A 71,001-nucleotide genomic window follows, 5' to 3' on the forward strand; every position below is an offset into this window, starting at 1 on the left:
CATTCAGTGCCCATGACACTCAGTGAGGAAGGGTGACTGTCTTCATTTCGGAAGGGAAGGCGGGCTCAGAGGCGTGAAGTGGCTCACCTCAGCTCACAGTCAGGGGCCGAGCTCATGGCTAAATCCGGGTCTGCCTGAGTCCAAATCCAGGGCTCTTGCCCAGAGGGTGGGAGAGACCGCCTTGCCATGAGCTCTGGGGGTGACTTTGAAATGGAGCAAAGGAACATGAGAAACCAGTCAGGCTGAGAGACGTAGGACCAGAGCTGGAGTCAGGCAGAGATCCTGAGTCAGGATGGTGGGGAGGCTGGCCCCCAGTCACCGGGCTGATTCCAACTGCTGCTCGCAGGAAGGTGTGATGAATGGACAGCGGTTCAGAAAAGGGCAAAGACGTGGAACCTGTGTCACGTAGGGGACAGCTGAGTGAACAACCAGGGCTCTGTCACTTGCTCAGAATATTCAGAGGCCTGTCCTGGAGGATGCTGGTGACTGCTGTGGCCTCGCAGGTTGGGCTGGGTCAACGATGTCTCACAAAGAGGCAAGGGGAGCCTTTTAAGGATGGGAGGTGTCCAGCCTTGTAGGGGACGAGCCCCTCCATCACTGGAGACATTCCAGAAGCCGACATAACTTGGGAGGGGAGTCTAACTCTGGGTAAGTAAGAGATTGGCTAAAGCCCCTCCCAACGCTACAGTTCTCTGTCTTCAAACTCAAGTGTGAGGAAGAACATTCCAACAGTGAGGCTCTCTAGGGATAAGTGCAAAACTTTGGCCATGGAGTGGGAGAGTCTGTGTTTGTCTTTGAGATCCACTAGTGACCAACCATGTGCTTGAACGCGGCAGAGAGGCACTCAATGACCCCTGGAGACACCCTTTAGTCTGAGGGTGTTTTCTAGACAGCAGGGTGACTGACAGGCCTTCCCCAATCCTTCCATCATGGGGGGGTGGCCTTCACTTCCAGAGTGAGAGCCAACTCTTCAAAACTAGGACAGAAGAGCCCAGGCAAGGAGCAGGGGACTGAGAAGGGACAATGTCCCAAGCCATTGGCCTACAAACCTTGCCTGGGGTCCTAGTATCTGCCAGCGTCCCAGACAGGCAGAAGTGAACCGTGGGAAGCCCCAGTGCAGTGGACAAGACAAGACATGGTTACCAATCTCTCTCATGTAAGTCGGAGGAAGCCGAGGGTCCCCACCAGTCCGCGTCTATCCGGGGCATCTCGGAAGGTGTTATGAATCACTGGTCTTTGTCACACTGGAAAGGATTTGGCTGGAGGGAGCTGGAGGAGAGACAGTGCAGGGACGGTGAGGGGTGAGGGATTCAGGGATGGGGAGGTGGGGCGAGAGCTAGGAAGGCAGAAGGGGCCAGATTTCATAGGGCTTTGAATGCCAGTCTGAGTTCTTAGTGCTGGAGGCAGCGAGGTACAGCTGAAGCTCTCTGCGTAGGGGAGGATCAAGATGTGTGTCTGTGTGTGTGTCTGCCTTGTGGAGGCTGGACAGAGTGGATGGGACTGGAGGTCTGGAGGCAGGGAAAGGGTTGTTGCAGAATCCAGGAATACTGGCAGCCCCAGGTGGGTTGCTAAGAGGAGCTGGTTAAGAGCAAAAGGTTCTGTGCACGTGTGCACGTGTGAGTACACTTCCAAGAGAATGGTTATTTCTTTGCACACATTTGGGTCCGAAAATGTTTATGTGTGTCTGTTTGCCAGTGTGCCTCGTGGTGTGTGATTTTTGTCTTGCTGTGGAGGGGTGTGCATGTTAGCCCCAGGAAACCTGAGATTTTACTTCTAGGGGTGAGTGTGTGTGTGTGTGTGTGTGTGTGTGTGTGTGTGTGTGTGTGTGTGTGTCTACACGTGCTCACCTGTACGTCATGCCCAGGCTCCAAATGGAAGCGGTACCAATAAATCCTGCTTTCTGGCTGCGGGAACAAGACAGACAGACAAATCTTGCTACAGCCCCGAGACCAGGCTCCACCCACTTTCATTCAGTCTCTGGGTCTCCTGCCACCATCCCTTCTGACAGCATGGACTTACCACAGAGGGCACCATGGGACGGGCTGCGTTCATCTTATTGGGGCCTCCGCACAGCCACACTGGGCCTGTTCCCATCTCACGCTCCCGCCCGTGGGCCCTTAGATGACACAGTGACTGCCTTGACCCGGCAGGGTCAACTGGAGGGCCAGTCCTTTCTCACTGTTTCCTTAGCAGAGGGGTAGGGGGAGCTGTGCGGGAAGCCCCTATTCCGGTCTGCTGAACTGAAGAGGACCCTCCCCTCCCCCACCCCACGCAAGGCTGGCCCTGCGCCCTGGCAGCCAGGCTCCCCCGAATGTTCTCACCAGGGTCAGAGTCACATTGGTCCTGCCACGCCTGGGACCTGAGCCAAGAGGTATGCCCCCACCTTCTCTGCAGGCAGCCTGGCGTGGGGTAGAGGCCCCAGTCCTGGTCCTGCTCTTGACCCACCAAGTTGACCTGGGGTTGGACCTTCTTTTAGCCTCAATTTTTCCCTATGTAGAATGCAACCAGGCCGTCTTGTCCAAATCCCAATCGCAGTGTTGTTGGGGTTAACACAGCGGGATGGTACCCACTATGAGGAAATGTGGAGTCCCGTGGCAAGCCCTTTATCCAGACGTGCGCTGGTAAGTCTAGCAAATGGCTTCCTGCAAGATGAAAGCCCTGATTTGCAAGATTTGCCAATTTCTCTGGTGTAAAAACTACTACCATGGCAGATTTCAATCCACTAACATGGGACCACAGAACGTGGAGTTAGAGATGCGTAAGATCGGCTCTTGTGAGCTGGTAGAAGCCGGTTCCTGTCTTTATCCTAAACAGCCAATGACAGCCCAGCCAGAGGGAGAATCTAAATCAAGGTGAGGCAGAAAGAGAGAGGTCCAGCTAAAGTGCAGAGCATTGGGTTTGAGTGAGAGGTGAGGTTATAAAGTGAAGGAAAAAAAAAAAAGAATCAGGAAGTTAGGCATTAGGAAGATGAGAAACAGGTTGAGAAGTGTGATGCGCAGGGAGGGGCTGGGGCCATTGGTTCAGGATGGCAACTGCATCATGCTAAGTGATGCATGGCCGGTGCAACGCAGCCGGAATAGAATATAGCGTCCTGTTGATCCCAGCCTGGGAGAGCGAGGAGGGTGTACGTGATGAAGAGGGAGCTGAAGAAATAGACAGGTGTTTCCTGAGCACCAGGGATGACGTCTGAGCCGGGGAAGGGCAAATCCAATTCTGTAATTGTTGGCACATCAATTTTGGTGACGGTCCCACAAGGGTGATGCCAAGGGCCCGGGGAGGAGGAATGCCCTAGCTGACATCACCTGCTATTTCTGGGCCAATTCACAGCTTCCTACAGTGGGAACTTCCTTCAGGACATAAATCACCACGGTCGTCTCATGGCTGCCTCATTTTCTTGAGAAAATGGAGGGAATCCACGTATATGGGCGTCCGCTGGGAGAAAAGAGTGTGACCCTGAAGTCATGCAGGCCTGGGTTCGAATCTCCCCTCTGCCCCTTGTTTGCTGAAGGGCTTTGGGTGAGTCATTTCTCTTCGCTGACACTCTGTTCCCTCAAATGGGCTATTAATACCTGCAAGAGCTAGAAGTGTGATTAAGTGGGATGGTAAGTGTGAGGGGCGGGCCAGGGCCTGCTCATTGCAATGTCAAGTCTCTCTCATCCCCACCCACCTCCCCCTGCCTTTTTTTCCCCTCTCTTAGAGAATATGCTTCCAATGGTCAGCCGGTGGAAGCTTCCAGAAATTCCCTTTTCTAGCCCCTTCCTTGGCTTTGCGATAAGTGATTTACAGGGTGGGGGTGGGGGGCTGCCTCTGGAAGGGTGCAGAGGGTGGAGGAGGGGACTGGGGTTGTTGGTCTGGGTGGGGAACCGGGCCCTGCTGGGATGTGAAGGAAGCAAGCTGTCTCCCCACAGGGTTCAGACTTCTCCTTAGCAACTTCTGGGTCAAGCAGGGCTCAGAGGCCAGGAGAGCAGCAGCTCAGGGGCATGATGCCTGCTCCCCAAGCAGAGGTACCTGCCCTTCCATTACCTGTCCACGTGTCTACTCGATGCCCTCCCTGTTCGATGCCTGGCTCTTCGTCTTTCTGTCCCCACTGTCTGTCCATCAGGCCTGGGGGAATGACTGTTAGATGAGTTCCTGCCTGCCACACGCATTTCTGCAGGAGCCTGCAGGACTTCCTGTCCATCTGTCAGTCGGCCTGCGATCTGCCTTCCCCTCGCTCTGATTGCAGCTGACTCTCTAGCACCTGGGCTCCATTTTATGATTCTGAGTGACAGAGAGGTGATAAATGGGAGTGAGAGTGACAGACGGGAGCACACATTTGGGGGATGGAACATGTACGCCCACAGGGGATTGACAGTAGGGTCGTCCTCTTTGAGACAGGGTCACTCAAGGTCTCCCTAACCCCAGAGGGGTGCCCAGAGCACCATTTATCCCACCTCGAAGCACCGTCTGTCTTCCTCCATGACGGCAGACGGAGGTGTTCCCTGCAGAGGCTCCAGAGGGAGGAGGAGGAGAAACAGTCCCCATGGCAACCAATGGCCAACGCAGTTCAGCTCAGGAAGAACCTTTGTAACAATGGAGCTGTCCAGCAAACAGAATGGGCTGTTAGTAAAGTAGTGATCTCCCTGTCACTGAAGTTGTTCAATTATGGGCTGGCCACCCACCTATCAGGGCTGCCATGGTGGGGATTCCTGAGTAGGGAGTGGGGTGAATCAGGCTGGGGTGATGGAGATGGGCTGACCTTTAAGATTATGACTTCAATCACTAATCCAAGTAGATAAAGCCCTTCACACAGTGTCTGGCCCATAGTAGGTGCTCCAACCAGAACTGTATTATGAGGGAGGTTGGACTAAGTGACCTCCAGGCCCAACCCCACAGCCTTCGAGCTGGAGAAAGATGAAAGGCCAATTAGTGGCAACAGGTTATGAATAAACAGGAGCTGGGATCTTGGGATGATAAAGGGCTTCCCAGAATAGGAATGTCTCCATCTCCCTCACCCTGATTTGCATGGCTCCCGCGGGCCTCCCTCCCCTCTTCTAACTCAATTTCAATTTCAATTTCAATGTCAATAACTTTCCTGGCACGACAAGCAGCCCATGGTTGCCAAAGTGAATTGGAACATTGAGTTTCAGAGTCTCCGTCCAGCTTGTCCAGCCAGTGCCCCTCCTCAGCCTTCCAGGCCCTTCCTTTGCACGTCTCATCCTCTGTGCCCTTTGAGGAGACCTCTTTTTACCCTCCCCAGCTGTCCGTGAGGTTGTTTGAAAAAAGAGACGCTCCCTTGTTTGATCAAGATGTTCCCAGAGCAACAGCGCATGGACGGCAGCTCTCCACGCAAAGTGCCCGGATGTGACGGGGAAGAAGGCTTAGCCCTTCTCTCTTGAGATTCCAGCCAAGCTGGGGAGACAGATGAGGGCCAGCAACTCCAGTAATGTGGCAACTGCTTTGGTGGAGGGGGACGAGGGTTCTGGGAGCACAGCGGAGGGGCCTCTGAGCCGGGGCAGGGGGCAGAGAGAGGTGGAGGGGTGGGGCAGCTCCCTGCAAGAGTCGGAATGGGGGGGACTTCTGAAGGACACTTGGAGGGCAGGCCACCGAGTCCCTTCTCCCATGGGTCAGTGATGGCTGGAATGTCATCTTTCTAACAACCCCTTTTACATGAACCATAACAGCTACTGGCCCTGCAGTGTTGGCAGTGGTGACATCCTCTGGAAGGGGAGGGTGTGACATGGAGGACTGAGAAGTGGATAAAAGGGACTCAAGTGGATAATGCATGAAGGATAAAGTCCTAGAGGGTGGGCATGAGGGTACATGGGTGGCCCGTCAGTAAGCATGGATTTGGACTTGATGCCATCATAGGGGAGAGGGCAGGGATGGGGTGGAGTGAGGCTACTGGGAGGCCAGCAGGTGCAGGGGCACCACCTGAAATGCTTGGGCTCAGAGACAGACCCAGAGGGCTCCTGGCTGAGGTAGGAGCAGCCCTGGAGTGTGACGATGAATAGGTGATGGGGCAGGTGATGCTGGCTTTGCCAACTTGACATGCCTGCCCAGCCCTAACCCAGGGTCATCTGTTGCCACTACTATGGGGAGTCACAGGTCAGGAGTCAGACAGACAGGGGCTGGGCCAGCTTTGCCAGGAAGCCCCCAGAGCAGGACTCAAACCACCCTCCTTCTCGCCTCTCCCCAACCAGAATGCAGACAATGTTAATGGAAGCAGACAGCTCCCCTCCACACACCACTACTACGAAGAGGGGCCGCTAGGGCAGAATTTCCCTGCAACAGTGAGAAGCCTCAGGTGCTGACTCTAGCTGTCTTCCCACAGCCTTTAGCCAGGCAGAGAAGAGCCCCAGGGATAGACAGCCCCGGGCAAGACTTACACAAGTGTGGAGGTCCTAGGGGGTCTGCTTGGGAGTGAGGTAGGTTCCATGGAGTCATGGTGAACCAGTAGAAGCAAACTCCTCTCTGGCAGTGCCCCAATCCTGCTGATTCCCGGGGACTCCTCAGCTGCTGGGTCCTGAACATTTACAGAGTCTCCTTGGGCAGTAGCCCCATCCATCCCGTTCACCCCTCCTGGTCCTCCTCTCTGCACATCTTCAGGGTCTGGTGAGGCTGGGGGTTGGGAGGAGGAGAGCCATGGTGGAATGAGGTCACTGAGGACGCCGCTCCAATTCTGCGGCTCGGGACCTTTGGGCAAATTCCTTCCATTTTCAGAGTCTCATTCAACTCTTCAGTAGGATGAGAGGAATGGACCGGATCCGGGCTTTACAAAGAGGGTTCCTTTGAAGACTACTCTTGTAAGATGCCTCGGGGAAAAGAAGTTGGGAGAACAGACTTTCTATCTTCTGATGTACATTACAGGCTCTGAAAATCTCCACAGCACAGAATCCTATTCAACTTTGTCTGACCAGGTGTTCCCCAAACAGGTCTTGTTTTCTCAAACTGCCCATTTTTATCCCAAAGAAGAAATGGACCTTGCAACATAATTTGGAAAATAGTGGACTCAAATGTTCTTCCTGCAAGATTCCCTCTAGTTTTGAAAGTCTCCATGTTTGGTTCTCTAAAGAAAAAGGGAGGGGTGGGGAAGAGAGAGGAAATGACATTTTAAAGCCCTTCCCATGTGCCCAGCTCTGCATCATCTCAATCTGACCACCCTACCACGCCCCGATCCACCGAAGCTACGTGACAGTATGGGTATGAGCCCCCCACCGGCAGATGAGTGCAGTGAGGTCTGGGCCGGCTCCAGGCCTGCTGTGTGCAGGAAGCTGGGGAAAATCCTGCTTGAAGGTGTGACTTGGAGGTCAAGGCTCCCTTCCCAGCAGTCTCAGACTCTCTCCAGCCTCTACGAGCCCCACTCAGGGTCACTTCCTGCCCTCCTGTTTTCTGGGGAGAGGTCTTTGCAGAAGGCTACAGGCTGAGAACAAGGGAAACCAACCACCTACATGAAACTGACAAAGCTAACTCCCAAGAGTTCAGTCCACACAGGGCTGGCCCCGAGCAACAGCATAAAACTGCCAGTGTGGGTCTGTGTGGTACAGAGAAAAGAAACTGAACTTTGGAGCTAACCAGACCAGGGCTCAAGTCCTGCCACGAGGAACCTCTCTTTACTAACACTACTTAACTGACGTCTAGATTAACTACCTTCATTCCCTTTGCCAAACCTGCCAGCGACAGCCGGCGGCACCGAGGACGCTTGGCTATCAGACAACTCCTTTCTTGTTTGTCGAGTTACGGTTGTTCCCAAACCTGTTTATGTCAGTTGCGCCTGTCCCTGTAAGCAGATAATTGAATCAAGTGTAACCTAAACCAATTAAAGGAGTTATGTTTTTTCGGTAATTAATTTAATGCATTGGGAAGGCTGCTAAAAAATTGCTGTTGGATTAGGTGTGGCCAAGACTCTACAAGATCTGAAGATGAATAAACCCCATTCACGGAGGTCTGTGTCCCTTGACTAGTCTTACAGGGAACCAAAACCAGAAGTCTCTTAGGTGACACTCATGTGGTCTCCACCATGTGTGATCCCAGAAAGCCAGTTCACCTATCTGAACTTCATTTCTCTTGACTTTAAAGTAAGTTAAGTAACTCCCACCTTGACGAGTTCTTATGAGGAACGAATGGAGCCACGTGCAGTCCCGTTCCTGTTTTTTGTTTGCTTCTCTGTGATTCCTCCCTCCTCCTCCTGCCCTGACTGCCTTCCTCCATCCAGTGTTTCCAGGGCTTGAGCCACAAGTTTACAGTTTAGCTAATCTGATCATGATTCGGGATTAAGGCATGGACCTTCGCTAAAAGCGATGTTGTGAATGGGGAAAAGCCTTTCCAAGAAATGGACTAAGATGTGATTTCGGGCAGAGTGACAGAGCAGCAGGGCGGCAGTCTGAGCCAGAGCATCTCCGTGGGTTTCCTCCAGTCACACTTCGTGTGATCCAGGTGAGGATGTGCTTGTTCGTCCTGACGTGTGACTGGGCCATCTTTATAACCTCGCCATGACACGCCAGCATCTCTCACCTGTCTACCTGGGGGTCCACTTGGCCTCAGAAGACTCTAGAGTAGTCTTATCCCAAGCCAGGGGCACCCAAAGGAGATGAAGGCTGGTCAGAGGAGTTGGGGCCCTGCTCAGCTCAGACCTGGTGCTCCCTCTGCCTCCTGCACCCTCTGCCTCCAGCCTATCTCCTCGGAGTTAGGGAGAGGTGTGGCTCTCCCACACCTGCACCATGGACGGACTCCTGTCGGTCTTCCCAGGGATGGAAAGTCTGCCCGTGGCTGGTCCAGCTGCTTGCTGCCTGCCCAGGGCTCTCCTAGCACCTGTCACTTGACATCTCATGCCCCCAGATCCTGGCCCACAGAACCTCAGAGAGCCTCCAAAGGGATCAGAGCGTGCATTCATTCCGGTTCTGAGGACCACACCCTACCTCTGTGGTCGCCACGGCTGCTTTCCCTGCGCTCAGTCCACTGGCCTCGAGGCTCCACCAACCGGTTCATCCCCCAACTCAGCCAGTTTGGCCCCAGCTGGAGCCCCCAGGCCGAGGGGGCTGCATTAGCACCTCTTCTGCTGCCAGGAAGCCAGCCCCACATGTGCCCCTAGAAGCCTGGAGCCCAGCACAGGCACACACTGAAGCTCTCTGTGGGTGGGGATGGGGCAGGGGCAGGGTGGAGGGAGCAAATGAGGGGCCAGGCAGACAGCAAACCCTCTTCTCTTTTGTGCTGGCTTCTGCACCGTGGGTGGAGTCGGGCAGGCCTGGGGTCGTCACTGTCACGTGTGAAATCTTGAGGTGCCTCCTAGCCCCCCCCGTTGCCTCATCTGTTTGTTGAGAGTAATGACAATAAGATAATTTCTGTAAAGACATTTTTCCCCCCATATGTGACCAGTTTTCTTTTCATCAAAGAAGCAAAGGAAACATTGGGAAAAGCAGGAGCTCTGCTATGGCCAACTGGCCTAAGAATGGGGGGCTTCAGCGTCGCTGGATCACAGAGGTGAACATCAGATCGTGCCTCCTGATTGGGCAGGGGACTCCCTGCCGGTCCCGAGCAACGAAGGGTAAAATCGGCCTCCTTGGCTTCTGTTGATCTTGACAGATATTTCAGAGTTGGAGCAGAGAACCCACTTTCCATTTGGCAAAACTGATGCCTAGAGAGCAAAATACTGGCTCAAGGCCACACAGCAGGCCAGGGTGGTGGTGGGACAGGCAATCAGAATCCTGACTCCACGGTAGTGGGCTGGGCTTTGTGCGTGTTGCAGCCAGCCCGCCGGCCCCTCCGCATCCTGATGCTGGGCACAGGACACGCGGTGGTGAGGCCACCTGGGCTCCGTGGGGCAGCCTGGCTGTGGTTCACTCATTCATTCATCCAGGTCTGACGTTCAACCTGGATGCACCAGCATCCCCTTAAAATGCTGAAATTCTTCCATCTCAGCTGCTAAGTAGTAACTCCCGCAACTTTGGGAGCATCACAGCCACCAAGGACCCTCCTTCAGGAGCTCCTGAATCTTCCCGTCATCCACAAACTAAAACGTTAATGCCTCACCTGTGGGGACTGCAGGACCCCTATTCCAGTGCTGGTTCTTAAATATTTTGCCTATTGCCCCTGGTTACAGATGCCAGCAGACACCTTGATTGAAACAGTTGGGTGAAAAAAAAGAAGTATGCACCTGTGAAATGCCAGTGTTCATTCATTTATTCATTCATTCAGCAAATGTGCATTGAGCACCTAGTATCTCCCGGGAAAAGGGCCGAGAATGGGGATGTGGCAGTGTGTGATGTAAGGTCCCCGCTCACAGAACGGGCAGGGGGAGGGGGATATAGAGCTGTAAATAGACAGCTGCACCCAGCATCCACTCTCCAGGGTGTTCCGACCCATTGGTGCTTGACCCTGACAGTCTGCAGGACTTTCACATCTGGATGAGGGGAGGCCCAGGAAGACATATTCCAACACCCTCCCCAGGATTCCTCTGTAGAAAAAGGAGTGGCTGTGGGGATAATGCCTTCCCCCATCCTCTCTGGGTTTGCAACTGTGTGCTGTCTGCTAGTTCCACCACCAGCAAGTGGTGGTGGAGGGAAGACATTAGCGAACCTGGGGACTGGTCCAGCCTTTGTTACTAAGTATGCAGCCTTGGGCTAGCCCCATAATTCCTCTAAACCTTAGTTTTCTCCCCTATAAAGAGGGAAATAATGCCCACCCTCCAGATCCCTCAGAGCTTTTGTAAGGGTAAAATAATACGATGGAGACGAAAGGGCTTCGCAAAGAACAAAGCACTGTGTACTTATGGAAGGATGATTTCAGGCATAAAAACTGCAGCTCGGGAATTGCAATGAGGGGGGGGAGGTGACATTTACTGAGCATCTACTATGAGCGCTTTATAGATATTATCTCACACAGCCCACAGCACAGCTCTTCAGAGAAGTATTAGGGGATTTTCTGCCTCTGATGCTGGCTGAATAGCTCTTAACAGATCTACCATCCCAGAGATAACAACTACAAACTCTGAGCAACGTATTTCAGAAATAAAAATATTTATCAGAAAGAGAATGACTCACAGCAGGCAGATTCCAGAGTTGAGGGGTGAGGGAAGTTACTGACACTTGGAAAAGGGGGAGGACACTGGGTCAATTTCTCAGCATTCACAAGTTTAGTCTCAGGGTGAGCCCCAATCTTCCCATGCTGGTGGCTAAAATCTGGGTAGAAACCTGCAGTCATACTGGTTTGAAGAACAGAGGAGTTCAAGGCAGCTATGGGCAGCTGGAAAATGAAGGAGGAAACTCAGGAGAGAATGAACTAGAGAGGGGACCCCTAGATTCTGAGTATAAACTCTGCCCAACTATCTGGTCGACCCCTGAGCCAATGCATGTGTAGGACTCACGCCAAGTTGCCCAGCTAAGCCTAAAGGAACTGAATGGAAAAAAATGGAGATGGCACTTGCAATCCACTAAAAGAGCGACAGCTCTTGAGTGAGGGTTCAGTCAAGTTACCTATTAAATTAAATAAAGTGTTACGGAAATGACAGGCCAGCCAAGAAACAAGCACCGCTCGGAGGGTTGGAGTACTCAGATTTATTATGCCGGCGGGCTCAGAGGGGCTTCTGCTCCGAAGCTCTGAGCACCTCCAACAAGTGCGCATGAGGTTTTATAGGGTTAATTACAAGTATGGGGCTATTAGCCAATAAGGCTCAAACAACAAAAAGCAAGGAATCAGTACACTGGAGCTTATCAATTCGGAACAGATCACGTTACTGACACTTGTTGAGCTTGGATGTACGAGTTAGCTTGTTAGCCCAGTAAACTGACACTAAAGTTCAGATTTACAAATTAGCCCGGCAGAACTTATATCAGTAAACCGACACTTATCACACTTAGATTTGTGACTTAGCTCGTTAGCCCAATAGACTGACACTAAACTTCAGATTTATGAGTTCTCTTGTTAGCCCAGCTGGGCTTTTCCTTCACAAAGAAACAAACAAACAAACAAGCCCTAATACTCTTCATAGCAATATAGGGAATCCTGTCTCTACACCTTTATCATGCACAATATCCAGGATAAAATCCCAAATTATTGATAAAGAAACAGGAAATTGTGATCCTTAAGAAACAACCAATGGCTAGTGGCCCTAAAAATGACCCAGAGTTTGTGAGTAGCAAACAAAGATTTTAAAGCAGCTCTTATAACTGTGCTCAAGGATGTAAAGGAAGTGTGCTCACAACTCATGTAAAGACAGGACTAATCTCAGTCAAAGAAAATAAAAATAAAAACTGCTAAAGAGAACAAAATGCAAATTTTAGACCTGAACAATATATTTGAAACAAAAAAGTAATACAATCACCATTTGTAAGTAAAAGAAATTCAGGTTCAGGGAGATTAAGTAATTTTTCCAAAGTTACACTACCAAGTAAGAGAGAGAACTTTGGTCTTTAGGGAACTTCCTTTCTGCGGCCCAGATAATAGCTACCTGCTCCGCCAGGTCCACCTTAGGAGCCCTAGGGTGTCACAGGAGTCAGAATGCTGGCTGGGACGGCCTGGAGGTGTTCAGAGGGCTTTGGAGCCCCACCCACACCACCAGGTGCACATAAAGCAGCACATGGAGCAGCCCTGCCGCCTGCTTTTGTGAGGTTTGGATGAGCCAGTTCCTCTCCCTGGGTTTCTGTGACCTCAACTGTAAAATCAGAGAGTGAATGTGATTACAGTAAGGCGTAAGCTTCCTCCCAGTGCTAGCGTTGCAAGGGCTGGATCTGAACTGGGGCCACCCACATGGGATCAGGCAGACTCTCTACCATCCTCTACCCTCGGGGGCTGTGCTGGGTCAGAACCAAAGAAGGATGTCCTCAGGACATTTTAAAGGCATTCATTCATTCATTCATTCATCCGTGTTCATTCCTTTATTGAGCATCTGCTCCATGGTAGGTACCGTGCTGGGGGCACAAAGATAAATGACAAGGTCCCTGTCCTTGCAGAGCTGACATTCTGGGGAAAGAGATACAGGAAATGGTTGTAAAAAGTGTGCTGAGGGTTGCGCATGCGTGTAAGTAGTGAATGCTACGGATGTACAGGAGACGACTCGATGCCTGCTTTGGGGGTGAGGTTAGGTCAGGCAGGGAAGGCTGCTAAGAGGGAGAATTATTTGAGCTGACCTGGAAGCAGGAGTAGGTCAGACTAGAGGACCTGGGGTAGGGAATCGCATTGTTGTAGGAGAGAACAGCATACCCAGAGGCAAAGGAGTGGGGAAGAAAAGGCATTTCTGTGTGGCTAGAACTGGAGATGGGGAGAGAGGGAAGAGGTGAGGCAACAGGTGTAAATGCCAGGACAACCAGCTTAGGGGCAGAGGGGTGGCGGGGATACACGTCCAGAATGAAGGTGAGACTGGGTGAGGTGGCAGGGGCCAGGAAGGGCCCCCTCTTCAAATCTTCTTTCCCGCCTTTGTCCGGCATCTGGATGAGACTCGGGTATTGGCCGAAGGAACCCAGCCCCCAGAGGCTTTCGGTCAATAAGCTCTTTAAGGAGCCAAGGGAGGCAAGATCAATGCAGTTGTCATCGATCTCACCGCAGCGGCCGATTAGTACCAGGGGCTTGGCTGGCCCGGGAGCTCCTCGCTAATGCACCGTGAAACTCAGATTAAACTGGGAGTGCCCAAGGGCCCTGGGGAGAGCTTCTGCCCTCCCCACATGCCAGGGAGGAGGGGGAAGTAGCCAAGGGGGTCCTGATCCCAACCTGGGAGAAACTTTCTGCTACCCAGATGAGCATCGTAATTTCCCCAGGCATGCAGCAGACGTGGGATGGTTTCTTTTCCTTGCTTCAAACCTCCCGATGTACCCCATCACCTGTGGGGTCTGTGCAAACCCCCTCACAGGGCAAGCGAGGCCTCTGTGCTCTGGACCCTGGCTGCCTCTTCCAGCCTTATCTCGTGCACCTTCCCCTCCTGCTCTGAGCTCAGTCCAGCAGGACCGCCTGCAGCTCTTGAAACTTGCCATCACCTTGCACGGGGGCATCTCTCATCTCTTCCCAAAAGCCCTCCCTGACTCACCTCTTACCACCACCACCGAAATCTGACCGGCGCCTTTTCACGGCGCTTCTGCACTCTTCTGAGCATAGAAATGATGAGAATGCTGTCACTGCCGATTTTTTTGTCTCACCTGGCTGCATGTTAGAATCACCCGGGAGCTTTACAAAACACAGATTCAGATTCACTGGGTCTGAATGGCAGATGGGACACTGATGTGTCACTCACCCCCTCCAGGGGGTCCTAAGGTTCACCCGTGGCTGAGCTACTGGACTTGAGTTCAGACTCCAGGAAAGCAGGAGCCACGCTGACCGTTTTAACTCCTCCATCTCCAGCCCTCAGCACAGGGTCTGGCACAGAGGTGCTCAGAGCTTATTCACGGAATCGTCTGGCCTGGGGAACTCACACCGCTGGGACCTCCCTGTCTGCCCGGCCATCCCTGCCCTCTGTGGGGAGCGTGGGAAGCAAGGGTTAGCCCTTAGAGTTGAATAGCGTCACCTAGGAGGCTCTTTTGCAACATCTCACATTTAATTCTCCACATTTAATTCTCCACGTGGTTCTATGAGGCAGGTGGATGAGAAATATAAGTCTCATTTTGCACAGGAGGGGACCCTGAAACCCAGAAACCGCAAGTAAGTGGCCAGGTCTGGGTGCCACAGCTGGAAACTGACAAAGCCAAGATCCCACCCTATCATCAATCTGCGTTTTTTTCCTGTGAGTCTGGTTACCAGGGGCTCCCTTAGGCTGAATCAGAGCCTGCTCGTCCTGCAGCCATTGGCCTTGGCTCCTGTCTGCTCCTTTTGCCTGGGGCAGCCTCCTGACAGTGGAGGTGGTGGCCTGCCGAGAGCCTGCCCACAGCCGAAGCAGCCCCAGTTCTCCCAGCCTCCTGGAGCGGCGCAGGGAGGCTGCGTGGTGGCCCCAGGGAACTCCAGCCTGGAAATCAAGAGAACCGGGTCCTAGACCTGTCTCTGTCACCCACAAGTTCTGTGGACCTGGGCCTGTCACCTGTCTTCCTAGCACTTGCAAAGTGGGGACTTACAGCTCTTAAGCCCCGTACAGAAAATGAATTCCCTAAGCAAAGTCAAGGAGATCTCATCTAACCATCAAACGAAGGGCCAGGTGACCCTAACAGGCTGTGCACAGTGTTGTAAGACTTGGGGAAGGAAGAGGCTTGGCTCAGTTGTTCACCCCTCCTCCTCCCCCATCTGGCCTTTGGCCTTCTCCACCTCTACAACCACATCAGCAATTCTCACTCTGCCTGCAGGAGCCTGGCCATAGCTCAGGAAGTCTCACTGACTCGCCCCAGGGTAGTTTACTTAGACGGATGAGCTCATTCAGTGAGAGGTAGGGATGGACCTGTTTAAACACGGATGGGGAGATACAGGCCCCTCAATCTCTGTTTCCCTGGAGGCTTTGAAGCAAGGGCCCAGGGCCTCTGTCTGACCAGCTGGTGGGAACCCTGCCCTCCGGCTGCTGTGGGGAGTAGAGGAACCCCTCAAGAGCACCCATCCCATAGCTGGACACCAAGAGGCAGGAGCACACAATGAACTAGGCTGTCCAGGACCCTCAGGGACCCTTCCTACGGAAATGTCCTGGATACGGGTGCGGGTGGAGGGGCTGGGAAGGGAAGATGAATGGGCGGTGGAGACAGAGGTCCAGAGAGGAGCCAGTCCCCTTTTCCTGGTCCTGGAAGGGGATGGCATTGGTAACGGAACCTGGCCCACCCAAGGCCCAGGTCAGGACTGAGATTCTCAGGGCAGAAGCACTGAAATGAGGGAGAGAGGAGGCAAGGAGGCCCTCAGGCTCCAATATCCCTCATCCCTTCAGTCACAGTCATGACCCCTTGGGTCCCGCAGGGGTAGACACCGCTTGGCCTACAATATCGTAGGATAATTTTTTTTAATTCATAATGATTTTTTTTTTCCCTTGAGATGTCCAGGACCCGGGTAGCCAGGCTGGAACTTGCATTAAGAAGAAAAAATTTTCCAGATAATTTGGGCCTCAAGCCTCTGCTTGGAAAGCCAGGAAGGCTCAGAGATCAGGTGCATCCAGTCTTAGAATTTATGTTTTCCTTTGGTATTTTCGAAGTTCAGATACATAGAATTTGAATAATTACAGTCTTTGTTACAGGACCCTCACTGATCCAAATCTGGTCCTATTTTTCCATCATTCATTCATTCATGTTAAAAATATAATAAATACCTTTAAATCCACCACCCAGCATAAAAACTAAGACCTTGACAATGATTGCTACTTAATTGTGCAGCTTCCTCCTGTCCACTCCATCTCTCTGCCTTTCTCCACCCAAGGTAAAGATCATTTGGAACCCTATGTCTGTTATGTGTTTGCTTTCTTTTTTTAAATAGTTATTTTATTGTGTCTAAATGTCTTCCAGCATCTTTGCTGAGCCCTCCCCCTCCCTCTCTTTGGGGTACTTGCAGTTATAGGATACAGGAAATGAGATGTGAGTTGCTCCATTATTTTTAGCAGCAATAAAACTCTTACTGAAACCCCCCTGGCGTCCAGCGTTCTCCGAAGGGGAGTGGACAGAGAGGGAGGGAAATCCCCCTTCCGGAGAGGCCAACTTTTAAGGAAGTGGTGTGAAAGATGTGCTTTGCTGAGCAGAATTCAGAAGGGTGGGATTTCTGAGTAACCCGCCGCCTTCCAAGCCCTCGCTAATCCATCCTTGTCCGCAGCCCAGAGCCTTGTAAAACTGCCTCCCCCCTCCCCTCTGGCTGTGCAGCCTTGGCAGAGTTGCTCCCCAGAAGTGCCGGGTCTAGGTGGGCCCTTTATTTTCAGTGATTCCACCCAGTGTCTGCCCTCTGGAGGTCGTGGAGCACGTCCTGACCCAGGATGCTCCTGAGATGTGATTACTGGGACGGCTGGGTGGCCCTGGTGTTGCGCCCTGGACTGGCCGCAGCACCACCCCGACCCCAGGCTGCCTCATTGCCAGCATGAGCCCTGGGACCCCCACCAGGCTCTTCGTGGATTCTTCGCTTGTGATTCCTCAGGGCGAGAACCAATTTTATCCATGAGTGAGTCTGCATAATCTTCTTCCGGTCCCTGTCCACTGACTGGGAAAGCTCTGGTGGGGACAGGGAGGGAAGCTGACCGGGCTGCCAGGGCCTGAGCCATGCCTGGGCCGCACAGGGAGCCAGTGGAGGGACAGCCCTCAGCTGCCAGGATAACCACCTCTCCTGCTGGAGGTGTCTAAGCACTGACCCACCCACATCCTTCATTTCCTCCAGGAGGAAAGGGAGGCATTAATGAGCCTGAGGGAGGCCACTCGGAGCCCACCATCAGGACCCCCTTTCCATTGCATTTGCTCTAAGTGGATTTGGGGTGCGGTCCTGGTGGGGAGCATCTTCCTCGCACCCCTTTCTCCTCATTAAGGCTGAGCGCTGGAGGAGGGGTACAGCCTGAGCTGAGCTTGAGATGCAGTGGGGGGCCTGGGAAAGCTGAAGACCCCTGAGCCAGAAGGGTGTCTAGAGAGAGTCTCACCCTAGACTTACGGATGGGGAAACTAAGGCTCATAGAGGCAGTCACTCAGTTAAGGTTTCCCAAAACTGGTCTGGCAGGATAACGCCCACCCATCACTCTTGTCCCCACTCTGAATCCAAGAGCTCTTGTACACGGCCCCTCTGCAGGGGAGGTGCCCTTCCCAGGAGTCTGTTATCCTGGAGTGCTTTGTGTCCCACTGGCATCAGTGATTTGGGGTTCAAGGCCTTCCCCTGTGACCTCAAACACATGACCCAACCTCTGCAAGCCTGCTTCTTTATCAGGGGGAAAAAAAAAAGCAGGGTGCTAGTAATAAAGTTCATCTTCCAAGCTTGTAGTGAAGTTTGAATGAGATGCTGCAACCATCCGGCCCAGTGCCTGAAGCATAGTAAACAGTCGAAAGATATTAGTGTTTGTGACTGTCATTAAGCCAGTAGGCTCCTATTCATCCTTCATAACCCTGCCCAGGCATCCCCTCCCCTGTGAAGCCCTCCTCGATGGCCCCACATGCAGACCTGATAGCAGACCCTTCACTGCTGTAGCTTCATCCTGGGCAAACATCAATTTCTCTCAAGGCTGGCTTACACGGTGGCCATCTGTGCAGGAGTGTGAGCTCTCAGGGGACAGTGGTGTGTCTCACTCCCCCATGGTCTCCTGCGGGCTGCACTGGGGCCAGGGCTGAGCAGATGGCGTCTCAGTGATAGGCACGGGATGGGGTTGTCTTGGCTTGCTGGTGTCCAATCTTACAAGCCAGCTCCTCTCCTGTCCTTTCTGTCCCATCTTTGAGGCCATTCTTCATGCCTGCATTTGGTGGCCTTCACTGCCCTCTCCTGACCACAGAGGGCAGGACAGTGCCTAGGGTGGGGGTGAGGGTGGGATCAGGGCAGAGAGGCAGGGGCTGTGTGCGAGTTCTGCTCGCACTACACAGCCCTTCCATATCCCTCTGCATTTCGGGCTTCAACCCCTCTGAGCCCACAGGGAAACCGCCAGAAGATTGTGTGCTGGGTGGACAAACCTCCAGACAGGCTATCATCCCACCAGAAGCCAGCTCAGCATGGTGCCCATGGGACTGACCCCAATGCTGTTGCCAGCCCTGTTCACCCTCGAGCCTGCCTCCCCAGCAGAAGCCTCTGCGAGTGAGCCCTGGGCCACCCAGTGTTACACACAGGTACCAGGCTCGCTCCCTTGCTCACGGTTATCGCCTGCTTTCTTCTGGGAGTGTGACAGATTGAAGGAAGATGGTTCCGCTAAGAGAGTCCTATAATTATCAACTGCGGATTATTTTAATTAAAACGCTGCATCCTCAGCTCTTAATTTCTAAAATGATTATAAATGTTATTATTAAAGAAAAATCCTTGAAGTGAGATCCATAAATCTCAGCCTGGGCTGAGATGACAGGGCGAGCTGGTGCAGCCAAGGAGGTCCTGCCTAGGGCTGAAACCGCAGTGGGAGGAGAAGGAGGAAGAGAAAAAGGAGGTGAGGCTCCCGGAAGAAAGGGAACAGAGGGAGGACGGAACCCCTGTGCACTCCTCCCACTCCACCTCTGGATCATGGCACCTTTGGGAGTGAGAAAGCAGACCAGATCTGAGTTTGGAACTTGAGTCTCCTGTTTGCTGTGTGACTTTGGGCAAGTCAGGTAACATCTCTGAGCTTTAAGCATCTCCTCTCTTGCTGTTTTAATTTTTCAGGTTTCTCACATAAAGAATGAAGATGATTGCCGTCTGGTAGGGCTATTTTGAGGCATGCTGATAACGGGTTTACAGCGCTTGTCACAGCATAACTACAGTGTAGCAATTTTTGGTTAGCCCCATCCTCGGGAGGGTCCCTAGGAGTCCTCTGTTGCTTTTCAGCTTCATCCCCTGGTGGCCCTTCACACTCCAGGAGAGAATCTCAGGGGTGTGATTACTGCCAGGCCGAGCCAACCACCAAGAGAAGGTCCTTCAGATTTCACTGTTCTCCCATCATGGAAGGGCAGGGCGGGAGGAGGAGACAAGACCAGCCTTTTTTACTACCTGACATCCAAGGAAATGGATTCGGGGCCCAGAGAGGGAAATGTCTAGTCCAAGATCACTCAGCAAATGGCTGGCAGGTCGTTTTACCTATTTTAGCAGTTGGCTAAAGCGCCTGCCTTTCTTATTTATTTTAAGCCTATCTTTCTAATGGCTGAGAACAGATCACCTGAACCAGGAGATGCTGCTGACAATGACACTGATGAGGTAGATGGGGGAGGGGGTTGGCAGTGGCAAGATGGAGAGGACGAGCACTGGCCTGGGGTCAGGGCAGCTGGCTGCCGTGTGCACCCTTGGGCCCATCCCTCCTCTCCCTGGACCTTGGTTCTCTCCTCAGCGAAAGAGTGATGAAAATCACTGCCCCGCCGACCTCTCAGGCTGGTGGTGAGGATCAGATGAGATGATGGATCTGAAAGTGCTTTGTAAGCGGGAAAGCGTGAAGCAAATGTAGGAGATTATTAACATTAATATTAATGAACTTGCTCACAGTTGGCTACTGGCCACAGACAAGACGGAACGTTGGGAGCCTGGGGAAGACGAACTTCTCCAAGACTCTGTTGGGTTTACAGAGGGGTCAGGGGTGGCGATTCTGTCCGTGGTCACTTTCCAGATTCCTACAGATAGAAGTACTTTGAAGAAAAAAAAATTCCTCAGGATTTTCAACCAAGGGAGCTGCTACTAGTGTGTGCAGGTGGCACTGGGGGACGGTGCTGGAGGGAACCCTCTTCCCAGCCAGGCACAGCGACAGAGGTTGCTGGCTTTGTTGTTCAAGGCTGATCTCCTCTTGGGGCTCTGGAGGCACCTGGGGCTGAGGGCTGGGCCCTTTCTGTGGACCCCACTGAAGGCAGAAGGGCTCCCTTCCCTATTAGGTTTCCCTCTTTGGTCCTCACAAGACTAACCTATCCCTCCTTGGGAAAACTGCCAGGTTAAAGAGATGAGGACGCCGTCCAGCTCCTGCACCCTCTCTCTAGCACACCCCGCCTCCTCCCTCCCCACGCACCCCCTTGCTTCTACGAATGTAGCTCTGCAGAGTGTTGATTGTGCCCTGGGCTAATCCTCCGTCCATCCATTCATTCACTCCTGTTCAGTAAATTTTTATTAAATGTCTGAGATGTGCCAGGCACTGTGCCAGGCACTGGGACACAGGAGTAAACGAGACCCTGTCCCTGTCATTAAGGCTCAAAGGCTGCTGTGAGAGACAGATGACGGAAGGAAGTACGGATGGGCCCCTACGCCACCTGCTGAGGTCTGGAGCTTTGGGAACATGCTGCAGCCTGGTGTAAGGCAAGATTTCCAGAAAAGGTTTCTTGGAGGAAGTTGTTCTGAGCGGAGCCTCGAGGGAGGATGCGGGATGTTCATATCCCCCATTACTTAACCCAAGTGGAACATTCCAGTTTCTTGTCTCACAAAAGAAGGAGGCATATATCCAGAGGCTTGGAGGAACTCCACTTCCGCTAAACCCCTAGCCAGCCACACTTCCCAAGGACGAAGAGCCTTCCACGGCTTCTGGCTTCCGGGCTGGGGAGTCTGAGACTGAGGATGGGGTTTGAACCCCAGCTCTGCCTCAGACAGACCGTGCCCTCTGGTCTTCGCACTTGAAGGGTGGGACCAGGATGTGAGGACTCTGAGCTCGTGGTTGTGAATGGCAGTCCGTAAAGGGGCGAGCCACGTGCTCATCACTCACTATTATTCAGCTGGAAGTGTTCTCGTGTGCCCAGCAGGACGGAGGCCTGGAGAACACAGCTAAAATTTTAATTCAATATTTGTTGATTACTTTGTACCATATATAGGGTTTAAGAATGTGAAAATGTATAAGATGTCTGTGCACTGTGTGAGCAGTGTGTGTGTGTGTGTGTGTGTGTGTGTGTGTGACAGAGACAGAGACAGAGACAGAGAGAAGTGGGGAGGGTGCTGGCTTGGCACAGGAAGCCCTGTGTGTTGAGGGTCCCACATGCACACCCTCTTCTGCCCCTGGGCACGACCACACTCTTGACAAGTCACACCACATGTCCCACAGGAGCCCCGGAGCTGCCTGGCTCACACGCACTCACTGTGTTCCTGGGAATCCCTCTGATTGGCCTCTCAGTCAGAACTAACATCCCAGTCCAGGTATAAACTTAACTGCGGACGTCTTAGAAGACTACCCATTGATGCAAATGCCCCTGTAATAAACAGATGTTGCTGAGCCCTGGGACAAAGAGTGCAAATTCTGCAGTGTGTGAGAGAGAATATTCTGGCCGGTAGGATTCTGGAAGAAGAAAGCATTTTAGGATGATGGATTTTTCAGGTGGAAGGGACAGATGAACAGAAACAAAGAGGCTGGCTAGGGAAGGCTGAGTCTTGGGGATGGCAGTGGTGCTGGGTGAGGGGAGGATGGAGTGCGGCGTGTTAGCCATTGTCAGGTGTGCCAGGTGCTGAGCTGGTCATTCCATGAGGCTCGGGCCCCCGGAGGGAGGCTGGCTTTGGCTGCCCAGTGGAGCAGTTGGTGAGGAGCCGTGAGGCCAGGTGTGGGGCAGAGGTCAGGTGTTACCACACCTGGGCTTCTGGAAGTGAATGTACAGCTTTGTGCTTGGTGGGCCCGGGGAGGCTGGAGGCAGTGAAACCTTTGAAGAGGAGGCTGGGACAGCTTGGGAAATAGACAGTGGGGGGGATGGCCATGGCGGTCAGAATGGAGAGAGAGGGAAAAATGGTGAGAGAGCCCGGATGCGTGGCTTGTGGCTGAGTCACAGGAAAGAAGCTTCTAGGGAGCCAGAGGGGAAGGACAGCTTGGTAGGGACTGGGGAGGATGGCAGGCTTGGTGGTTGGACATCTGAGCCCACTCCATTCCTCCTCTGTCTGCAGAGAGGAGAAGAACCACTCAAGGAGCGCCGACTGTTTGCTATGCACGGGGCCTGCCAGGCGGCTGTATGATCCCATTTCACAGATGAAACAATGGAGGCTTAAAAATGTGTGTGACTGGCTGGAGTCACAGGATGAGGACTCAGGTCTGACAGCACAACCAGGGCTGGTCTCGCCTCCTCCCCTCCGCCCTGCCCCACCCTGCCCCCAGCCTGCAGCTGGCCCTGACCGCCCTCCCCTCCCCACCTGTGACATGCCTGCCTGGCCTCATCTGGCACAGCCTGGGCCAGCCTGAGGCATTGCTGGGAGCCCCCAGGAGGATGGTGAGAGTTCCCTTCTGCCCTCCCTCCCTCAAAGAGCCCAGTGCTTTATTTGCAGCTGCTTACTCGGCAGGCCCTTTGATTTGCAAGAGAGACTGGCGGCAGGGGTGTCCCCGGCCACCAGCAGAATTAGAGGTCTGGCTTTAGGTGAAAAAAGCTCTTTCCTCCTCTCTCCATCTCTCTTTTTATCTTTCCCTCCTCCTTTTCTGGATTTTTTTTTTGGAAGCTTATTTTTTACATGGGGCTTGAAACTTCAGATGCTGCAAAGCTCTGGGCCAATGGGAGGCAGAGGGTCGATGCTGGTTGGCTGGAGAGGGGAGTGGCCTGGAAGCAGGCCAGGATCACAGGAATGTCACTTAGCACTGACTGAGCACCTACTAAGTGCAGACATCAAGCCGGGTGCTTGACAGCCACCTCTCCTTCCCACACCTCTGTGAGGGAGACAAGTCATTTTTCAGGTAGCAAAACAGCTCCAGGTCGCACTGCGGGCAAGGAGTGGAATTTGGCCATACCCACACCCTGGGCTGTGATGCTGAAGTGACTGCGACCCCTCCCAGACCCCATCCCACCATGAGATCGAAAGCACAGGGGCTCAGATCTTTCTTTGTCCTCTCTGCTCCCCAACAGATTCCTGGATGTTGAAAGATGTGCTTCTCAAGCCCCAGGTTGTCTTTCTGGTTGACCAGGAGGACTTACTGAAGGGGACTCGGTCCCTCCTTGGCTGTCCCCATCCTGGGTAACTTGGGACTTTAAAATCTGAGGGACATTGGCCCAGCTCTGTGCAGCCCCCGTGTGTGACCAGGAGAGGAAAACCCCAGCCTGGGAGCCCCCAGGGCCCTCACTCTGCCCACTCTGTGACTATGGGCAGACTTTCCGGGGAGGTGACCGCCATCTTCCTGTCCCTCCTGCAGGAGGAGAAGCATGAGGTATGAGAGGACAGCATGGGAGGGTGGAGGGAACCCATCTTTGGAGTCTAACTGATCTGGGTGACCATGGGCAGCAGCCTCCCATGGCACTAAGGAGAAAACCCAGAACTTCCTGCAGAGCTGACGAGGTCCTGCCTGGCCGCACCTGCCTCTGTCTCTGTTGCCGCCAGTCAAACCCTCTCTTCATACTGGTCCCAGCCACTCCAGCCCTGGACAAGCAGCCCTTCCCTCCTCAGGGGGCCCTTGCATATACTGTCCCCTCTTCCTTCACTTCTGGGTGGTTTCTCTTCGTGCCTTGGGCTACAGGGAAGCCTGCCTATCCCGGACCTGCCAGCCTGTCACCGTCCCCAGCCCTCCCTGCTTTATTTACTCAGCAGCACTTGTGGCTGATCCTGACACTGCCATGAGGACAGGGGTCAGCTCCGGCTTGTACATCTTTGCATCCCAAAGACCCACCTGGAGCCTGGCCCAGCCTAGGTCCACCATAAGTACCTACTGACAAATCATTGAATTAAACCTCTCTGCAACCTTTCTTCATTTGCAAAATGGTTATAGTAACATCGACTTCATAAGGTTGCCACAAGGGCACAAGGAAGCAAAGGGCTCTGCAGGAAGTTAGCACTTAGGAAACACCAGCCACTCAATACTCATATGAACATTCATTCTTGGGTTGAACCAGTTGGGCATGGCTGCCACACGCACATCTTGGAAAACTGCAAGGAGGAAACTGAGACTCGGAGAGGTGGCCCAAGGCTGGCTTCCAGGCAGGCTGGCCGTCTGGGTGCCTGGGGCTCCTTCCTCCTCCATCCATGCCGCCTGCTGGCTGTGGATGATCATATGGCCTCTGCTTGCCTCAGTGTTTCTAATACGGTTGATGGGACACATGATGCAAGGCCCCACGGGAACGAGCTGGGTGTGGAGATGCTTCCCACAAGGAGCTAAGAGCCATCCCTGCCCCCCTGCCCCCCATAACAGACCATTCAAGGCTCATCTTCTGCCTTCCAGCCCGCCCTGTTCCATGCCCTTCAGCCGACTTCCCTCCCTAACGAAGGACATTTGCATGAGCAAAGCATCTCTAGCGACTGCCTTCTCGCCACCTGCTCCTGTGGCTCTCTCCCCACCTGAAGCCATAAATACATATGCAAAGGCCAGTATATTAATTTGTGTTTGAGCACGGAGCCAGGGACGCTGCCGAGAAAGGGGATTAGGCGGTGGCAATGGGTGGGAGGCAACAGATGGCCTGATTGCTTTTACCTGTTGCTAATTTGTTAGGTACCAATTTCTTGTTTGTGTTTAATTGTGTCCAGACCCCAAGACAGCAGGGTGCCGGGCACTGGATGGCCCTCGGGTGCTTGTGTGGGGCAATGGGTCAGGTACCTGCCTCGGAATTAAATATCACAGTCTGCAAGTGAACCATTCTGCCTTGTTCTCTCTCGATTGAACTCCAGTCCCTCTTTCTGGTGGGGCACTCAGACCCTCCGAGCACAAGCAGCAGTGACGAAGGAGCTGAACAGGGAGGCAGCAGTCCTGACCCTTCTGTTAATTGGCTGTGTGACCTTGGGTGGGTCACTTAGCATCTCTGGGCTCCATCTGCTTGGCAGGGAAATGAGCATAATCACACGTGCCCTGTCTACTTTGCAGGGCTGTGGTGAGTGTGAGCTGAGATAATGGACCTGGGAGCACTCTGACACGTGTAATGCTCTGTAATAGTGAGGCATTATTTGCTGGCAGAGTGGTTAAGAGTGTGGGATTCCGGAGTCAGTGACTCTGACTGCCATTTATAACTGTGAGGTCTTAGATAAGAAACCTAAGTTTTCGAGCCTCTGTTTTCTCACATATGCAGGGGGTACTAACAGCCCCTAAGTTGGGGGGGGAGCAAAGGAGTTCACCCACGGGCTGGCCCAGCTCAGTTTTCCCAGAACGCAGTTCTAACGCGCCATTAGTTTGCAACCACTCCCCCTTCAAACTAAGCATCTCCTGTTCTGTGCAGCCTGCTGTGATCCGTGTCCCCTACCACAGCTGATCGTCCCCTCCTGGTGGAAATGTGTTGGGGGTTCACTTCTTCCCCAGCAGCTACAATCTGGTGGGACAGGAATCTGGGGGCTGTGAGCCTGCCCCCAAAAGGGACAGCTCATGAATAAGCATGGCCATTCAAAGGCATCTCCTAGATTAGAAAAGAGGGACCAAGCCTTGGAAAACGGAGGGAGCTCATGCATCCCCAGGCAGGACCCACAACAGAGGGGCACTGCTGCCCCCTTCTGCTCCTGGCCCTCCGAGTGGTCCTGGGCCCCACCCACATCGGAGCCTGATTCCCCAGCCTTCCTGCCGCTCCTTTGAGCCTCAGTGAGCTGGACTATCTTTCTGTTGCTTATATTTCAAGAATCTGGCTGACAGACCTCTATGCCTTCTGCATATTTCAATGACAGCACAGAGGAACTGTCTTTTAAGGAACGTTTTCTGTGTTTTTCCCTGTTACTTGTTTGTTTTGTGACCTTGGGCAAATCCCTTCCTCTCTCTGAGCCTCAGTTTCTTCTTCTGTATAATAAGGGGTGGGGTAGAGGGTGGGGCTCCCTGGATTATCGTGAGGATTAAATGTCATCATGGAGGTAAAGTGCCCAGCTAGGGTCAAGCATATACGTGGCACTCAGTGATGACTGATGGATTAATCTTCTGTCACTTGAGGCTAAGGGACCTTGCTTTCATTTGACACCATAGGGGGAAAAGATCTGCAAGTTTGTCAGGAAAGCATCCTGAGAAACTTGCTTGAGGGGTTATTGACCAAGAAGTCATCTTATCTTTCCTTGGCCACTGGATTTCTCTCAGGGAAATGTGCAGTTATTAGAAGAAGGAATGGAAGGTGGCAGAATGCTCTCTGGGGCGAAGTGGGTCCGGCGGGGGTGGGGGCGAGGTTTGCGATGGACGTTGGCGTGGGGAGACCGGGCTATGGTGGGGGGAGGCAGGAGCTGTGGCGGGGTGGGCTGGGTTCCTTGCTGCTCCTGTGGGAGACAGGGGAGAGGAGGAAGCATAAGGAGGCGGGATGGGGAGGGGGGAGTGGGAGGAGACGGAGAAGCCTGGACGGGAGGAGAAGAAAGGGAGGATGGGGGAGAATGAAGAGGTGGTGATGAAGATTCAGACTTCTCTTTCCATTCCCCGCATTTCTACTGCATCTCACCCTCTCCTCGTATATTTGATTCTACATCTAAATAACGCCGTCCCTAAACCATGCCCCTCCTGGCCCCACCTCTGTTTAACTAGGGGAGCATACATCAAATGGCCCAGAAGCTTCTCTCCTTGAACCGCAGCCTTGGCGAGGGCTGCCCAGCTTACTTCTTTCCCGTAGTTTCCCTTCTCCCAGGCAGGGGGGGACACAGGGTGCACAGAACAAGGGCACACCTGGTTTGAATGAGGATTTCTTCAGGTACCAGCTGGAGACTTGGGACAAGCTACAAAGCTCTCTGCTCCTCCCGCTGTGCGGCGTGCATGATAGTCACGGATCACATCTGCCTCGCAGGAGCTCCTGTGTGCAAGGTGTCCAGCCCAGCGCCCAGCCCCGGGGTACAGGGACTACGTGAGCGACAGCTGCATGCCCTCCCGCCTGACACAGGTTCAGGCAATCAGTGCGGGGCCCTCACTGCATCTCAGAAACATCTCAGCATCCAAGGCAGGTAAATGAAATCATCTCAGCGCTACAGAGTCTGGTTACATAAGCCGACCTGATCCAGGGACAAGTTATTTGTGATATTATTGAATTGGTCCAATGTTCACCTAGATTCTGCCTTTGACCTTTAACACGTCTCTTCTCCAAGTCTGCTCTGCCTGGACACCCTCCCCTGTTTTTAGTTACAAAAATAGGGGTGGAAAGAGAGGAGCCCCCACTTTGGGCCAGCACAGTATTAGCAACTCTGTGTATCTACACACTCTACCTGTGTAGAGCCAAGAGATGGCAGCAGAACCCGCCAGGGAGCAGCCTTAACTTTCATCCCAAATTTAATGTTTACCGAGCGGTGGCTGCTCTTGGAAATGCAGCAACCAGTTGCTTGGCATGTGGTGATGGATTTCATCAGAAACCTGTGGAGAAAAGTGGTGATGGGAAAATAAACGGAGCAGCTCGGGAAGACCGGGAATGATGCTGACCCATCTGAAGCCAGCTGCTTAAAAACGACCAGGGGAAGCGCTCCTCAAAGGAAGGAGGCCCCCAGGGCTAGACAGGACTCCTCTCCCTCACCCCTCACACTCCTTGCTGGGCCCCTCCGACTTGTGCAGGTGTGTAAAAGGCAACACCTGGGTGAGGGCTGAACCCTTACGGGACTCTGTATATTTTAAGGGAATTAAGATGTATTTAATTTAGGCGTTCCAGTGCCCCACGCCAAAGTTCTCAACCACTTCTGGAGATGTGAGAAAAAACAGGGGTGTTTCACAAAGCTAAATTTATTCATTTTCAATAGGGTTGACTTTTTTTCCCCTGGGATTCCACTTTTCCTACTTTCTTGGTGTTAAAACATCCTTTCATCTATGAACGATGGTGTTAGTGGACTAGACTTGATTTTTGAGCATCTATGCCTGACGGGCTGGCAACCTTATGTTGAAGCCTCCAATCTTCTCTTTAAAAATGTTGCTGAACTGCAAAATCCCCCAGTCTGAGGACCACTTTGTCAGGTATTGTTTCTATCACTCTCTTCTCAATCTTGGGACAATTATTTTTTCTGCTTAGCACAGACAAACTTTGAAATTCAAATACTGTAACCCTCTGCTTAAATTTAATAACTTTTTTTTGGAAGTCTACAGAGTAACAGGTAATATGTTCCACATATACCATAATTTGAGGACAGAAGATATTTCTTTTACAAGATCTTGCCTCTTTGATTTTCTGTATCTGTTATAATGACTTGGTTTGAAGAGTGTTCCATCCTATAAAAAGACCCCATATAAGACCCTGTAAGCTAGAATGAGGTGTGGGGAGTCAAGGGGAGGGATGGAAGGTGGACGGACAGATGACGAGTCCCCAGGGCATCCTGAGGCAATTTAAATAGAGCAAAAGCTCCAATCATAGGCAACAGACTGCCAAGGTCCTTGACCTGAGAAGTCTAATCCCAAGAACCAAGTTCAAAGGGTGAGGTGGGGAGAACTTGTCAGAGAGATCAGTAATGTTAGAGGTTAAGAGAATCTATTAAAGAATGCAGTGGGGAATGAGGCATGCAAGGATTTCCTGACCACGATGGGCAGCAGTTAGGGCTGGAGCTGCATGTGTCCCTGGAGCAGCAGTTAAGGCCTGGGTGTTAGTAACACTGCTATGACAGACAAAATGGGAGGTGGCTCAACATTGGTGATTCTTGCATTGTCACAACCACTATTGATGATGCCGAGTAAAGGGCCTACTTCCTTCTTCCTGTTGAGAGAATTTTGCTAGGGAATGAACTTCAGCCTCTCTTTTCATATCGTACTTACTTTTTCTCTCTCCTGTTACTGGTGTCTGCCCCACAAGGGAGGAAGGGGGGAATTGTAATGGGATAGGTCAAATTCTGGGCTTTCATGGGAACATTATAATGTGGGTAAGAGCCTGCACGCAGGTGCAGCATCCCCTCCGGTACTGGTGGACACACCAGGCAGGCTCCTCTGTCTGTGTTCCATACGGAGACAGTAAGCAGACAAGGGGCAGGCCCCAAAGACTCACACCTGTCCTATTGCTCTGGATCCCAAATTGGGTGGATAAGTTGGGCCTACTTTCAAATTCAGGGAAAGGAAAGCCATGTTAGACCTCCAGGTCTCAGCCATGTTCTCCAGTTCCATTATACCAGAGACACCTCCATTGGGGGTGATCAGGTACTGGCTAATATATTAATAAAATAACCCTTTGATTTCCATCCTACTCATGCCTCATGGCTTTAATACCAGCGATATGCTGATGATTCCTGAATCCCCCTCTGGGCTGTGGATCTGTATACATGATAGTCTACTTGGTGTCTCCTGAGACCGTACAATGGGCATGTTATATGTCACGTGGTCCACACTGAGCGGCAGATCTTCTCCCAAACTTGCTTGCCCTGCAGTTGGCCCTATCTCAGCTGACCAGCCCCTTCTTCCAGTTTCCCAGGCTAAAGACCTCAGTGTCACTCATGACTTTCCTTTCTTTCTGGCAGAATCAGCTGGCAAATTCAGCTCTGTGTCGTAAATATACCCAGAATTCAACCACTTCCCTCCATCCCTGCTGCCCCACCCTGGTCTGGGCCACCATCACAACTTGTGCTGTGGGTCACTGGGGGGCCTCCTGACTCATCTGCCTGCTATTCCTGCTTCCACCATGGGCCCTGCACCCCACACCAGGGTCCATACTTGACCAGAGTAGTTCTGGGAACACAAAGATCAGACCACATCACTCATCTATGCCAAACGCTTTAATACCCCTTAATGACTCTCTGTCTCTCTCTCTCACACACACATGCACACACATCTTCCTATGACTTACAAGACCTAACAAGATCTGGTTGCCCCTACCTCTCTGACTTTATATTTTCCATGACTTTCTTCCTCATTTTCCCACACATTGGCCTCTTCGCTAGTCCTTGAGTGGGCCCATTATGTTTCTACCCTGGGGCCTTTGCACTTGCTGTTGCTCTTTTCAGAAATGCTCTTCTCCCAGATACCCATGTAGCAAGCTCCCTCACTCCCACCAAGTCTTTACTCAGTGAGGTCTTCCTGACTCCCTCATCTGAAATTACAACCCCTTGACATTTGACATCTCCCTTTCCTGCTTTGTTGTTGTTGTTTTTTTTTTCCTCTCTCTGGCAGTGGCCTCCATCTAATATTTTATATAGTTTATTTATTATCTTGTGTATCATCTGTCTCCTTAGTAAGAATATAAATGCCATGAAGAATTTTATCTATTTTGTTCACTGCTCCTCCAAAGAGTTCTGGCACAGAGCAGATGCCCCATAAATATCCACTGGAAGAAAGAGAATGAATTAAGCAGACGAAAAAATGCTGGACATCATTAGTCACTGAGGAAATACACATCAAAACCACAAGCAGATAGCACCTTATACCCTCGAAAGGTTATTATCAAAAACGCATGTATCTTGCAATAGCCTATAATGGAAAAGAATACGAAAAGGAATGTACACAGATATGACTGAATCACTATGCTGTACACCAGAACCTAACACATCACCGTAAATCAACTCTGCTTCAATTAAAAAAAAATGTAATAATAAGTGCTGGCGAGGACGGGAAGAAACAGGAACCCTCACATGTTGCTTGTAGGAATGTAAAATGGTGTAGCTGACATGCAAAAATCCTTGGCAACTTCTTAAGAAGTTAAACATAAATTCGGGGGGTGGTAGATCTCATGCTTAGCATGCATGAGGTCCTGGGCCCAATTCCCAGGACCTCCATCAAAAATTAATTAATTAATTAATTAATTAATAAACCTAGCTACCCCCCCGCAGAGTGAAACATAAGTTTATCTTTTGCCCAGCAATTTGACTCCATGATAACTACCCAAGAGAAATGAGAACGTGTGTCCCCACAAAGATTTGCCTACAAATATTCACAGCAGGAGACTTCATCATCGCCCAAAACAGACATGACACAAATGTCCACCAGCAGGTGTAAGGCTAAAGAAGACATGGTCTATCCACACAATGGAATCCGAGTCAGGAGTCAAAAGGAGTGACTTACTGACACAAGCTGTCACATAGATGAAGCCCAAATGCATGCTAAATGAAAAGAGCCAGAAACAAAAGGCCGCATGTCACATGAGTAGAGTCATGTCCAGGAATGGGGCAGCTAGCTCGTGGTTGCCTGGGGATGGGGTGGGAAGTGGGATTAACTATAAATGACTATGAAGGATCTTACTGCGGTGATGAATGATCTTCTTGGGGTGCTGAGAATGTTTAAAGCTGGATTGTTGGTGATGTTTGCACAACTTGATAGAGTTACTGAAAATCCTTGAATTTAATGATGAAATACTTAAAATGGGTGAATTGTATGGTATGTAAATTATACCTCCATCATGTTTTTTAAAAAAATGAATGAATGGGAAAGAGACTCACAGACAGAGAAAACCAACTGTGGTTACCGGGGGGACATGGAGGAAGGGACAGATTATGAGTTTGGGATTAACAGATAACATATTACTATATATAAAATAAACAACAGGGACCTACTGTACAGCACAGGGAACTATATTCAGCCTCTTATAATGAGCTGTAATGGAAAAGAATCTGAAAAAATATATGTATGTATATATATAACTGAATTGCTTTGTTGAACACATGAAAGTAACATTGTAAATCGACTACACTTGCATCAAAAATAAGAATTTTTAAAACAGTGAGTGAATGGAGCTCCTGGTGCATAGCTCCCTCAGTCAGGAATCCTTCGGAGGTTGGTGGGGGATGAGGACCAGGGCAGGATCTAGGACTTTCCGGTCCCTTCCATCTGATGGCCAGCGTGAATGAAAGGGCCTCTCTGCTCACACGCAGAGAGGCCTGGATGTCTCAGGAGGGAGGGCCCCAGGAGGCAGGCGGGGAGCAGGCACAGAGAGGAGGATCCGAAGTCAGCAAAGGCTTCGGAGAAACAGAAGGGCAACCAAGGGAAGAAATAAACGCCGCCATAGGGAGTCTTGGGGCCGCCAAAGGGAACAGGAGGGGCGTTTTACAACTGTATCAGGGGAAAAGGAATCCTTGAGTGCCGCCCAGCCTGTTAATAAATGAGATGGGAAATAAAATGAATGATGATGATAAAAATGGCTGAGCTGCTGAAGTGCTTTGTAAAAATCAGTCTTTAACAAGGAAAAGAAAAAAGAAAACCTGAGAGATGGGCAATTAGAAAGGGACAGGAGCCTTGTCAATAGAGTTGATGAAAGGTAGGAGAGAGAATACTTAGAAAAATTGGACAAATGCCTACCCAGTTCAAATCGCCGGGTCCAGATGCAGGTCTTGGATCTGAAGGGAAGTAACTGATGAAAGGATTAAATCGTTGGCAGGTGTTTTAATTATATACATATATTTATATATTTAAAAATTTTTTTTAGGGGAGAGACAGAATCAATGAAGATTCAAGAGCTTGAGACAGAAGAGGGAAAGGAGGTACCATATTACCATGAGTTGAGTTCCCTCCTGGGACCAGGCACTGCGCTGGGTGCACTGCAAACACCCTGTCATTTAATCCCCCCAGCAGCCAGCCCCGTGTGCTTCTATGACCATCCCATTTTACAGACAAGGAAACAGAGGTTCAGAGAGTTTATACGTCTCTCCAAGATTATTCCACGACAAATGGTGGTGAGTTTGGACCACGTTTCTCTGATTCCAAACAGGATTCCTTTCTGGTCTACCAGCTGGTGCTTCTAACTCTCCGTATTTGATTCTACACATCAGAGAGAAAGATACCCACCTGCTAAAACCTACTTCTAGTGACCGTCCTCTGTCCTGAGGCCTTGGGATTCTGATGGCACAGACGGAGGAATGTCTGATGGTAACTTGGAGATGTTCTGAGAGGAGTTCAGACTCTGTATGTTGAAGCGAAAGAAATGGGGCAGAGTTTGAGGAGCGATGGGCCTGGGGTCACAGGATATCAGCGTCATCAGGGTGTGTGGGCTCCCAGAATCCGAAGTTCTTCTCACATCCGAGGGAAACTGAGGCTTGGGCACAGGGAAGGGCTTACCCAAGACGATGTCAGGAGCTGGAGCTAACTTGAGGTCCAAGGCTCTGTTTTCCACATTATTTACCCTCATCACTGACTTCCGTGCTTTGTCATGAGACTGGTCTTGACTTTGATTCTCAGCTTTGGTTCTGTCCCCTTCTCTCTGCTTTTGGTGGTCTTGTGGTCTCCTAGCCCCTGGCGGACCCCTCCCCTTGGCCCTGCTCGCCGGTTCACCCCTCTCTCCTTTCCACAGAGCTCGTCCGCATGGTGCTGAATGGCTGAGGACATTCCCCGTAACCTGTGGCTTTCATCAGTGGCTTCTTAACTTCCCATCTCATCTCTGTTGCTGGTTTGTTAACCTGGATGCTCCTGGGGGTAGGGGTAGGACAGAGGGTGGGGATGAGGAGGGGAGAAGCATGTAGGGCTCCTCTGGCTCCAGTCCCACTGTGGGGTCCTGTCACTGAGGGGTCCGTGCATGGTGTGATGGGAACCCACTGTGATCGATTCAAATTCTGGCCCAAATTCTTTACCCTCTTCCTTCACCTAACCCTTGCCATGGCTTCATCACACGTGGAGTTGACTTTCCTGCCTCTTGACGTTGGACTTGACTGTGTGACTTGCTTTGGTCAATGAGATGTTAGCAACGTGGCAAAAGCCAGGACTTGAGATGTGCTTGTGTGGTTGGGCTTCCCCTCTTACATGCCTGCCAATGCCATGAGATGAACATGCCCCAGCCAGCCTACTCGTCCAGGCTGGATGGGACTCAGTTGGAGCAGAGCCGCCCTGGCCAACTCCAGTCTTTCTGGGAGAAGCAGAGCTGCCCCAGCCACCACAGTTTGAAGCACAATTGCCTGGGTGAACTTAGCCAAGTTTCAGCTGACCCAAATGTCCCTGAGCATAGATGCTCCTTATCATATACAACTGTGAGTTTTGTGGTGTTTGTTACACAGCATAACCAGTACACAAGCCATCGACACAATGTGCTTAGCGACCTCTAGTTCCTATTTAAAATCTTTCCCCTCAATTTATGAAAATGAGAACAAGTCCTTAAGCACCCACAATGTGTCCGTTTCCAGGTAGGCATGATCTGTGTAGAAGTTTGGGTTCCTGTCTTTGAAATGCTCAGCGTGGGAGAGACAGGGGGTAAAAAGATGGTTACAAAATCTGATGCTAGTGAAAGATTCCTGGAGGATAATGATCTCTAAGTCAAGTCTTGGAGGAGGAAGAAGAGGGGTAGTGTGCTCACGGCAGAGAGCATCCCCAAAGTCACGAAGGTAGGAAGCAAGCTGGTCCATTCATGGACCCCAAGCCCTCTCTGCGCTGGAACGTTACCCCCAGTACAGAGAGTCAGCCCGAGCACAGATCTGGCTCTGATATTTCACAAGTCCCTGATCAAATGTTTGTACCCAAAAAAGGCATCAATAATGGCAGTTTATTACCCGATTAAGTTCCGGGTAAAGTCCATTAAATAAAAAAGGAGCACAAGATGGGATAAAACTCAAACTCAAAGGGGATAAAAGACTCTGGGTACTGTTGCGGATGCAATAAACACAGCATAATCCAGGAATGCCAAAGGCACAGAGGTAATTACACACCGACACCTGCTCCTGGAAGTCGGGCCAGGGTCCGGGGGGCCCAGCGGAGCGCTCTGACACAGAAAGCACGGCAGCAGCGCCCCACCCCATCCTGCCCAGATCCTGCCTGAGATGCAGCCCCTTCCCCTTGGCTTCTCAGAGTGTCACTTTCACTAGGACTTTTCTGAGTGCCGCTCATTTTCTGCTCATTTTCTGTAGGGGCTGGGGGCCAGAGATGGCGGGGAGGGGAGGGGAGCAGCCTCCCTGGCCGCATGCAGTAGGCGTGGCTCCTCCCTCCAGCCCACTCCTTCTCCTTCTAAGACTCCCCTCCCCCAGCCCAAGTGTGTGTTATTTCAGAGTTAATCTGTCTGCACTAATTAAATATTGACGGCTGTTAAATATTCATGGGTGTTTTAGCTGGCAGGTTTGCTGTCTCCAGGCCCTGCAGGCTGCAGCCCTGCTGGTGAGCCCTTTCGGCTGGACGCTCTGTGCTCCTGACCACCTCCCTCCCATCCAGATGTTCCCAGCTGCTCTGGGCGACCTCACCTGATAGGGAGACTTGGCTCCAGGCGTGGGACTCCCAGTTTGCTTGCTTGTGTGGGGTTCAGGGGCCTGCAGCTTCGGCCCTGGGGGCCCATCATGTGCTACAGAGGGAATCTGACCTGGGGTGTCGGGGAGAGGGGCTCAATCCAGGGGCCGCTGAGAGGCCAGGCAGGGTGTCCTCGGGTGGGGACTCCTGGGAACTCTCTTCCTTCTACCGGCTTCTGTTAGCGGCTCCAAGGCTGGGCTGGGTCTCCGTAGTTCAGGGAGATGTTACCACAGTGATAACACGCCACCTTCCTCCGGTGGGGGGCGCTGGGGGTGGGGAGACCACGCCCTTATTGTGCTGGGGCCCCGAGCCTGGGTCCCCGAGGCTGCCCAGCACCAAGGACTTGTGAAGCACACTGCATTGAGCTTTGGGGCCAAGGGAACCCGAGAATCTGGAATGTTCCCCTTGGATAACACCTAAGGCAACAATGCCGGCAACAGCAACAATCACTCGTGTATTGAGCGCCACTGTATGCAGCACTTCACATGCATTATATCATGGAATGCTGGCAGCAAGGAACTTGTATGACCCACATTTCACAGATGAGGAAATGGAGAGTCAGAGAGGTTGAGAAACCTGCCCAGGGTCACACAGGAAAGCGCAGAGAGAGCATCAGATCCCAGCCAGTCTGACTCCCCAGCTCACGCCTTCGGTTCTATGCCAGTGGTTTTCAAACTTCCCAGAGACAAAAATCACCCAGGGAGCTTGTTAAAAATGCAGATTCCAGCCCCACCTTGGCCCCACTGAATCCAAAACCCCAGGGAAGGGCCAGGAAGTGGATGGGGCCAGGTGGGACCTCCGCTGTGCTGCCGCCCATGGTCTGGTGGTCTCTTTCCCCACTGACAGGGCGGGAGCTGGTTGGGGACTCAGCTTAGGAACAGAAACCCCCACCTGAAGACCCTGACTGCTTTAAGGTTTAGTTAAGTTCTCTTTAAGATGCCAGTCTGACTCGGAGCTGCCTATAGCGCCAGAGTTTGTCTTTCCCTTGGGTCAGAGCTATAAAAGCAGAGGCTGTTAAGCACCGGGCCGCCCTCATGGTGGAGGCAACAACAGGAAATGGAGTGAGGGGCAAGGGGAAGGAGGGGCTTGAGGGCCGAATTTGGGGCTCAGTCTTCACACAATCCTGATAGAAAGGGAGTCAGAAAGAGCTGTGCTGGGATCCTCTCTCACTAGCTGTGAAGCCTTGGTGAGCAACTGAGTGCCTGAGAGTCTCAGCATTCTGATCTGCATAATGGGCTAATGACATCCCGTTAGCCACCAGTGTAGCCATAAGCATCAGTCAGGACAGGCGACACACAGAGCACCAGCAGGAGTGAACTCTTACCTGGTACTTCCTATGCGTCAGTCACTGTTTCGTGTGCTTTACAGCGTCAACTCATTTGACCCTCACAACAGTCCTGCCAGGCTGGTGACACTACTGTCCCTGGTTCCTGGTTGTGGGTTTGAGGCGTGGAGATGTTAACGCCCCTGCCCGCATTCCACAGGTGGTCAGTGGCAAAGCTGGGTTTTGAGTCCAGCCTCTTGGGCTCCAGGGCTCGTCCTCTTAACCCACAGAGGCGTCCAAAAACTGTTCGGCTCTGTCTTCCACTTTGCCCAAACTTAGGGGAAATTCTGCGCTCTGTTCTGGAACAAGGGACCTGCTCCCAGGAAGCCCCCTGGACCAAGGCAGGTTTCTCCTTGGTCAACTGGGGTTCTTTCCCAAGGGATCTGCCATCCCTCACTCTTCCCCCTATTCACTCATCGTTCTATAGCCATTTGGTGAGTGCTTGTCACCTGCCCTGTACTGGGGACACAACGCAGACACTGGTTGTGACCCTGGTGAGACCATAGTTGGGAAACAAAAAAAGGCAATAAATAAGAAACTAAGTGAAACGTACAGAGAAGGGAGGATGGGTGGAAGGTGGTGGCCTCACTGGGTGGGTGTGTTTGAACTTGACCCGAGGGGAAGGAAGGAGCCACATGGGTGTAAGGGGGACAGCATGCCAGGCGGACCGACACCAGGAACAAAGCCAGGAACCAGGAGACCCAGGAGACCCGCGTGGCCGGGAGAGGGTGAGGTAGAGACGGGGTCAGAGGGAGAACAGAGGAGGGAGCAGGTCAGGGAGAGCCTCTCAGCCACACTGAGGTCTTTGACTGAGGGAGATGCAGCCACTGGTGGACAAAACCTGCCTCCTCATGGTTTCAATGGGCTGCCCTGACTGCCATGGAGAGTAGACTGTAGGGCCAGGGTGGGTGGGGGGAGCGGTCAGGAGGTCCAGGTGACAGTTGCTGGTGGCCGTGCCAAGGTGCTGTGTCCGAGATGGTCAGGAGTGCTTGGATGGTGACGTGTGGCATTTTGAAGGTAAACCAACAGGATCTGCTGACAGACTGGACGCTGGATGGTGAGGGAAGAGTGAGTCCTGCTGGCAGACTGGATGTCGGATGGTGAGGGAAGAGTGAGTCCGAGGGCTTGGACCAGGGCATCGGGAAGGATGGAGTAGCCATTGCTTGGGATGCAGGAAGAGTGGGATTTGGTGTGGAGGTGAGGGAATGTTTCCCTTCACTAATTACATCTCCAAATGGAGGTTCAGGTGGGCAATTGGAATACATGTCTGAATCTGAGGGGATGTCGGGACTAGAGACATAAATTTGGGCGTTATCAGCACATAGATGGTGTTTTAATTCATGACACTGAATGAGAAGACCCAGGGAGGAAAAACAGTTAGAGAGCAGAGGTCTGAGGACAGGGCCCTGGGAGCAGGAACACTTATAAGGCAGGGAGAAGATGAGGAGCCAGCACGACAGACGGGGACCCTGTCACCAGAGCCAGGCAGGGATGGGCTCCCACACAGGTTTCTCCAGAACCGCCTTTCCTGGCACCAGCTCTGGGCTTTTGGCAGGCCTCTTCAGCCCTCTAGTGGTCATGGTTGGGAATGCAGAGAGCCAGATCACCTTTCTGGGATTCCTCTGGGTCACTCCACTCGCTCATTCAGTGGACAAGCTCTATACTAAGTGTCTGCTGCGCTCTGGGCACCGACCAGTGCAAAGGACAATAGAAGTCTTTCCTGGAATTCACCGAGGAATGGAAGAAAAGACAAACCCTGCTGTCAGGCGGTGGTTCTCAGCTGGGGGTGGTTCTGGAAATATTTTTTTCAGTTGTCACAAGTAGGTGGGGGGTGAGTAGGCTGCTGCGGGCATCTAGTGCGTAGAGGCCAGGGATGTTGCAAATGACTCTATGATGCACACGGCATCCTTCTACAACAAAGAATGGCCTGGCCCAAATGTCAGCAGGCGCCAAGGCTGAGAAGCCTTGATCCAAGACGACCTATCAGGTGCCATCATCGAGGGGGAAACCAGAACGTTTGGGCGCAGAGGAGAGAGGAATCAAACCTGATTTGGGGAGGCCAGGAAGGCTTCATTTCACAGAGGATACGTGGTTGCAACGTGTCTTGAAGGATGAGGAGGGCTCTGCCAAGTAGAAAGGGGGAGAGCTTAGAGAACAGATGAGGGGAACATGTTCAAGTCCTGTCCCCAGAGAACCCGGCTTAGCTCGGGTGACCACAGGCCCAGGTGTGTGTGGGACAGGCCCATTTATGTAAGACGTTCCAGCATAATTGTTTCACAGAGTCCCCTCCTGCTCTCAGATGTGCCTGGCTTGGATGACCGAGTGAATGGTCCCCGCAGACTCAGTGGACTCAGTGTGGCCGGAGAAGCAGGGGGTAGGTGAGAGCTGGGTCGTGAGGGCCTTGTCAGGTAGGGTGGCGAGGCTAAGTTTTAGCTGAGGGCAGTGGGGACCCACTGGGGGTCGCAAGCAGGAGTCTTGCCTCCAGAGACAGAGTGGACGCTGTTGATAGAGCTGATAGAGGGGAAGAGGGTCAGACAGTGAGAGAGCCCCTCTTCTGAGCACCTCTGAGCATCTCAGTCTTGGGAGAGGGCTGGAAAGAACAAGACCAAGGGCTCCACACAGGGACGAGGACAATTGGAAACCCTCCCAGCCCAAAGCACAGGATCCGGGAGGGGTCATTTGGCCTCCCCCTGCCTTTGCAGACCCTTTCTCTTTACCTGTCCCCAGGTGGAGGTGATGATGGGGTGAGTGAGTGCAAAAGCAGGGGGTCAGGAAGGCTGGGATTTAGCCTCCACTCTGCTGCTGACGAGCCTTGTGATCGGGGGTGGGCCGCAGCTCGTTCTGGCTTTCGTTTCTCCATCTGTTCCAGGAGCAGGTGGACCAGATCATCTCTAAGGACCTTCCCAGTTCTCACATCATATGTTCCTGCACCTTCTGTTCCGGAGCCCATCCGAGGGCTGGATTCCGCATTTACACAGCCTGGATTCTGGAGCTTTTCCTTCTAATCAGACAGTGGGACCACTCCCGCTTTCCAGGATTTGGGTCTTGAAGGAGACGAGGACAATTCTATCTACTTGAAGGAGACAGCCCTTTGGGACATGTATCATCAAGCACTCTGCTGGGGCGCCCCAAGGGTCATATGCTTGGAATCTCTGGTTGTGAATTCCCAAGATGCTCCCCACCCCCCGCCCCGGGACCTGTGTCTGATGGAGCGTTTCCAGGCTCCCGTCTGCCCTGCCGTGTTTCTGGAGGGCGGGTAAACAAGTTTTACCACAGGAAAATCAGAAAGGGCACAGCCGGGAAAGTCATGCGAGAGAACGCTGTCTTGCTATTTACAGAAGGTTTAATTTGAGTGGGCAGGGATGACAGCAGATGGGGCCAAGGCAGGACGGAGCAGGAGAGGGCTTTCTAAGAAGACAACCTCCCACATGGACAGTGAGTCACAGCCCACGGGGAAGGGAGGGTGGGCAGGTCGTCTCCATTCGTGGAGCTGAGGTTCAGAGGGAAACTCGTACAGCAAGTGTCTGGTCGAGAATGTGGGCGGAGAACCCGGGCACTCTTGACTCCTGTTTGATGCTGTTTCTGGAACATCTATTCTGATGCCTTTTCTTTGATAGAGGAGGACGCTGGGGTCTGAAGAGACAAGCAGACCCACAGGTCATCTAGCTGCTGAGTGACCCGTCGGGGATCAGATCTGACTGCCTCGCCAGGGTCTCCTGCCTGTAACCAGACAAAGGGCTGAGAGGTCACTCATCTGTCCCTTATTTCCAAAACTGCTTGTCCCTGTGTGTTCCTCTCTCATCAACTAATATCAAACACAAGTCTCTTCCATTATAAAAATACAAAGAGAATTCAGACAATAAAGCAAAGGAGGAAGAAAAACGGTCCCACCACCCAAGCATTCACTTTTGGTACATTTACTTCCCTTTGTTTTTCCTGTACGTGTTTCTTTTTTTTCCTTTTTCACCTAGTTGAGTTCATATTGTCTGTACAATTTCATTCTATTTCCCTCGTTATTACATACACTTCATAAATGTCATTTTTGAAGGCAGAAAGCCCACTGGACAAACCCCTGACTGTGGAACATTTAGACTGTTCCCAATTTTTCACCATTACACGCAATGCTTCGAAGAGCAGCTTTGTGCAGGGTGCCTTTGAACATTTAGGATGATTTTCTTGGGCTGGAATTTTAGGGAGAATACTGCACACATGCACACAGGTGCTCCCATGGTTGGCTCTCTCACGGGTGGCCCAGCCTTGGGGGTCCTGACAGAAGGCTAACAGGTCCCCTCTCCATTTTCTACAGCCCTTCCTTAAGTCTATGTTGATTTCTTTTCCTCATGATTCCATCAGGACCTGTAAGTTCTTTCCCAAGACCCTTCTGTTAAAATCTGTCACATTCGCCAGAACACCGTCTGTTGAAGGTGAAGGGAAAAAAATCACATCCTAAATATATTGATCAAAAATAGAATATATTATTTCAATAAACTGAAAAGTTTCTGACTTCAGGTATAGCTGGATCCAGGTGCTGAAGTAATATGATCAGAACTTGGTTTTTCACTGTTTCTCAGACCAATTGGTCTGGTGACTCCATCTTGAGGCCCCACACACTGGCAAGAAGACTGCAGAAGAGTAGTTTTAGCCTGCCTATTTCCAGACCTGCAGGAGAGAGAGAGAGAGGAAGATTTTCTCCCTGGTAGCTCTTAGATAAACCCCAGAATTCACTCCCATTGGACTAACTTAGTTGCTCACTCACTTCTGAACTCATCACTATCATATGGCTTGGCCTTACGCTTAGACGGCAGGGAGACAATGTTTTGTGCGTGGGGCTGGGGTGGCTCTGCTCGTCGCACTGCCTGTAGGTTAGGAGAGGTGGTCCCTGCAAAGTGTGCCTGGGACATTTATTCTCCCAGGAAAGGGGGGTGGAGCCTGAAGGGGGAACACAAAACAAGAGATGCTGCTCTATTTTGGGAAAGACTGTTGTCTCAGAAGCAGAGCATTTTGGACCTGAAGGCTCCTTCCAACACATTCCTCTGCTCTCCCAGACAAAGAGGAGCGCCCCTAACAAGATCTTTCTGCTACCCTCTTTGCTTCTCACACACACACTATGCGTGATTTAAAGACGTCCTGATAGAATCATCTAGATAAATTTCGCAACTTCAACTAAACCGCTTGGGACCTCTGAAGGCTCGTCGGGCAGGCGGAACCATGATTTGTAACTTGCAGGCACGCAGAAATGCGGGGATGGAGTTCTGATAACACGGTGTGATCGATGTACAGCGCCTCCTGACTTGTGTGAACAGCACTTGAGCGGCCACTCCTCCATCCTGTCGGCTCCCTTCATGTTAGGCTCTTCTTCAAAGGATCAGCTCAGACTCTAGTATCTTTCACAGACTCTCAGCCTGCTCAGTGGCTGTAATTGCTGCCTTGATGTTCGAGTTCAAGTTCTACTTGCTGCTGCATGACAACTTCCTCAAGAGGGATCGTGTTTTCAGGCAGGTCCCTGATCACCCCCGTGACGGTCCTACACGCCCCCCCCCCCACCAAACATTATTGCTCTCCCATCGCTTAGATGTTCCTGATCCAGCTTTCTTCCCTGCATCTGTCGGTGGAATGGCCCCTCCTTCAGGGAAGCCCGGTCTTCGAAGAGTAACAGTCGGGAGGAATTGCGCTCTGCACTTGTGACTGTGTGGATGTTCACTGCACGCTGACTGATCACAGGTAAGGCACCGCCGTCCGCCATTGGGTCATCTCAGCAGAGAGAGGGATTTTTTTTTTCACAGTCACGAGTGGATGTGTTGTGATTGTACTGTTTCATTGAGCCCCTTCTTCTAGTGTTCTCACTTAAGGCCCTCTTGATTTAAGCCCTTGTTTCCTTTTCAAAGCTCCCAGTTTTCCCTCTCACACGTACATTGCTTCCTCAATGCCAAGATGTACATAGTCAAAGCAAACTGTGTTCTGAAATTATAATAACGCCCATAGCTTTCAAAACATCAACACCCAAATGCCAACCTGTGGCCACTTGCTCTCAGGAGATCTCTTTAAAACATTCTACACACCCCACGTCCGTTTATATTTATCTCAGCCGGGGAGGGGGGTTATTCCTGATTTACTTACCCCGTTTCATTCAATTTATTAACACGGTTTCCATATCCAGCACATGCGGGAAACTGGTAACAGGGTAATTTCACCTAAGGTTCCAGGTGTCCTTTTAATATGCTTAGATCTTATCCAAGCATCCTTTTATGAAAGAACACTCCACCATGAATAAGATGTGGACTCAATAAAGCAAGAATCCCTTCCTGTTTGAACTGGCCTTTACAATAATCCTGTTCACACAGCAGATGTCACAACCAGATCATCTTTACCCGGGGCAAGTGGCCCTGCATGATTTCAGCGAGGGGTGCGTGTGGTGGGGATGAATGGGGGGTAGGGGGCCGTTTGGGAGCAGAAGGCAGTGATGAGAAGTGGCAGGGCTGAGCTGGTGCTGGGAAGGCCGTCCTGGGCCCCCGGGAGAGAAGCATCGCAGACTCACCAGGTCTATTGGGACAGACAGACACACACACACAGACACACAGACACACACACAGACAAACACACAGACACACACACACACACCCCCCCTGGATTTGTATGGCCACTGCCTGTGCAATTCCATTCCCCCTGCCTGGAACACTGTCTTTCTCCACTTCTGCTTAACCCGTGAATTACCCTAATCCTGCATAGGATGACGTGATGTCACCCACACCCTTTCCTTTCTGCGCGTTGACACCAGACCCTTACCTCTTGTACTAGCTGACACACTTGACTATAGTATGTATGTGTGTGTGTATGTCTGTCTGTTTGTTTTCCCTTTATTTATTCATTTATTTGATTTTTTTTAATTGAAGTAGAGTCAGTTTACAATGCGGTGTCAATTTCTGGCATACAGCATAAAGTTTCCGTCATCCATACACAAACACATATTCGTTTTCATGTTCTTTTTCATTATAGGTTACTACAAGATATTGAATATGGTTCCCTGTGCTATATAGTATACACTTGTTGTTTATTTTTTTTAAATGAAATTATTGAAGTACTCTCAGTTACAAGGTGTCAATTTCTGGTGTACAACAGTCTATTTTATATGTAGTAATTAGTATCTACAAATCTTGAACTCCCAGTTTCTCTCTCTCCACCTCTTTCTACAACCACAAGTCTGTTTTCTATGTCTGTGAGTCTCTTTCCGTTTTGTAAGTGAGCTCATGTGTGTCTCTTTTTCAGATTCCACATATTTGTCTTCCCTTTTGACCACGGGCTCTTGGGGGCAGGAAGGACTTCCTCCTTAACATCCTTAGTGTCTGGCAGGTGGTCAATACTCGCTGAATTTTGAGTGAACGGCTAAAATTAGGATCCAACTTATCATCAAATCTCAGCAAACATTAAACGCTGAATGAATTATATCCTATCCAAAGCCTCTTCTTTGTCAATATCCAGGAAGATACTTGCTACGCATGCTAATGACGACCATGCATATTTCACAGAAATGTTTCCAGAAGCTACCAAGCCCCCACGTGCGTCACCTGCAACATGTTAGTCCACTGTGTTGACCCATTTCACTTTGCTTGGTCAACCCCCTCTTCTCCGGCCTGTGGGTGGCTGGCAATGTTCAGTCGTTACAGGCACTGCCATTCTAGACGTGTTTTCTGCCTTCGGGGCTAAGAGCGCGGGGGCTGTTACCAGAGAGAGGACTGCCAGGGCGCAGAGTACAAAGAGCCACACGGCCCTCACTCCTGCTGCCTGACTGCCTATGTAAATCGCTCCAGTCCTCCTCAGAAGCAACGCAGGAGGATGTCTTTTCACCAGCTGCCCGTCTTGGGTTTTATCATATTCATTTTTGCGACTTTAATAGGCATGTAATGGGACCTGAAAGTTGCTTGGGTCTAAATTTTATTGCCTAGCTGGCGGGATGGTGCGTGTTTCCACGCGGTGATTTACTGCCTCCGTTTCCTGGTGTGACCACTCCTCAGGGGGAGTCGCATGGCGGCTCATCCGTTACCCGGTTGGGGCCGTCAGCAGGCCCCCGGGGAAAGGGAGTAAGACAAGACATAATGGCACCGCTGTTTTCCTTCTGACATTTATTTTTACTGCATGGCGGTGCAAAAAATTTCATTCTTATGTATTTGAACTCATCCATCAGAGCCCGGATGGTATCTGTTTCTTCAATGGCTGGGAATTTATCTCCTCATCGGCAGCAGGGACAGCGATGCTTGTCTCTTGTCTCCAGGTTTGTCACAGATTAGCGGTATGATACGGCCGAACGTGGCCGGCGCACCGTGTGAATCTGCATGAACTCTCCCTGGCCTATGAGCCAGTCGTCCTGGCAATGTTTATTAAACAACAATCTCTCTCCTCGGTGTTCTTCTTTGTTGGCCTAACGTCAGCTTTACCAGGGTTCAGGAATCTCTCTTCTGGTGGCCTCGGCTGTCTTAGCAAAGGGCGGTTGTGGTGGAGGACGGCGTACATCGCCACCGCTGTAGAGAGACAAATCCTTTGATGGCTCTTTTACCTGAAGGCGTAAGCGTCCCACACTCAGAACTGTCAAATTCTATTAGAGGACTGAGGGGGATTTACGCTGGTATCACATTAACTCTACGTATTGACTTTGGGACACAGCTTATGTGCTTAGGGATTATAATTAGACCTGCCCTGGAAAGCTCCCTGAAGACCTCAGAGCTTTAGACAAAGGGGAGCCTCACGTTTCCTACAAAGGGGTCTGGCCTGGGGAGAGTCCCAAAGGGCCAGGCAGTCCTGAGCTGAGGTTCTGAGTAATGTCATTTTCCCATAACCCCCCTGCCACCCCAGGTAGGTGAGCTGGGTATCAGAGAGAGAAGACCATGAGGGAATGTTGACTATATCCTGTAAGTCCCATGGTGCAGTGGGCAGGAGGTGGGGTGGGGTGGAGATGGCAACAGAGGATAAACCATAGGGGAAGGTCCTCTTGAGCAAAGCCCGATGACTCCCCCTCACTCCAGCCACCATCATCTCTCATCTGGATTTGTCCAAGTGGACATGAGCTCTTTAATGGGTTCCCCTTGCTCTTAAAGTCCAATTCCCTTAGCATGGCTCACAAGTTCCTCTCTGGTCTGATACTTCTCATGTCTCTTTCCCCTCCCTCCCCTCCAACATCCAGCCACTATCAACATGACTCTCCGCACACTCACTATGTCCTTTTGCATTTTCACCCGCTGTCCCCTCTGCCTGGAACACTCTTTTCTCTATTGCCCTCTTTTGCATCACTACCTCCTCATCTCTGAAGCCTCATATTAAAAGCCATGTTCTCCAGGCAGTCCAACATAGCGAGAGATGCCTAGTCCCATGTGCTCTCCGTATTTCACCCATCCTTGGAGCCCCCTCCCATCAGCCTGTTTAGAAGTCTATATTCCCCACCAGAGGAATCATGACACACTTGTTCACTCTTGTATGTCTGATGCTTGGCATGTAGTAGGTGCTCCATAAATTTTTGCTGAAAAAAACATCTCATTCCACACCCCTGCGACAATATGCATGCTCTCCCCAGGATCTTCGACACATCGCTCCACTCAGCACCGGGTATGGGGTATCAGTACCTCTCTTGCTCAGCCTCTAAATAATTCCCAGTCCTTGCCCTTAAGAAGCTCAGAGTGCAGTGGAGGAGATGTGTGAGGAAGTGGGTTACGACCAGGGGGATGACAGGTGGTCTGTGAATACAAGAATCAGTGATGGGAGATGGAGGCAGAGGAGGGAGTGCACAAATGATTTCTAGATGAACTGACTCTGAGAACAGGGAAGCGTTGGACCAGGGATGAAGCTGAGTAAGAGGGACGTTGCTCATATTCTTCTAGGGGCCAAACGGCAGCTAAGCAGACACAACCTTTATGTCTACTTCCACCAACAATTTTTACACCTCCCATCAGCTCCATTTCATTGAAAGACTGTGATGCACTCCTGGGATGCTGAGCACTGCACCTCCTTCTCAAAACCCCTGCTATGTCTTCGCTCATCTGAACAAACCTGGCTGGTCCTAGGGGGCAAACCCTCCACAAGTGATGCTACTAACATCCAGAGCCTGCCTGTCTTCACTCATGATTTCCCCAGGCGAAGGAATGAACCCGGAGGTGAATCATTTGTTGAAGGTTGCGCGGAGCTAATTAGAAGCACAGCCAGGAGTCAACTCCAAGGACCTGCTCTTTTCACCTGCTGCCTGCTACATTTTTAAACACACATGCGCCAAAGAGTGACATTAAGGATGGCTGTTTGATGGGGGTGGGTGTAGAGTAAGAACACCCAAATCTTGACCTGGACCAGCTAGCCTTCCTGATTAGATTCTTTATGGAATGTATCACTTACTAGGAAACAAAGACACTTATTCAATAAGAAAAGACAGAAATATTTTGCCTTCTGTATCCTAAGACGGCTGTTCAATGAAGTGAGAAATAAATCTCACGAACAAGAAGGGGTTATCCAGTCACAAAGAAGTTGAGACGCCTAAATAAAACCATGGAAAGAGAAGCAATTCAGAACAGAGTATTTAACGAACAAAGATACAAACACAGCATATCATATGAATTTATGGGATGCTGCCGAGCCGGTACTTAGAGGAAAAAGTATTGTGCATGATGGTCCCCGTTAGTGGGAAAGAAGAGAAACTGGGAATTAAGTCTCTAACTAAATAACCCAGAAGCAGTACAAATTATCAAGTGAAAGGAAAGTGGGAAGAGTAACAAACCCAAAAACAGAAATGAATAAAACAGAGACAGAAAACTGAATTTGAAACACAAGCTAAGCCAGGGCCTCCTAAATCCCGCAATGCATCAGAATTACCTGGGCTGTTGACTTGAACCACAGATGCTCTGGCTCGAGCGTGGACCTGCTGAATCAAGGCTTACCGGGGACAGAGCCTTGGAATCTGCATTTTGACAAATTTCCCTCCCCCAACTGCTATGACCCCCAGAAAGGTCACCTTTCTGTCCTCTGGTATCAAGAGCCATCAAACAATGCTGATTCTTTAGAATGAGACTTGAGGGGTCCCTGGCTGATGTGACTTTTGGGAACCTTGATCTTTTCCTTCCTCCATGTGGTGGGAGCAGCTAGGTCCTAATGGGACACCAGCCTCTGGACACAGTTGATTGGTCTAAGAGTGGACACTTGACCTTGGCTGGGTCAATGTGCCCTTTTCCTGGGACTTTGAGATTTGGAGCCAAGAGAGTTGTCCAGCCTCCCCCATGGTCTGGATTGCTATGTAAGAAGCAATAAACTCACTGACTCCCCGTTTCCCACCCAGCAGTGTGGAAAGAGGAGGAAGCTGGTGCGTAGAAAGAGAAGGTTCAAGGTGCCATACAGAGAAAAGCAGAGAGGCCAGAGAGAGGGTGAAATTCCAGCATCATCCAAGTCCTGCTTCCCTTTGTCCCTAAGACTCAGTTGGTTTCCAAGAGACGCTCCCGTGCATTCAGATTATTTTCCCTTCACGTGTAAGCTGTCTGGAGCAGGGTTCCTGTACCATCCATCAAAGGAGGCATAGCTGATTTACAAGTCTACGCAGTTCCTTTCCCTCCAGGTACAGGGCCCCAGTATCACCCCCCACAACACTCTTCCTTCTAAGGTTATGGGAGTCATACCATCTGTGTCTTGGTGATGAGGAGGCTTTCCAAGTCCAGGTGTGACAGAGGTCTATCATAAGTCAAAGTCTACTTTCTTCACTGCAACATACCTTTCTGATTCTCAAGGTCAAATCTCACTGTGCAGCCAAAGAGCTACAGAGATGGGCTGGATCTGCAGCAGCATGACCGAGGTGGCCCATCCTTTGAAAAATTAATGAGTAAGTCATTAACTCTAGAACCTAAACTCATACTAGTTTTAAAGGTTGATAAGATATCCACCTTTAAAATATTTTAAAGGCTAATAGTAGGTGCTGTCAAAGTAATCATCACCAAATATTCAAGAAATATATGCAGCAAATCTCATTTAGACTGAAGACGGTGCTAGGTCTAGGTCTTCTGGGATGAATAATAGCACACAGTAACTGTCCCACTTGGTCTGAGTGGCAAAGGACGCATGCACATGAATAAACAGAAGGGGCAAAATGTCAATGAACAAGCCACTAAGAAGAAGAGCAGAGGTGGAGGCTCACCTCTAACTGAGATGTCAGAGGAGGCTGCCCTGGGAGAGGACCCCTGTGCCCTGAGTCTTCACAAATGAGTTCACAGGCAGATTAGGGAGTGGGAAGAGCCCGAGGAAAGGCACGAGCGTGGACCATCATGTGGGTCTTTGGAGACTGAAGGTTTTGTCGGGCAGCAGTGGAGACAAGGCTGGCGGGAGCATGTAGGGGCCGTGCTTGGAGGGCCTCACGTGCTCTGCTCTGGGGCTCAGAGTTGATCTTGGCGACACAAGAAAGCTGGGAGGGGGTTTTAAGATGGGCATGGTCTTGGCAGGTGTGCAGCCATTAGTGCTGTTTATCAGTTACCTCTGCCTCTCCTCTCTGGGCCCTGGGTGGCACTGCCTTTCCCAGCCTCCTTGTGGTGGGATCGGATCACACGAATGGCTCTGGCCATCAAGACATGAGTGGAAGTGACATATGTTAGTTCTGTGTCAAGCATCTAGTTGCTGGTGTGAGACCCGTAAAATTCTCCTTCCCTCTACCACAATGACTATCAGCGTTCCAGATGGCGGCTGCTCCACCTGCCTGGGGTGGGGGTGGAGCAGAACCCTTGGAAGCCTCCTGCTGGACATGTAGCATGAACAAGCAATAGCCCACTGTTCTGTAAGCCAACGAGATTTGTGGTGGCTGGGTACCATGGCGTATCTCACCCTGTCCCACTGACGGGACAGTATCCATCCATGCTGTCCATGCCGATGAAGGACACAGAGGCCTGGGGGCCCTCAGATGGGCAGCCCAGGGACAGGCCATTGCCCCTGTGACCAGTACTCTTGACTGCCCCCTCACCCCCAAACCCCCAGTTATTCCCCGGAGAAGTGTGAAATTCTCAATACGATAATCAAAAGTGAAAAGTGAAAACCCAGAGAAATGACACTCGTGAAAAAACCTTTACTTGAAAACTAACACATGAACATTGAAAATGCACATCTCCTCCTAGCTAAATAAACAGCAGCTACAAACTTTGGAATGTGTGATTGAAGAAAAAGGATGAGAGAAAACAAAATATAATGGCATGATGGCAAAATATAGCAGAAAGAACACAGACTTCAGAACCTCAGACCTGGGGTCAGACCCTGCTTTTGATATTTACAACATAAACTCCCAACACTCATCCATCCATTTATTATTCATCCAATCAATATTGAGCGCCTACTGTGTGCCAAGCACCATACTAAGTCCTGGGGCCCTGTGCCTTTAAGCCCTTCAAACACTGACTCTGCCTACATGGAACTTATGGTCCAGCGGAGGCACCTAGACAAGACCATGGTTTTGACACCTGTATAGCCGGAAACCACCCACCTGCCAGTGTTGTGAGCAGCTGTGTTATCAAATGAGCCAACTTGCTGTGTGCAAAGCAGGCCAGAGATGCTAAACAGATGATGACTAAGATTATGAAAATGCCGGAGACCAGTAATAGACCACAGGATATTGTAGAAAAAAAATTCTCTATTCAATAATCACTGGAGATTCATGAATTATTTAAAGTCTGCAAAGAGGCAGTTTGTAACATGCAAAGTTACAATGGATACCGAAAAGGAATTACTGCTCCATACTCTTAAATCCAAACACTTTCTCCTGAGCCCACGCATAGGAGTCTAAATGGTCTGTTATAGATGAGGTGGCCCTATTATGAGGGCAGACAGAGCGGGGTTAGGAATGGGGGGACTGAGGTCGTCAGGCAGCTCACTGGCAGTCGGTTCTCTGTCTCTCTGCCTGACACACCTGGGCTACCGGGCTAATCCCAGAGCAGCTCCCCAGCCTTGGATTTGGTAAGACACATTTTGGGGATTCCTTGAGTCCATGTACCCAGAATTCAGAAGAAATATTTCAAGGAGCTAGATCTGCCATGTATATATTTATGTTTTGTTTTTTAGGGGAGGTGACAGGGTAAGAACATGGGTTTCTCAGTCATAAGCAGTTGGAGTCAAATCTGGCTTTGTGACCTTGGCAAATTAATTAATCTCTCTGAGCCTCAGTTTCCCTAATTTTTACAGTATTTTTTTAAGTCTTTTTTTTTTTTTTTTGGTGAGGGGAGGTAATTAAGTTTACTTGTTTATTTTTGGAGGAGGTGCCAGGGACTGAACCCAGGACCTTGTGCATGCTAAGCATGCGCTCTACCACTTGAGCCACATCCTCCCCCGTCAGTTTCCCTAATTTTAAAATGGACTGATAATGAAGGCTACTGTGAGGGTATGCACGCATATACACTCTCTGTCTGTTTCCACTATATATATATTCACTCATATACACATGAATACATATAGGGATGTGAGTATGTATATATACACATACATATTTGCATATATTCACATATATTTATACACTATATATACGCATACAGATGTATACAGACATACATATGTGATATGTATATATACATACATATACGCATACATACATTTATACAAAATACTTACATATGTTTATATATATATACACACACATGTATACACACACATGGTTTAGCCTAGTGCCTGATACCTGGTCAGAACTCGGAAACTATTAGTACCTCTCCTGCAGCTGGGAGAATTTCCCCGAAGTGACCTATAGTATCATCTAAGGTTCCATGTGGCCCGAAGAATAGTAACCATGGGGGTCTCTGGAACCCCTCTTCCCCTCCAAAATCCTTTCATGGCTGCTAAGCACCATTATTAGAGCTCAGGTACCAAACTGTCTTCCCAAATACCATTTAACCTGGCACCAAGACAGAGAAGTGACATGAGACAGCTGACAGAAGATGCTGTTCTAAACCAGAGAGGGGGTCCCCTCTTGGTTGTCAACCTAAAGCCATCCCAGCCCCGGACCAGCCCTGACCACATCTGCCCTGGTCTCTCAACCTCGTACTGACAGCCGAGAGCCCAGAGGCACAAATCAAGGACTCTCTGTCACCTTCTACCCTGGGCTTTTCAAAACTTCTAGCCTTTCTTTTCTTCCTTTCTTTTCTTTTCTTTCTTTCTCTTCCTTCCTTCCTTCCTTCCTTCCTTCCTCTTTCTCTTTCTTTCTTTCTTTCTTTCTTTCTTTCTTTCTTTCTTTCTTTCTTTCTTCTTTCTTTCTTTCTTTCTTTCTTTCTTTCTTTCTTTCTTTCTTTCTTCCTTTCTTTCTTCCTTTCTTTCTTTCTTTGTCTTCCTTCCTTCCTTCCTTTCTTTTTCTTTCTTTTCCTTCCTTCCTTCCTCCCTTCCTCTCTTTCTTTCTCTTTCTTTCTGTCTTTCTGAAAATTAATGTAAATCTGCCCATTTGAAACCAAATTGCCCATTTCTGCCACTTTTTCTTGACTACGAGAATAGCCAGGGAGTAGCTCCAGAAAGGAGGCTTCTGGGGCGCTCACTAACCAAAGCCAAAAACTCTGAGCACAGCTCCCTGGGATCGCCGAGGATGCACAGTTAAATGCTGACCCCCAGACCCACCACATGGGGTGTGTGATGCGCAATGGAAGCTGTCATCTCACCAGCTCTGCCCGGGCTCCTGATGCATGGCCGGCACTGAACCCCTGCTCTACGGGGGAAGCAGCTCTTCTAGGGTACCCTGATGGAACAGAATGGGCTCCCCAAGTGGGCTGCTGACTCATCAACGGCTACCTTCGTTTCATTCACTGATCACGGTCGCTCTTCCCAGAGGTGGACCCAGCTTCATCCACATTCCCCTGCCCCTTCCCCTGGCCTCTGACAAGGGGAGAGGGGAGCAAGAAGAGCTAAGACTGACTGAGTGCTCCGTACGTGCCAGGTCCTGGGCTGAGGGCGCCACTCATGTTACCATATTTAATCCTCAATGTACAGCGATGTCTAGGATGAGGATACGGAAGATGTGAGAGAACCTAAGTAACTGGCCTTCAGGGGCACACACGAATCGCAAGTGAGGATTTTATGACTCCCCCCTACCAAAGCAGACTTTTTCCACCACACATCACGAGTTACAGACCAGACCTGCACTTCAGATGGGTTCCTCTGGCTGTTTGGGGAAGGAGTCAGGACTTGAAGCAGGGAGATGAATCAAAAAAATCTAGTGTTAAGTTGGGGGAAGATGATCTGTTTGCCCCATTTAATTCTCATAATGATCCTCTTAGGTAGGTACTATTATGTACCCATTTTACAGGCAAGAAAACTGAGTGCTCCAGAGGCTGAATGATCTACCAATGGGCACAAGCTGGCACATTGGTGGTCCAGGCAGTCTGGATCCTGAGCCTAAGATCTCAATCACTGTGCTGCTGGTTAACCAAGATGGTAGCTCCAGGACTGGAGAAGAGACAGAAGGGTTTAATGATATTTGAGAGAGAGAATTGCCAGGACTTGATGACTGGTGAGATGGGGCAGATAAGGGAGAGAAAGGAGTCAAAGGTGACAGCTTAGGTTCTGGTTGGGTAACCAATGGACCAAACCCCCTTCATCTATGAGAGGGAATATAAGATGAGGGGTTGGTTTGGGGACGGAAGGGGCGATAATGAATTAAGTTCAGGGCATGTTAATTTTAGTATGCCTGTGGGAATACGAAAGCCAAATTTGTGTGGATTCAGGAAATAATCACAATTCATCCAATATTTATTCAATGCTTAATTTGACAATGTTGAGGGCCAGAGCTTGGCCACCCACTGACCAGGTGACCCCATGTAGTTTCCAGGCTGAAGCCTGCTCCCGAGGAAGAGACCCTATTTCACCATCTTTGTTTCTGTTATCTCGTTCCTTCCTTCAAAATTTCCACTCACATCAACCATCAGTTATTAACCACAGATGACAGAGTCTGTGGCTAGAGTGGCACTTCCACCCCTCACAACCACAGGTACGTGACTGCCATTGTGTGGCAGGGCACCTTCACGCTAACTCAGGGTCCTCACGTCGCGGAGGAGCCGCCAGGGGAGACTTAGAAATCCTTGTGTCTTTGTCCATCTCTCCTTAAGTGTCTCCACCTGCTTAGCCAGCGCCGGAGATGAGAAAGGCGATGTGCCTACAAACTGGAGCTGAGCCTGGGGAGGGGACAAAGCCACACCTCCGATAAGGGGAGGAGATGGGCTGCTTTGCAAAGAGACTTACGGAGGGCTGAAGTTGATGGAGAGAACCCTGTAACCCACGGGCCTTGTGTCCGACTGTGCCTGTCACGGTGTGGTGAGGTGGAAGCCACACCCACAAGCTGTGTGATGCTGGGCAGGTCGCTTTGCTTCTCTGAGCCTCACTTCCCCATCTGTTTGGGGATATGATACCTTCATTGCAGGGATAACACAGCGATTCCACAAGAAACTCTCTGCAAAGCACTTGGCACGTAGTAGGTCCTCTCCTCCTGTCAATCATTGAGGGGTTCTTAACTGGCAACAGCTTCCTATGTCTACCTGTCCTTCTGTAAGCTTCCATGAGTATGTATGTAGGTGATGTTTTGTGTTTTTATACAGATGTGATAAATCTATGTAAGACTACATATGGTTTAATTTCCTGCTAAAAGAAAATGAGTTAGATTTGCACTGGCGTCATTATTTAATATAAACATACAAATAGTTCTACTCCTCAATGTTTTTCATTGCTATTGAAAGGACTATCACTTCAAAGACAGTTTCTCAATATTACCCATATTCCCTGGACATTAACACACCTACTGTATCTTCTTATCTTTGCCTGGATATACCCACAGGCAGACATATTTTGTCCATAGCTGCATCATGGTCTACCCACTGTTTTGTGCTTTTTTTATTGACCCTTTTCAAAAATGCCTGTGTGTGTGTTTTAATGCCCTTGAATTGGTAAGTTCTGAAATTTTCATAATATTCCATTGCACTGATATTCAGTTGGTTAAGAAAGCACTTCTCAATGTTTTATATTTCAATCTTTGCCTGTTGACCCTTTCTGGATTAAGATCAGATCTAGGGATGGAATCCTTTCTGTGCTAATGCCAGTGTCCTTCTGGGCACTTGGGAAAATCCCTTTTCCTAAGTGAGGGCTCACTTTCTCAATTGAAGCCCTCTGCTAAAGGACAGAGCTCAGTCCATTCCTTCCCCTTCAGACCATGTAGGCAGACTTCCTGTTTAAGAAGCAAAAGTAACAATCCCAACTGGTTGCTATTTAAACAAGAAAAGAGGTGATTACCTTTTACTGAAAGGACGGACAGTTAGACGGAACATATGACTGAGGACAAGAGAAGTAACAACCAGTCTTTATTGAGAACTGGGCAAGTGTTAGGAGCTGTTTGAAATTCATGGTGCGCTTACTACAACCTGATGAGTTAGGTACACTTCTCATCCCTGTTCTGCAAAAGAGGGAGTTGAAGTCAGACAAGTTAAGTGACTAGGTCAAGTTCACACAACCAAGAAGCGACTGGATACCCAAGACCTCAGGTGTAGCTTAAAATCCCAGTGGTGCTAGCTGTAAATTGTGTGTCCTTCAATAAGCCATTTGACCACTCAGTGCCTCAGCGTCTCATCATAAAGTGGTATGATGTTCCTAACTTTTAAGATAGTGCAGCACCATAATTATGAAAATGAATTTTGGGGACCAATTAATCTGGGTTCACATCTTCACTTTACTGCCTCCTGGGTGGATGACCTTGATTAATTTCTGAGCCTCAGTATCCTTCTCTGTAAAATGGGGGTAATTAGATTATAACTACCACTGTGCTTGCCATGAAGCTTCACTGAGATAATCATGCAGGCAGTGAGCTCTACATGCCTGGCAGGGAGCAAGCACTCAGTGAACGCTGCTTGTTAAGATGGGGATAAGGATGAGGATGAAGAGACCAATGCAGAGTTGTTCATCTTGGCAGATGCACTGTGGCCTCGCGGTGGGGAATATTAAGCAAGTCTATTCAACGAGTTAGCCTATTTAGTTTCCTAGCAGCTACATTTTAGGGCTGGAAGGGGATGGTCCTGGTGTGCGCTGTAGGGTGGGTCCGGGTGTCTTCACGTTACCCAGGTAAGGTTGCCTTTGTTTCAGCTATTGCTCATGCTGAAGACCTTTGGGGAGCTCCGGCCAGGTATGTGACTGGGCCCAGGAGAGCATCCAGGGTGGCTTTGCAGAAGAGTTTGCACAAGGTGTTCTGCAACCCAGCAGAGTCAGAATTTAGTGGTATTCTAGATACGGCACAGACCCCGTCCAGACTCTTGGACTTGCACCAAAGCATTTTTGCCAAAGGTCACTGGTCTTCCTTCAACTAACAGCAGAAACTCACAGCCCACTGGGTTCATTGTGGAAGCCACGGTGGGGCTTGCCTGCTACATAGCTGCTATCAAAACCTCAGCAACTGGGGCAAGTTGTCCTCCCATCTTCCTTGGTGCTCGCTTGGCACTGGGGGTGGGAGGATGAGGAGGGCGTCCTCATCCGAGGGATGGAGCAAAGCCCAGGCCTGGAGGTAAATCCCTAGCAGGTCCCAGGGAAGGCAAAACACCAAACGTCTACACCAGGACTGTGAATTAGAACTGTCCCTCAGCCTGGACCACGATGCCACAGACTCTTCAAGGGGAACTACAAAGGGAACTTTTAAAATCTCAAGGTTGTTGTATAATTGTAAGAAGTTTAATATCATGTTTAATAAAAAGTCATATATTATTTAAATGCCACCTTTTTTATCCTATGAAGTATCTGGGGGAGGCGAGGGGTGGGAGAAGAGAAAGAAAAGAAAGAATGGGGCAAAAATAGAGACTGAAGCAGAGAGAGAGCTTTCAAATATCATTTAATGCCTAAATGTCACCAGCTTAAAAAATTCAGCAGAACTCTCACGCATTCTTTCCCACAGGGGGCTACCCTTTAAACAATGACCTTTTTAAAAAACCCAAGCAAACAAACAGCCCTGACACTGATGACATGTGTCCTTTATCAGTCTGGACATTCCACTGCTGACGAGATGAATTTTATCAGCCCAAATGGTCAGTATTTTGGGTGGTAGATCCTGGGAGCTAACAGATTCCTGTGGCCCCCATCTGTCTAGAGTGACTGAGTTCTTGGTTCTTTCAAGATGAGATGGCTTAAATAATGGTCCTTTCCTGTGGCTGTAAAAATTCCATTCTGTCTTTTTAGCTGCCATGATTTATCTGAAGACTCTGGGGGGAGGCCAGGTTGAAGCAGAGAAATCTACAGGAAAACATATCAATTACATTGCAGGTGTTACCTCCCCCAAAGAGCTCAAAAAAAGAAAAGAAAAGGAAAGGAAAGGAAAAAAAAGACTCAAAAGTCAATGTTTCATAGTGGAAAGGCCATGGTACTTGAAGTCTCAAGGCCTGGGCTTCCGTCTTGGCATCATTACTAAGCTCCCAGAGGGAGTCACAGTGAGGCCAGGCAGAGAAGTCTTTCCATGCAACTGCAGATGCTTTGCAAGGGTACCGGAGACAGCAACCCTCTGGAGAAAACAGGTAGTAAGAACTCTGCTTAAAACCAGAACTTTGAACAATTGCCTGTGGAGAGGCTGCTCAATCTCTGTAATTAACATGAGACATGTTGATACATGGACGTGACCTCCCCAGTGTGGACTGGTGTGGAATCAGGCCAGTTTGGGCCACGTTTCAGCAGGTCCTGGGTGACAGAGAAGAGGGATGAGGATGGACTCTACACACAGAAATGCTCTTCTTAGCTAAGGGGTTCACTAAGGATGGAGAGACAAGTATCTGAATTGTGCTCCATGCAGGATGATTACAAATATTCAATTCTAGCCCTTTGCCTATCCTCAAAGACTCAAATACAGCAGCCCTTTCAGGTACTAAGAGAATGATAAGCTCTGTAAACAGCTATCTATATTCACTCCCTTCAATTTCCTTTTTTAATTTTTTTAAGTTTTTAGTTTATTAAACATCTCATGAAAAATCTGCACAGTCACCACAGATACAGTCACTGCAGAATCTTCGCTCCTTCTGTTGTCCAATCTCCAGCTCACTCCTTTTTGCCAGCACCAACACTGGCCTTTGCAGTCCCCCCGACGTTCTTCATCCTGTTCTTCCGTTCCTTTCGGTGTTTCCTTGAGGTCTTTTTCTTCTCGTACAGGCCATGTCTTGCAAGCCTGTGTTGGGGTTCATTTTCTTTGCATAATCCAAGGAATCATAAATCATGCCAAAGCCGGTTGTCTTGCCACCACCAGAATGAGTTCTGAATCCGAATACAAAGATGACATCTGGCGGGGTCTCGTACATTTTGGCTAGTTCTTCCCGAATTTCTGTCTTAGGTACCGTTGCCTTCCCAGGGTGAAGGACGTCAGCGACCATTTTTTTCCGCTGAAGTAGTCAGTTGGTCATGAACTTCCTGGTCCGGATAGTTACGGTGTCATTCACGATGGCGGCTCATCTCTTCAATTTCCTTTCTTGCATCCTCTCTTGAATCCCTTCTAGTAACTCTTGCCCAAGTCCCCAGTGACCAATGTGAAATTCAGTGGTCAATCTTGAGTTCTCACTCTCCTTGAAATCTTGGAAGTATTTGAGTTGGTTGATCACTCCTCCCTTCCAGAAATACCTTCTTCCCTTGGCTTCCAGGGCACCATATTCTCCTGGTTTTCTTATTGCTCCTCCTTCACCGCCACTCCCCCCATTCCTTCGTAGTGTTGTTTTCTGGCATCTCTTAACCTTCCTGACATTTTAACCATGGAGGATGCTGGGGCTCAGTCAACGGAACTTGTCTCTTCTCTGCCTGCAACCAATCCTCGGTGATTGGAACCAATGCTTTAGTTTTAACAACCATCTCCAGGCTGACCCATAGGAAATCACCATTTTGTAGGTCCAAATGGTTGAATATTGGTCTTTTCATATGGTTAAACCTAATGACTCCCAAACGTCATCGCCGTGAACTCCAGATATGTCCATCCACCTGCATACAGGGCTTGGCATGTTCTCTGGGATGTCTCAGAGGCATTGCAAACATTACACTCTTGCTTATTTCAGTTAATGACAATCCCCCCCCTTTTTTTGATTTGTTCAGCTAACAATCCTTGAAGTTATCCTTGAATCCTCTCTCCCTCTGACAAGCAACATCCAGTCCATCTGCAAATCCTTGTGACTCTAACTTCAAAAAATACATCTGACCCTGACAACATTTACTGTCCCCACCACATGTTGGCACCAGGTGTTATAATCTCTCACCTGGCTTGTGCAATACTTCCTAACAGATATCCTTGCTCTGTCCTTGCCCCCTAAAGCAGCAGGGGGACTCTTGTTAAAACACAATTTAGATCGTGCCAATCCTCTACTCAGAACTTCTGACTTAGAGTAAAACTCAAAGTCCTTGCAATGGATTCCCAGTCTCTATAGAGAGCTGGTTGCTGTTTCCTCCTTGGACATACCCTGAACTTCTCTCTCTCACCCACGTCAGGCACACTGGCTCCTCATAGGTCTTTTGGACTCAGTGCTTCTGCCTCAGGGCCTTTGCACTGGCTAGTTTTTCTGCCTGGAATGCTTCTCCCCTGAGTAGTTGTATGATTCAGTTTTTTTTTTATCTCCTTCAAGGCTTTGCTTAAATGTTACTTTTTTCATGAGGCCTTCCCTGACCACCCATCTCAAAACTGTAGCCCTCTACCCAACCTTCCCATACTCATTTTGCCTCTCATCAGTCTCCCCTGCTAGGTGGAAGGGTTCTCTCTGTGTTGCTCACTGCTGTATGCCAACACTCGGATCAGTACCTGGAACGTAATGGTGTTCAACCCACATTCAACAAACGTGGCTTGAACACCACTTGAGCCCAGGAGCAAGCTGTTTGTGGGAGGATGAATGTTGCCCAAAAAACTTTCAGGGAAGATTCTTGTTTTCTAAACAGGCAACAGGGAAATGTAGTCAGGCCTGAAAGCAGCTACACCATTATATTTGTCACCATGCTTTGGAACCCACTATTTCCTCCACCTGCCACTATGTGCTAGTCCAGGTGCCAAGCACTATGGGTATAGCCAGGGCAAAGCCATGGTGGTTCTTACCCCCATGGAGCTTCTATTTTGTCGAGGAGACACATATTAACCAGTCACACAAATGCACATAAGTAGAGTTCAGACAAGTGCTGCAAGGGAGAGATACTAGGGCAATGCGATTTTAGTGGGAGGATCTGGGAAGGCTTCTCGGAGGAGGTGATACTTGAGCTGGGAATGGTGGAGGGACAGGATCCTCTAGGCACACTGATCGGTGCAGAAGTGGACATGTGACTCCTGGGCCAACTGTCACCAGGCCTCCATGCCCTGGGATTTTTCTAACAGGACATGGGAGAAAGTAATTCTTTTTTTCCAGGAAGCTGAGCTTCTGGCTGTGAGCTCAGTGCTGCTGGTGGCTACATCTCTGTGGTAGGAAGGATCCTTCCTGCTGGAGGAAAGAACCGAGACCACATTGGAAATAACTTAAATGGGCTGGATGGAGGGTTCTGACAGTGGGGGAGGCTCCTCATCCAGCGTCCCCCAAATCCAGTTCTTCCTCTGGGTTCTATGAGCCATTAAACTAGTCCAGCAGTTTAAGCCAGTTCAGTTTAGGGATTTCTGTCCCTTGCAATACAGGCGTCCTGGCCAAACCTCTTCACTCGGTAAGAGGAACAGAGAGGGGTGAGTCTGAGGGAGGAAGAACCCACTTTGACAGGACCCAGGACCTCCTTCTCAGGTCCTCTCCGCCTCCTTGGCTTCTGGAATCTCTCCCTGATGCTTCCCAGCAAGGAACTTGTCAGAAGGGCAGAGGGTCATGGACTATGGTGGGGAGGACCAGACCTGGGATCCGAGGGTAGCAGTGACCATGATCACGAACAGAGCTGAACCAGGTGGGACCTCAGCTGGTTTATCAAGTGTCCTCTCCTTTTCTAAAGGGCCAGTTAAGGTCTAGAGAAGAAAACTCTGAGCCCAAGGTTAAATAATTATCACTAAGTATTTCCTTTTTTCCCCTTATCTCTTACTGTGTATGCTTCCTGGTATAAAAGGCAAGAGGCTCTCAGAGTAAAAAGCCAGTCTTTCCTAGTCTCCCCCAGTCACCAGTTCCTCTCCTCAGAGACAGTTTCTTGTTTATGCTTCCAGAGGAATTTCACGCAGAGACAAGTAAATACATAAATCTGAGTGCGCAGGATTTCACGCACATGGTTTCCTGCAAGGCACACTGTTCTGTCTCTTAGAACTTAATGTATTTTGGATATTGTTTCATATAAGCACATGTAACGTGGCCTCATTCTTCTCATAAGTTGCAGAACATTCTATTGGGTAGATGTGTATGTGCTTAACCAGTTCCCAGTGAATAGCTTGTTTCCAGTCTCTTGCTATTACTAAAGCTTGCTTTCTTCTTCTTCTTCTTCCTCTTTTTTTTTTTTTTTAACTAAAGCTTTCTTGAGTGTTCTAGAGATGATACAGACATCTTCCGGCCCATGTCCGGGGCTTTCTGAAGGGTACTTTGGGGGATGTTTTCCCTTTAATTTTCAGCCTGTCCTTCTCTGGATCTGAAATACACTCTCTCTCTTAGTCCAGAGAGAGGGTGTGATTAGAACATCATAGAATAAGGGATGCGCTAAGTCAGAGTTAGAACTCGGACGCCTGGTCTCCTAGTCCAGCACTGGCCCTCCCACCTCCACGTGGCCCCCTGGCTCACAAGAGAGGCAGGCGACAGGTGCTGAGCTGGGGAAGGTGCAGGAAGGGGGTTGGGGGAGGGAGGCTGGGTACACCCTAAACTGCTGATAAGGCAAGGCACCAAGGGAGGGGGTGTTTAGGACCCGGGGAAGGAGAGGCTGATGGTGCAGGACCCAGAAAATAAACTTAGGAGTAGAAGCCAAAGGCAAGCATCCATTTTCTCCTTCTTCCATGGTCCTGGAGCTTTTAGCTGAGCTCACGGCCACCCAGAATAAAAATTATTTTATTCCCCAGCCTCTCCCTTGACCAGGGTCTGACTGACAGGCTATAGAGAGCTGTGTCATGGGACAGCCTCCAGCAACCCTTGTTAGAAGACAGGTCCCGCCCCCACTGCCCCTCTTCTTCCTCATCCTGCCCTGCTGCCTGGAGCGCCGGTGCCCTCACTTGGGGCTGCAGGACGAAGGTCACACCTTAGGGGTGGTAAGAAGGTGCTGGAGTGAGCCTTGGTCTCTGACAACTTTGTGGAACGGAGCTCTCTTACAGCCTGGCCCCCAGGCCTCCAGACCTTCCCCTGAGAGATTAAAAATGATTGTGCATAAGCTGGGAACTTTTGGGGTTTCCTCGTGCAGCTGAATCGAATCTTCCCTGATACCGAAGGCAGGCAGGTTGAGTATGTTGAGTTCTTGTGGTTATGACAGTGGACCTGTACAGGGCTACCTGGGTTCCACTTGCGCAGTCCCCCGTCAGCCCTGGTCAGGGTGTAGACGGAACTGTGACAGTGCCGTGGACGGGCCTGGGGAGTCAGGAAACCCGGGTGCTCAGCTGGCTCTGCTCATGCCGGTAAGGTATGTGGCTCTGCGCAAAGAACTCCTTTTCCCTGGGTCTCAGTTTCCTCATCTGGAAAATGAGCAACTATGATGCTCAGAGCTCTGGATCAGACACTTGGCCTGAATCCCTCTCCCTCCCCAGGTCTGTTCTCTTTAACTCCACGCGGCCTTTCCTGGTCCCTCCTCTGGACCACGGTCAGATTTGGCCTTGCATCTCTCTTCTCCTCGAAGTTCTCTGAGGTCAGGCTCTTGGTCTTCCTCTTGTCACACGCTCATGAGGCTTCCAGAATAGAGCCTTGGGCGTAATGAGTCCGACAGACAGCCTGTAGGTGCAGACACGTTCCGGATCAAGGCAGAACAAAGACCGAGGCGCAGACAAAGGTCTGACAATGAAGAAAACATCGTGGGGCTCTGCCTACCCACGTGTCTGGGTTCACTGGGGTCCTCGTGTGAAGAGTGTTGACACAGAAGTCAGACCGGCCACTCTGTCCCTCGTCAGCTGGTGGCCTCTGGCACTGGGACGAACTTCTCTGAGGCTTAGCGCTTCCGTTTCCCTGGGGGCTCTCGCGCCTGCTCTCCAGGCTGCTGCCTAGATGAAGCCGCTTGTGTCAAGCCCTTTCTGTGGTCCCCGGCACACAGCGGGGCCCGGGGAAGCTCTATCCTCCTTCCTCCTACATCCCAAGCCTCATCGCAACAACTTGTTTTCGGGAGAAAGAAGGCCTAGGGGCAAAGGTCAGGGCTGCCTGCTTTCTCCAGGGATGGGTTAAGGTTACGAGTGATCCCTGAACGACCCTTCCCGATGTGCCATCAGATTCGGCGCCTTCAGCTGGGTCCTTTTTGAGTTCACTCCCTTACCATGACCTCACAGTTCAACACACCAGTGGACACAAGAGGCTACGTTTAAAGCGACCGGGGTGCAAGATTGCAGACAGGAAGTTCATTCAGGGTCATCTACTTCCTCCCGTTAGATTACCTGCCTGAGTATCCATCACCAGCATGGGCGTGTGTGGAGCCAGGCTGAGGTGCACTGGCCAGAATCAGGGGGTCAAGTGTAAGTATATCACGGGCCTGTGCTTCTGTGCTGGCAGAATCAGGGGCAGGGGTCTGCACCAGGAATCCCGGGTCCCAGACCAAGGCTAAGGAGTGAACCCGGCAGCCACTGAGGGTGGAGGAGGGACCAAGGGAAGGACTCTGGAGGGAAGGATGAGTCACTCTGTCTTGGTTACTGTATGCCAGGCTCTCAAGCACGAATAGAGCCCTGCAGACCCAGGGTCTGACATCCAGCTCGCTGTTTACCAGCTGTGTGACTTGGACAAATCCCTTAACCTCTCTGAGCTCTTTCCGTCTCTGTAAATGGGAGTGAAAGCATTCACTGTCAGGGCTGTTGTGAAGATTAATGAAATACAGTGCATTCTGGTGAGTACCAGTAGGTACTATTCTTATGCCTGTATTTTTCCCTCCCAGCTATTCAGTGAGGGAGGCTTTATCATCCCATTTCAGAGATGAGAAAAGAAAGGCTCAGGAAGTTTAAGCCTTGCCTACAGCCACCCAGCTGGACAAGACACAGCTGGAATATCATCCCAGATCTTTCATGCTCTCTCCCGACTCCGCCCCAGCCCATGCCGGTCCTGCTTCGACCCAGCAGAAGCTAGGAGAGAGCAGGGGCTGAGCAGCAGTGGTCCACACTCACCCTTCCCTACTGCAGCTCTGCTTCTCTCCATGCTGCACCCACACAGGGTTTCCCTGCCCCATCTTGTAGCTAATTTTGGTCTTTGTGGCTTGGTCCTCCTCCGCCACACCTTCCTGTGAAGTCCTCCGGCCCCCACCCCCAGCCAGGGCCAAAAGTAGGGAGATACCATCAAATACCTGCTGAGGTCTTCTCTCTCTTTCTTTTCCAGTGGTTGACTCCTTGTTGTCAACCCTCCCACTCAGGAGCTGTGTGAACTTTCTCCTAGTGCAGACACCAAAAAGAGAAGGAACAGAGTGGGTGAGCAACTTCCCCTGGGTTACACAGAGGGAAGGTCTCTGTGGGCCATCAGCTCCTGGGTGGCTGCCTTCAGCAGAAGGTGACAGAAAAAGCTAAGACCCCAGCCCTGTAATGTTCCCCTTCATCCTTGCCCTGTGCCTATCAGAATCTCCCTCTGTGGCTGGGGAAATGCCCACCTTGGTTAGGCAGTAGGATTTGGATCTTTCTGGCCATCAAAACCTTCCTCCACTTTCCTTCCCCTCTCTCTCACACAGCCCACAGCTCATTGTTCTTCTCTACCACAAGGAAATTCCAGTCCCAGCCTCCTGGTCTCTGCTCCCCGCTGAACCATGCTAGGGGCTGTCATGTACACAACGTGCCACCATTAGCCTGCGTGGCCGACAACATCACTGTCCCCATGCTAGAGATGAAGACACTGAGGTTCAGCAATGTCTAGTGACTCCTCCAAGATCACACTCCTGGTAAGGTATGGAGCTGGGTCCGAACTCAGGTCTTTAGACCCCAAGCCCTGTGCACGCTCCTTGGGGGTGGGGACAGCCATGCTTTCTACCACACTCCCAAGGAGGGGCTTTTCTTAAGAAGACTGTAAGTCCACAGTTGACATAAATGAGGCACACTGACCCTGTGCTGGGCTCGGCTCTTGCTCCTTCAATCCTCATGACACCCTAAGCGGGGGCACTACTGCCCTCTCTGCTTTGTAGCCAGGGAACCAGAGGCCCACAGGTGACTTGTCCAAGGTACTATGTCTAGTAGTTGGCAGAAGTGTGAACTTGAACCTGCGACCAACAGCCCCACTGCCTAAGGATGGCGCTATCTGCTACCTGCCTGGAAGCAACAGGTTTGGGTTTGACTCCCGGCTCTCCCACTTGTCTAGCTGGCGAGGTCCCTCTCCCCTGGGCTCCTAGATCTGCAATGGGGGTGCTGCCCTGCCCTGTTGGGTTGTGTTGCTTCAGGACAGGCACCTGGAGATAAAGCTTACAGTCTGGGCGCAGAGGGGCTTAGTCAACCCAAGTTCCTTTCTTCTCTTTCTAGGCTTCAGCCAAGGCTTTCCTCCCCTCCCCTATCTGGCGTCCCCTTTCTGCCTCCCTAACACACCGCCCGTGGGTTTCCACCATGGAAAGGCCCTTCTGCCTAAACTCCTATCTGCTTCCTGTGGTTAATATTTGGGCCGATTCTTTGAGTGGGAACATCTGTCTGCGTCACTGTCCCCTCCCCAGCTCCCCCTGACACAGCATTGGACTACCCTTCCTGTCCCCATCCCCCACCAAGGTGAGCTGCCCCCTGCACCACTTTGACCTCCTGACTTCTGCTTTGCCAGCTGTTCAGAGCCTCTGAGAGAGAGCACTGTTCAATCTCAAGCTCTTTTTCTAAATACCTACCATGAGCCAGTCCCTGTGCTAAACCCTTTCCATGCCTTATCTTATTGGACTCTCAAAACATCATCATGTGGTCACGATTAGTTAGTAACTATTTCCTCTTAGAGGCTCAGAGAGGTTAAGGAATTTTCCCCAAATCACACAGCAAATGGCAGAGCTAGGACTCAAAAGCCACATCTGACTCTAGATCCCAAGCTCTTAAACACACTGTCCTGTGTGAGATTTGGTCCTGAAGCAGAGGGAAGGACAGAAAGGAGTCCTTATAGCTGGGAGAATTTGAGGACATCTTCGCTCTCTCAACTTTGGGTGAAAATTTGGCTCCTGGGAACCGACTTAAAAGTCAAAAATTTACCTAGGGACTTCCCAGAGACCAAAGAGGGCTACCACATGTGGGAGGGAGAAAGGGTGAAACTTCAGGGGCTGGAGGGGTTCTCAACGTCTGGAGCCCAGAGGTGCTGGGTGGGGTGGTTGGGGTTCTCAGCTCCTTGGAGGTCTGGGTTACTTGGACTGGTTTGTTCGCTCCCTAGGAAGCCTTCCCAGAGGGCCCTGTTTGTGCTCCCACTCTGCCGTCAAGAATCTCAGGGTAGCAGAGGAGACAGACATGGCGACAAGCTTTGGCAGGGTTGGTAACAACGGCTATGATGGAAGTGAAGAAGGAGCTCTGGGAGCTTTGAGGAAGACTCTGAAGAAAAGCAAGGACCCACTCTCCCCAAAGGCCTGGTGGACTGTGATGGAAGGTCAGAGGGTGATGGGTTCAAATCTGCTTCTAACCAGAGGCATCTCCAGCAAATTTTCTCTGAGCCTCAGTTTTGCCATCCCAAAATGGAGATAATCATATTGACTTGCCTGGAGTACTGTGGCTGTTAAATAAGTCAGAATTTAAAGCACTGAGGGATATCAGATGCCACTCGCAGCTTCCACCTGCACCTTGTCCTTCATCAAACAAATACCTCTGGGAACAATCTTCACCAGCAGCCATGGTTGCTGTCAAAGTCAATGGCTTGATGCTCAGATTAGGCAGTATTTCTGGACTCTGCTCTTTTGTCCTGATCACAGAGCGTTTAGATAAGAGATAGAGGAGAATGTGGGGCCACTCCCATACCTTTACTAAAAACAAAGCAAAACAAAATCCAAAACCGCCCAAACAAAAAAAGTGAGTGTCACAAGGTCTATCGATGGGGATTTGGGAAGTTTAAATCCCAAAGATGCCACTGAACTCTCACAATGGGGAGGCTTTACAGGGCAGGTTAAGAACATGGGCTCTGGACCCAGGCTATCTAGGTTTTGTTTCTCGGTTCCATAATGTCCAAGCTGAATGAACTTGGACACGCTCCTTACCGTGCCCAGAATCCTCGCAACGGGCCTTACATTCCTCAACTGCAGAATGGGGATCCTAAGAGTACTATTCGGGTCTTCCTCTTGGAGAGCGCGTGAGGCCAAAATGAGATAGCGTGTGTCAGGAACTAAGCACAGAACCTGGAGCACTGGAAGCTCTCAATAAACGTTAGCTGGTCTGTTACTGTGTGGAAAGCATGTCTGAGCCTTAGAGAGTGGCAGTGCTGGCGGGAACTCCAGGGTCATTTAAATGCATGGTGTTCACCTGGGGGGCTCCAGGCTGTGTGGACGGGCTCCAGGAGCCCCTCAATAAGTGTCCAGGGATGGAGAGTGGGCAGCCCACCTATCCTCTGTCCCCCTATTTGTTTCATAGTTTGGGGTTCGCTGTAAAAGAGTGTGTAGGGGGTGGAGAGATTTCCGCTGGTTTTTTAAAAGTCTGAAATCTACAGATTTGTCCCAGTGATTTCCAGCTCCCTCCACCCCATGAGGAGCTTTGACTGCCTTTTCGCCAGGGACCCCACGGTTTGAAGAGTTTAGTCTACCCCGAGACTGCACGCATTCTGCAATGATGTGTGAGGTTTTAGCTCTGGTCAAGGCAGACTTTGGAGAGACTTCTGGCGACGCTTACAATTAGGAGCTTTCATTGTCTATTTCAGGGTCTGAGAAGAGACTGGGGCCCTTGGCCTGGGACCTGGATCTCCTCCACTCCTTTTCCCACAGGGGACCACGTCTTCTGAGTGCCTTCTGTGAGCATCATCTTATCTCATTTTCACAAGCATCCTTTCTTCTCATCTCCATTTTTAGACTCAGAGAACAGAGGCAAGGGCTAGGGTGTGTGTGTGTATTTTGGGGGTGAGGGTGGTGGTGGTATGTGACCTGCCCAGTATTACTCACTAAATCAATGGTTTTCAAAGTCCCAGCCCACTGAGGCTTTTTCTATTTTCTGCATAAAAAGCAGAGCCTTGTAGGATCTGCCTGCTTTTCCCCAAATGGTCTCAACTCTTCTAAACATTCCATTGTAATTTGGAATTCATTAACTTATTCCCTATGTTAGCAACGCTATGCAGGAAGGCATGGATGAAAGAATTCTGTCAAGGCACAAGTGGTCTATGTTTGACACATTCCTTACATTGTATGCATTATCCATGACACAACGTATTCACACACACACACGAACATACTCTAAGGAATGCGTGTTCAGAAACACGGTGTCCTTCAGCAGAACTGCTGACATGTACATTCCACAGCACGTGTGTTCTTTGATTTTGGGGGGGGGTGCGGGGAGGTAATTTGGTTTTATTTATTTTTTTATTTAAACACGTGTGTTCTTTAAGGCATTAAAGCAAGTACCCACACAGAGATGGTCAGACACTCAGATACATCTATGTATCCACACACTTGTAACCACAGATACACAGCACACATGCACATATATGTACGCCCTAATTGAAATGAATTCTCTTTGAAGCCATTTTGACCAGCTGTCTTTGGAAAGAAGAAGGGATCTAGGATTTACAAAAGGAAACTGCACCAGTAACAGGGTGCACGAGTAACTTGCATTCTCACTTAACTGGCAAAAAAAAAAAAAAAAAAAGAAAAGAAAAAGAAAAAAGGAGTGGAGTGAAATGATAAGACTCAATGCCAAGGGTTACTTTTCACAAAATGGGTGGGTTTATGCATTGCCACTCATAAAGAAACTGATACTTTTGGAGGGGGACACGTCTTTCCTGTTGCTCCAGCAGTCAGGTGTGTTCATGCACTTTTCCTGTAATTTCACTTCCAGGAAGTTAATCTAAGGAAAAACATCAACAAGGAGAAAAATGTGACCTACAGAAAAGCTGCCACAGACACTGCTATTTAGGAAATAGAGGTAGCCAGATAAACATCTACAATTATGTCATCTCAGTCTGACAGGACATTTTTCAGCCGTCACAATGGCAATGAGGAAGACTAGGGGCCATCACAGAAAATATTTATGATAATGTCAGGGAGAAAGAAGCGCCCAAAATTGGGTGTTCACTGTGAATGGGATGATATGAAGATTTGTTTACAAACAGCTAAATAATAGAAAGTGAGAAACAGTTCTTTTGAAAGAGATATGACTATTACTGATTTGGGGTTTTTTTGTTTGTTTGTTTACTTTAATATTGTTATAATAAAGATTTCGGTTCCAAAAGCTACCTGTAATATAAAACACAGACCCAGGCTAAGCCATCCTGACAGCTGCTGTAGAGATTTAACCCACTTGTGGGTAATGGATGCTTAGCAGCTCCTACGTACCAGGGGCTGGACCCACAGATGCGTGCATCTGTAAGAATGCCGCCACGTGTACACTGGACGTGGCCAGCCTTCAAGCCTCAACCTACAGGACTCTCAAATGACAAACCAAGAAGTGTCCGTGGTGTTTCACACGCCTAAGGCTTAGCTCTGTTGTTCTTCCAAGTCCTAAACTTGGATATTCCCGGGTAATCTCCACTGAACACCAGTGTCTGACCTTGCAACTCATCTTCCCAGATGTGCAGATCTTGCTCCTAGGAGAAAAGACTCCACTTGGTGGAAAAAGCTTTCTAAAACTGGTAGGGCCAGAGACCAAGTAAGGCCACACCTTTCCACAAACTTGCTCTGTGACCTTTGGCCAAAACTGCTAGTGTTCACTCAGAACTGGGTGCAGGGGTATGTGCTTTACATCAGTTGGTTCTCAACCTTCAGTGGCACCAGAATCACCTGGGAGGCAGTTTCTTGTTGATACAGGGGTTACTGGGCTTCACCCCCTTGATAGGTCTCAGTAGGTCCAGGGTGGGTCCAAGAATTTGTATTTCTAACAAGTTCCCAAGTGATGCTGAAGCTGCTGGCCCAGTCTGGAGGGCCACCTCTCTACATATATTTTGCTTAAAATAATCTTACAGATGAAGTACCTTAAATATTCCTCCCAGTAACTAAGACGGCTGAGAACCTGGGTGACTTGGAAGGTCATTTTGCACTCTTTGTAGCAAGACTACCTCCTTCTCGTTCAAGAATCGAAATCTAGAATGGATGTGACACACACACACACACACACACACACACACACTCCTCTCCTCTATTACGGAGACCCACTGCCTGTCTGCCTTCTTCTTCAAATACGAACCATCTCCAGGTGTCAGGCTCCTGCTTGTTTCAGTTTTATTTTACGTCAGTGAGAATGAGCTGACTTAGATGATGAACTTAGACTTAGAAACCTGCATGGTTCCTGCTGTCATCAGGAATCCTCAGCAGAGTGACAGCATGCACTGCGAGTCACCCCACGGACCACCCAGGCTTTGTGGTTTCAGGCTTATCACTGCATCCACCATGCAGCTGGGTGAGCTGGGTGCTGGAAGCAGGGCGAAGAGCTACTGCTCTGCAGCTGTGGAGCAGCCCGTCCATCTCCGTGCATTAGCCGTGGTGTGGGGAAATTAACACTGACCTTCACTGGGCAATGGCGAGGGTTCGGCGAGCTAGCACAGGTAGAGCACAGACTGGTACCCAACAGAGATTTTCCTGGGACTTAACAAGTTGGCTCCAAACTTTATGTAAGAGAGCAAAAGGGTGCAAATAGAAAGACACTTCTGGTTGAAAAACAAATAAAAAACCCAGATACCATGACTTGTTATGGTAAATGCAGTGATAAACAAGTTGACCAATGCAAAGAAAGGCCCAGAAATAGAACCACATACGTGTGACACTATGGTATGTGATGTGGCTCATTTGTCACATCAATCCAAAAATGAGACCTGGAAAAATGACAATCCATATTGATGATAAGATTTTTTTCGATGACAAGATTAAATTGAATCCTTATTACACCACATGCAAAAATCAACTCCAGATGGTTAAATGTTAAAAAATAAGTCCTTAAATATTGTAATAGAAAACCTTGATTGAAATTTTTTTTGAACGTTAGAAAAGGGAAAGATTTCTTAGACAAGACAGAAAAATGTTGTCTAGAAAGAAAAGAGAGATACATCTTTCTGTATTAAAATTAAGAGTTTTTCTTTCTTAAAAAGATAACTTGAGATAAACAAGATTATACTGTATAGCACAGGGAAATATATACAAGATCTTATGGTAGCTCACAGCAAAAAAAAATGTGACAATGAATATATGTATCTTCATGTATAACTGAAAAATTGTGCTC

General features: G+C 50.1%; 3 long non-coding RNA genes and 1 pseudogene across 4 annotated transcripts; 1 reads left to right on the forward strand and 3 right to left on the reverse strand.

The window, feature by feature from the left end:
• Positions 1-1,149: 1,149 nt before the first annotated feature.
• Positions 1,150-4,572, reverse strand: LOC140686310 (uncharacterized). Of its 2 annotated transcripts, XR_012060032.1 has the most exons (5): positions 4,434-4,572; positions 4,024-4,260; positions 3,303-3,432; positions 1,848-1,904; positions 1,150-1,269 (listed from the first exon to the last, which is right to left on the reverse strand). It is a non-coding gene; the product is annotated as an uncharacterized lncRNA (long non-coding RNA). The 2 variants fall into 2 exon arrangements; XR_012060033.1 differs by lacking the exon at positions 4,024-4,260.
• Positions 4,573-24,204: 19,632 nt separating this feature from the next.
• LOC140686311 (uncharacterized) lies at positions 24,205-25,207 on the reverse strand. The gene is made up of 2 exons (XR_012060034.1): positions 24,938-25,207; positions 24,205-24,379 (listed from the first exon to the last, which is right to left on the reverse strand). It is a non-coding gene; the product is annotated as an uncharacterized lncRNA (long non-coding RNA).
• Positions 25,208-27,059: 1,852 nt separating this feature from the next.
• Positions 27,060-40,478, forward strand: LOC140686312 (uncharacterized). Its single transcript, XR_012060035.1, has 5 exons — positions 27,060-27,225; positions 32,592-32,646; positions 32,874-33,031; positions 33,453-33,548; positions 39,556-40,478. It is a non-coding gene; the product is annotated as an uncharacterized lncRNA (long non-coding RNA).
• A 16,991-nt stretch (positions 40,479-57,469) lies between these two features.
• Positions 57,470-58,293, reverse strand: LOC102527246 (small ribosomal subunit protein eS24 pseudogene; annotated as a pseudogene).
• Between the last annotated feature and the right edge of the window lie 12,708 nt (positions 58,294-71,001).

Source organism: Vicugna pacos, chromosome 16, assembly GCF_048564905.1.
Source record: "Vicugna pacos chromosome 16, VicPac4, whole genome shotgun sequence".
NCBI classification, from domain to species: Eukaryota; Metazoa; Chordata; class Mammalia; order Artiodactyla; family Camelidae; genus Vicugna; species Vicugna pacos.